The following is a 72,089-nucleotide window of genomic DNA, read 5'->3' as shown; positions in this document are numbered from 1 at the left end:
TTTTCTCTGAACAAATGCAGGAAACAAACGAGTACGTTGATCTCGAAGATCAAGAAGCAGCACAACCAAAGGAAACTCGAAAACACACAGAACTTCAAACAACAACATCTGAAGAGGTGAGGTTACAAAGCTCAGACACAAATGAAGTTCAATCTATAATTTCAATTTTTATTAAACAGGAAGAGGAAGCAAGCGAAAGCACTGGCATAGACATTGAACAAGAAAAACAAGAGGACAACACGAGACAAGGAGAAGCCGTAGTTCCAGCAGTAGACAGTCCTGCAACTCCAGAGAAAGAGGTCTTATAAAAAAAATTGTAACTGAACAGTCAGAGAGGCACCCATTTCTTAAATATTTTTTGTGTTGGTGCAGGCACAAGAAGGTCAAGAGAGCACCAACAATCAAGACCATCAAACACAACCAGAGGAGCCCAATGAAGAACCCGAACATGTTCTTCAAACGGTAGACAATAATGCCACTGAAGACCAAGCCACAAAAAATTCACTCACCAAACAACAGGTACCAGAGACAGCGGCAGCGTCAACGATTGAAAAGGTAAAGTTACAAAACCTGCAACTATGAAATTATAAAATTGCTGTGTGCACAATCAAATAAACTCCAACCTACCACATATGTATTCACTCAAATGCACTCTCACTTTGCCACCTCTATGTTTGAACAGCTGCAAGAAAAAAACAAGGTCAGTGACGATGAACAGCAAAATAAAGAGCAAGAGAAGGACCCAAAACCACCACTCAACGAAGAACACGTAGAAAACTCAGCAGTAACAACAACAAATACAGAGGTGAAAACACATAATACCTCTTCACGATCTTATAGTTCAAAAATACGCATTTGACATTTCACTACTTTCCTGCATCGCAGACAGAGGAGATCAGTGAGCAAAAGGAGGGCACTGAAGAAGGGCAACATGTTCTTCAAACAGAAGACATCAACGTCACAGAAGACCAAGCCCCAAAATATTCACTCACCGAAAAACACGCAGCAGAGACGGCAGCAGCGACAACGACTGAAAAGGTAAAGTTACATAAGCTGATCCTATGAAAGTATAAAATAGCTATGTGGAACCTCAAATGCACTGCCACTAAGCCACCTGTGTATTTCAAAAGCCACAAGAAAAAAATGATGGTAGCGGCGATGAACTACAAAAGAAAGAACAAGAAGATGCCCAAAAACCAACACTCAACGAAGAACAAGCACAACAGTCAGCAGCAGCAACGAGAACAGTAGCAGAGACAACAGAAGTAGCAACAATTGAGGAGGTAAAGTTACATAAGCCGATTCTACGAAAATATAAAGTAGTTCCATGAGAACTCAAATGCACTCCAACTTAGCCACCTTTATGATTGAACAGCTGCAATACAAAAACCATGACAGTGATGATGAACACCAAAAGAAACAACAAGAGGATCCCCAAGAAACTACACTCAACGAAGAATGGGTGGAACAGTCAGCATCACCAACGACAGCTCAACAGGAAGTTGCACAAAATGTTTCCAAAAAATTACGACTTAATCACAATCAAAATAGCTCAAAACACGCAAGTTAAATTATTTCAATGCTTTTTCAATGATAATGCAGAAACACGAAGAAGGCAACCACGGAGATACAACCAATGAAGCAAACACACAGATTATTCCAGAGAAAGAACCAGAAACTATCGAAGAAAACCCTACACCGTCGTACGATGCCAATTCCCCTGGCAGAGAGGTCAGTGCCAACCAGGTCGAGACCGAAAAACAAGACGGAAAAGACCACCAGCAAGACATGACGGTTGACAAGAAAAAACATGATGCTAAGAAAAGCACAGATGACTCAAATAAGGATGGAGCAGAAACTGAACAAAAGTGTACAACGCAAAAAGAAGAACATAACATGCCGCAAGAAGCAGAAGGAGAACCAGAAAGGAACAACACTGAACAGGACATATCTTCTAGCATCGAAGGAGGCAAGACAATAGAAACTTAATTGATATCTTGTAATCTTGTGACTTGGAATTATTTACATTAAATTCAAAATCATTGCAGGCACAATGGAGAAAGGGGGCAAAGATAGTGATTCCGTCAACAAAGCCATCGAAGACCTGTACAACGTTGTATGCAAGCCATGGACAAAGAGAGAAATGTAAGTTCATGCAACTAACACAAGACACATTCTTACACACGATCATTTTGTCTGTATCATGTGTAAACTAAAACATTTTTCTAAATATATTTTTGCAGGGATGAGCTTTTCATTACAACGGACAAGTTTGATGTCAATCTAGGCCATGTCGCCGAAAGCTTCAAGGTCGGTAAATCAGTATGCACCCAAGCAATCGAGCCCATGCTAACAATCTTGAGAAAACAACTCAATGGCACAGGGAGAAAGATTCTGTCGTTAAGCAACATTGTAAGTAAAGATCACGGCAAAAGAATCACGTTTAAAACAATATATATGAGTTTATAAATAGATAAATTTCCCCTATAACTGAACTGACAAATTCCCTTTGTGTATCTGTGACGAAACAAGCAGCACTCAATAAAGGAAGCCGACGACGAAGATCCAATGTGCTACAAAAATAATGATCGACAACACATTAGAAAAAAATTACTACCTGCCAGGCTTAGATCATTTTTCAACATGCAAGAAGAAGAAAAACTGCAAGATTATAACATGGTAAGCAGATCAGCTGTTTCAAAAACAAAACACAATTGCGTATATGTTATGCAAAGTTCTCTTTTTATTTTATGTTTCTAAATATAAGAAGATTTCCAAATGTTTTCTTTTTATTTTGTGTTTTGCAGTTCCTTCTACCATGTTCGTTTTGCGGGTTTGAGCAAGACGAAACTATAAGTCATTACTTCACCATTACAGTTAACATGCAAAAACAACGCTTTGAACTCCTTGACTCTTCCATTGCATATCCAGGCACAATAGAATTCTCAACAATGTAACCAGCAAATTAATGAAAATCTGGAAGCACATAAGCACAGAGCTACAGCTTTCACAAAAAAGCATCGACCATTTCAAAAAGGACAAACTGCAGGTGCCACTTCAAGGAGAAGACACGTAAGCACTTCCAACATTTCACTTCTTTCTTTCTTTTGAATGCAAGATTCACTACTACAATTACTGAAATAATTCTGTTCTTTCGTCTTTTCCATGCAACAATTACCACTACCATTGCTCCAACATTTCTCTTCTTTCCGTTTCTTGAATGCAACAATCTTACTAGTACCATTCCTCTACATGCAGAATGGACTGCGCATTCTATATGTACATGAACCTGAATCACTACTCCAATGATGGAACAGCAGCAACCTTAGAGCCAGAACAAGTACCAGAGTTGAGGAAAAAATTCTATATCAACTAATCAGTCAACACAGAGGGAATACCAAACTGTCATTAATCAAGTGTACAACATGTTAGTCTTTTCAGAAACTAAAACTTACAATTTTGTCACACTAGAAGAAGTAATAATTTTTTTTAATTATTATTTTTTGATTCTAACAGATATGCTGAAGTATGAAGTCAATATGGGAGACAAAGAAATGCAACAGGCAGAATGTTGCATACTAGAAGAGTTTCCGCCAAATCCCGAGCCAAAAGAACATATTATGCATGCGACAACCACACAAAAGCATGAAGTTATTGATATATCCAGTAAACGCAAAGAGATTATGGATGTCAGCAGCCACGCCATCGCCCAAGAATCTTGCACAGACCACGAAGAAAAGGATCCACCAATAGAACCAGATCAACCACCACCAGACGACAATATACCACACCATGCTGAAGAGGAAACGGGCGAGCAAAATATCAACAGCAATATCCCGATCACAGAGCAACTTGAACAAACAGACACTGATTTAAAAGAGGATGACAGAAGCAACGACGTACCAAATACACAAGAACAGATTTCCAAGCAGAAGAAACAGCCTGTTCTTCTTCAAGAAGAAACATGCTCAACAAGCAATCAGCAAGGCACCTCCAGCACCATCTCTTTAGACTTCCTAAAACCCAAAACAATGGAAAAGCATGAAGAAATTGATGAATTTCTTTTAAGCCTTAACCCGCTCCAACTAGACGAATACCACGAGTATGTAAAGATGGGCTATAAATTCGATGTAATCAAAACATGGCTGAATGACTATGAAAGCTATGAATTCAACAAAGATGCCAAGCCGTATCTGACAATCTTGCAGCAAGAATCAGGAGAACATTCAATGTCTCAATCATCTGAGAATAGCTCAGACAAGAAAAACTCGGTCAAGAAGAGGTCGGTAAAGCCTTCAAGCAGGCTCCATGGAAAAAACATTATTCCTACTTTTGTCCCAGGAGATTTCAAATTTATGAACAAAGCCAGAGCACTTCATGAATACCTATTCAGCAAAGAAGGACAGGACGAATGCGGAGAGTAAGTACTTTCTCTTGTCACAACAAAAAAACAAAGAAATGTTGCTCCTTTTTAACCCACCTAACTAATGTATAAACTTTTTCTGCTTGCAGACTAAACGTATATATTAGCTCGAAGCGACCCGATTGGATTACAGGAAAACAAATAATGGAACAGCTAAAGAAAGGAGATACAGGACAGATGGAGGGCTCCATCGCAAACGCATTGTTCGAAGAATGGACAGTGCAGCAACAATACAACACAACCGATAAAGCCATACTCCCCATAGAATTTGCAAACGTATGAAGTCCAATTCCACAAAAACACTTGCATCATTTCAGTGATTACAAAGATTGAACTAAAAAGTAGAAAACTTTTTGGTCGTAGATTGTGCTCGGTGTTAATACTGGAGAAGAAGGAGGACTAGCAGAATTCAATGAGGACGAAGCATTGAAACAGTTTGCACCCCTTGTAACAGGGAAGGAACTTCTAAAGAAAAAGCTGGTAAGTTAATAGAAATATACAAACATAATTCATTCTTCCTACAGATTGCACATTTACATGTCATTTAATTCTCCTGACAAGAATGAACTTTAACTTACTCTGTCTCCAAACACCGCAGATTATGATACCTCACAACACAGCTAAACACTTCACACTGTACGTGCTCAACAAGTACACGAGCTCCATCGACATACTTGACTCACTGAATTACAGACACGGAGGAGGAAAAAATACATGGAAAACACACCATAAGGATCACCCAGAACTGATACGTCAATTCAACCTTGGTTTCTAATTGGTTTTCCAATTCCTGCATTCCCTTTATTAATGGCAAAATCCAACAATGAAACCAAACCGCAATCACAGATTAAAAGGATGCACACACTCATGAAGAAGCATTACAGCGAAGCGGAACTACGAGCCAACAACGAACCGAACTGGTCGAGGATAGCAGAAACACCTAACAGAGTTTGCGTGCCAAAACAGCAGGGTACCCAATGCGGACACTTCATGGTTCAATTTGCAAAATACTAGAATGGCATTGATCCCATAAAAGATGATGAGGATTTCCATGTAAGTGAACAGTACGAGAGGAACAATTTTATTTTTTAGAAGCAGCACTACTTGAATACTTCAATTATCTCATGAAAGAAAAATAAAAGAATATCTGATGACCTTAATGTAGCATAGCAACGTAGATGCCGAGTGGAAACCAGAGTTCCTTTTTATAGCCATATTTGGTGAAACAAACCAAGTAAAGTGCAAGCAACTACCTGGAAGAATCAAAGAATTCAAACCAGAAACTTCAAATTTCTTTTCCACCAACAAAGGTAAGAAAATCATTTCTGGTTATCTTTTTTTCTTGTAATGACCTACCCATCCCACGGTTTACCAATGTCTTTCTTATCACGAGAGCTTACATATTACATATCTGCTTCCGCTGACAGAAACAGATGAAACAAAAAGGAAAAAAGGACGAAGCACCAGTCCATACCAAAACATTCTCACTGCTTCCAACACACAAAGGAGGCGTCCGATATCTTCCAACTAGTCATGAGCGATAGCTGGCAGGAGGAATACAAAAAGTGAGTTGTTTTCTATCGCACCTCAAAATAGTTGGAAAAAGTCCAAAAATAATGTAAAAATCTATTTCTCACTGACCGTGACCTCCAAAATTATTTTATCTCCCTGTCGCAGCAAAACTATATTTAGGCGCATCCGTAGGGACAGTGAAAGCACGCAACTTACTGGAGCCCAACTGAAGGCAGTATTTGGTCCAAGACCAGCACAGACGAACATACCACATCATATGGAAAAGAGGGTGCTCGATGACATAGCAGAAATCTGGGAAAGCAGACAAGATTCAAAAGAGAGTGTCAGAGTAATATTAGGCCCAAACTTTGCAGAGGTAAACTTTTAAAAACCAAAATCTTGTCTATATTACAACACCTACTCTTTTTATATTGTTACACAGCTCTTTTTTCTAACAGTGTTTTTCATCGTAATTATTGTTTGCAGCATATACTGAAATTAAATAAAGACAAAACTACTATTGCAAAATTTAAAAGTGAATTGCAAAAAACAAAGAATCAGCTGGTTCCCATGTATCTCAAAGAAAATCAACGGAAAAAGCTCTCAACAGCAAACATGGTAACATCCCTTTCCTCCGCGACAAAACCACAAAATATGCGTTCTATCAAATTACTTTATATTAAACTGTCAGGAAACCGACAAGTATTTTGTACGCAGATATTCATTCCAATGGAGAAGAATGATCGCTACGTACTATATGTGCTGGACAAATATAAACACAAAGTTCACATTATTGATCCTGGAGAAGCGACTCCAGAGGAATTTGAGAAAGAAAAGATAGACGTGGATAAATTTGATCCACATGAAGCATGTCGAGTTCTTTAGGAAGATGAAGACGCTCAAAAAGAAAGAGAAACACAGTTTCAGGAATATCACGTTCATAAGTCGGCAATCGTAAGCATTTGTACATAACAATTTTTTCAGTTTTACAAGTTGCAGTATTAAAACAATTACAAAATGCAATTCCCAGGTACCTAGGATTAAAGAAGTCTTCAACACCATACTTGAACAAACAATGAATCCAAAGAAAACAAGATGGCAGATTCATACCGTGCAAGATGTTCCAGTGGTAGAAAAGGGCGAATCACCATTTGCTGTTTTAAAGCTTGCATTCCTCTACAATGGTGAAAAGTTCGTCGAAGACCTGGAAGATTTGACAGTAAGTCTATATATATTCACTTATAAACAACTTTTATGCACCAACTCTAATAATATACTTCTCTTCTCGGCAAAATTTCACAGGATGAGGTCGAAGACTGGAGGGCAGAGGCAATGTACATTCTCTTAAGTAGCGAGATAAATCAAGTCAAAGCTAGTGAAATGGGTGACGAGATTAGCAAGATCTTTAGCAAGAATGAAGACTAAAACTTTTGATTTAGCCCGCGAGGCTAATTCTATCAAGACGTGACAAAACAGTTTATCAATAACTCACATTTGTATGTAATGTAGTTAGAAATTGCGTGTTCATGTTGAAAAGAGAACATCATCATAGAGTGCCAGTACACTATAAACAACAGTGCCTCTTCTTATTTGTACGACAGCAGTGTATCCCAAACGTACCCTTACGCGTGACTCTGGAGACCACCCTCCCGTGCCTCCAGAGGCGACATGGCCCTGTGCCACTAAAGCCTGGGTCACCATGCCTCCGGGAAATATCCACACACACACATACTAAGAGCGCCTCAACCGTGGCTAGCTCCTACGCACACGTGACTGCAGATGATTCACACCCGTGCCTCCGGAGGCAACATACCAATGCCTTCGGACAATACACACATGTGCATGCACGCACATTCCTCTAGAGGCTCAACCATGGCTAGCTCCTACACGCACGTGACTGCACATGCTTGAAACCCGTGCCTCCGGAGGCAACATACCAATGCCTTCATAGGATACACACATGTGCATGCACGCACATACCTATTGAGCCTCAACCATGCCTAGCTCTTAAGCAGACGTGATTGCACATGCTTCAAACCCGTGCCTTTCGAAACAAAGGAGCTTGCCTTTTGCACGACCTGCTTTATAAAAATTAAACAGCCGAAGGAGAGCAGGAGGTTCCCTGGCGCCGGAGGCGCCGTGTCATACCAGGACGGACAACGCGCCGCACGAACCAGCACGCTGCACGACCGAAACACACTTCGACCTATGCCCCCCCTTCAAGATGTTTATGAAAATTAAATGAGCCAAAGGCGAGCAGGAGGTTCCCTGGCGCCGGAGGCGCCGTGTCACACCACGATGGACAACGCGCCGCACGAACCAGCACGCCGCACGAACCAGCACGCTGCACGACCGAAACACACTTCCACCTATGCCCCCCTTAAAAATGTTTATGAAAATTAAACGAGCCGAAGGCGAGCAGGAGGTTCCCTGGCGCCGGAGGCGCCGTGTCACACCACGACGGACAACGCGCTGCACGAACCAGCACGCTGCATGACCGAAACACACTTTGACCTATGTGTTTGGTAACGTAGCAATAATTCAAAATTTTCCTACGTGTCACCAAGATCAATCTAGGAGATGCTAGCAATGAGAGAGAGGGAGTGCATCTTCATACCCTTGAAGATCGCTAAGCGGAAGCGTTACAAGAACGCGGTTGATGGAGTCATACTCGCGGCGATTCAAATCGCGGAAGATCTGATCTAGCGCCGAACGGACGGCGCCTCCGCGTTCAACACACCTACAGCCCGGGGACGTCTCCTCCTTCTTGATCCAACAAGGGGAGAGGAGAAGTTGAGGGATAACTCCAGCAGCACGACGGCATGGTGGCGATGGAGCTCGTGGTTCTCCGGCAGAGCTTCGCCAAGCACTACGGAGGAGGAGGAGGAGTTGGAGGAGGAGAGGGCTGCGCCAGGCAAGAGGTGCGGCTGCCCTCTCTCTCTCCCTCACTATATATAGGGGAAGGGGGTGGAGGAGGCGCCCTAGGGTTCCCTAGGGGAGGGGCGGCGGCCACAGGGGAAACCCTAGATGGGTTTGGGCGCCCCCACCCCTGGGAAACTTGCCCCCCAAGCTGGGAGGGGTGGCTGCCCTAGGGGAGGCGCCCCCACCTCTCCATGTTACGTGAGAGGGGTTGGGAGGGGCGCACAGCCCCTTAGTGGGCTGGTGTGCCCCCTCCCCTTGGCCCGTAAGGCCCCCCAACGCTTGTCGGGGCCTCCGAAACACCTTTCGGTCACGCTGGTCGTCACCCGGTACTCCCAGAACAATTCCGGACTACAATACCATTCGTCCAATATATCGATCTTCACCTCTGGACCACTTCGGAGTTCCTCGTCACGTCTGGGATCTCATCCGGGACTCCGAACAACCTCCGGTAACCACATACTATTTCCCATAACAACTCTAGCGTCACCGAACCTTAAGTGTGTAGACCCTACGGGTCGGGAACCATGCAGACATGACCGAGACACCTCTCCGGCCAATAACCAATAGCGGGATCTGGATACCCATATTGGCTCCCACATGTTCCACGATGATCTCATCGGATGAACCACGATGTCGGGGATTCAATCAATCCCGTAGACAATTCCCTTTGTCTATCAGTATGTTACTTGCCCGAGATTCGATCGTCGGTATCCCAATACCTCGTTCAATCTCGTTACCGGCAAGTCTCTTTACTCGTTCCGTAACGCATGATCCCGTGGCTAACTCATTAGTCACATTGAGCTCATTATGATGATGCATTACCGAGTGGGCCCAGAGATACCTCTCCGTCATACGGAGTGACAAATCCCATTCTCGATTCGTGCCAACCCAACAGACACTTTTGGAGATACCTGTAGTGCATCTTTATAGCCACCCAGTTACGTTGTGACGTTTGGTACACCCAAAGCATTCATTCGGTATCCGGGAGTTGCACAATCTCATGGTCTAAGGAAATGATACTTGACATTAGAAAAGCTCTTAGCAAACGAACTACACGATCTTGTGCTATGCTTAGGATTGGGTCTTGTCCATCACATCATTCTCCTAATAATGTGATCTCGTTATCAATGACATCCAATATCCACGGTTAGGAAACCATAACCATCTATTGATCAACGAGCTAGTCAACTAGAGGCTTACTAGGGACATGTTGTGGTCTATGTATTCACACATGTATTACGGTTTCCAGTTAATACAATTATAGCATGAACAATATACAATTATCATGAACAAGGAAATACAATAATAACCATTTTATTATTGCCTATAGGGCATATTTCCAACAGTCTCCACTTGCACTAGAGTCAATAATCTAGTTCACATCACTATGTGATTGTAATGAATCCAACACCCATGGGGTTTGTTCATATCTCGCTTGTGAGAGAGGTTATTAGTCAACGGGTCTGAACCTTTCAGATCCGTGTGTGCTTTACAAATCTCCATGTCATCTTGTAGATGCAGCTACCACGCGCTACTTGGAGCTATTCCAAATAACTGCTCTACTATACGAATCCGGTTTACTACTCAGAGTCATCCGGATTAGTGTCAAAGTTTGCATCGACGTAACACTTTACGATGAACTCTTTTACCACCTCCATAATCGAGAAAATACGTTAGTCCACTAGTTACTAAGGATAAGTTTGACCGCTGTCATGTGATCCATTCCTGGATCACTCTTGTACCCCTTGACTGACTCATGGCAAGGCACACTTCAGGTGTAGTACACAGCATAGCATACTGTAGAGCCTACGTCTAAAGCATAGGGGACAACCTTCGTCCTTTCTCTCTCTTCTGCTGTGGTCATGTTTTGAGTCTTACTCAATACTCACACCTTGTAACACAGCCAAGAACTCCTTCTTTGCTAATCTATTTTGAACTCCTTCAAAATCTTGTCACGGTATGTATTCATTTGAAAGTACTATTAAGCGTTTTTGATCTATCCTTATAGATCTTGATGCTCAATGTTCAAGTAGCTTAATCCAGGTTTTCCATTGAAAAACACTTTTCAAATAACCCTGTATGCTTTCCAAAAATTCTACATCATTTCTGATCAACAATATGTTAACAACATATACTCATCCAAAATTCTATAGTGCTCCCACTCACTTCTTTGGAAATACAAGTTTCTCATAAACTTTGTAAAAACCCAAAATCTTTGATCATCTCATCAAAGCGTACATTCCAACTCCGAGATGCTTACTCCAGTCCTTAGAAGGATTGCTGGAGCTTTGCATACTTGTTAGCATCTTTCAGGATTGACAAAACCTTCTGGTTGTATCACATACAACCTTTCCTCAAGAAAATCGTTGAGGAAACAATGTTTTTTGACATCCTATCTGCAAGATTTCATAAATAATGTAGTAACTGCTAATATAATTCCAACAGACTCTTAGCATCGCTACGAGTGAGAAAATCTCATCGTAGTCAACTCCTTGAACTTGTCGGAAAACATCTTAACGACAAGTCGAGCTTTCTTAATGGTGACACTTACCATCATTGTCCGTCTTCCTTTTAAAATCCATCTGCACCCAACAGCCTTAGGACCATCAAGTAGTTCTTCCAAAGTCTATACTTTGTTTTTATACATTGACCCTCTCTCGGATTTTATGGCCTCGAGCCATTCGTCGGAATCTGGGCCCACCATCGCTTCTCCATAGCTCGTAGGTTCATTGTTGTCTAGCAACATGACTTCCAAGACAGGATTACGTACCACTCTGAAGTAGTACGCATCCTTGTCGTCCTACGAGGTTTGGTAGTGACTTGATCCGAAGTTTCATGATCACCATCATAAGCTTCCACTTCAATTGGTGTAGGTGCCACAGGAACAACTTCTTGTGCCCTGCTACACACTAGTTGAAGTGACGGTTCAATAACCTCATCAAGTCTCCACCATCCTCCCACTCAATTCTTTCGAGAGAAACTTTTCCTCGAGAATGGACCCATTTCTAGAAACAATCACTTTTGCTTCCAGATCTGAAATAGGAGGTATACCCAACTGTTTTGGGTATTCTATGACGATGCATTTATCTGCTTTGGGTTCGAGCTTATCAGCCTGAAACTTTTTCACATAAGCGTCGCAGCCCCAAACTTTTAACAAATGACAGCTTAGGTTTCTCTAAACCATAGTTCATACGGTGTTGTCTCAACGGAATTGTGTGGTGCCCTATTTAAAGTGAATGCGGTTGTCTCTAATGCCTAACCCATAAATGATAGTGGTAATTCGATAAGACACATCATGGTATGCACCATATCCAATAGGGTGCAGTTATGATGTTCGGACACACCATCACACTATGGTGTTCCAGGCGGTATTAGTTGTGAAACAATTTCCACAATGTCTTAATTGTGTGCCAAACTCGTAACTCAGATATTCATCTCTATGATCATATCATAGACATTTTATCCTCTTGTCACGACGATCTTCAACTTCACTCTGAAATTACTTGAACCTTTCTATAATTCAGATTTGTGTTTCATCAAGTAAATATACTTAGCATCTACTCAAATCATCTGTGAAGTAAGAACATAACGATATCCACTGCGTGCCTCAGCACTCATTGGACTGCACACATCAAAATGTATTACTTCCAACAAGTTGCTTTCTTGTTCCATCTTACTGAAAAACAAGGCCTTTCAGTCATCTTGCCCATGTGGTATGATTTGCATGTCTCAAGTGATTCAAAATCAAGTGAGTCCAAACGATCCATCTGTATGGAGTTTCTTCATGCATATATACCAATAGACATGGTTCGCATGTCTCAATCTTTTCAAAAATGAGTGAGTCCAAAGATCCATCAACATGGAGCTTCTTCATGCGTTTTATACCAATATGACTCAAATTGCAGTGCCACAAGTATGTGGTACTATCATTACTATCTTATATCTTTTGGCATGAACATGTGTATCACTACGATCGAGATTCAATAAACCATTCATTTTAGGTCCAAGACCATTGAAGGTATTATTCAAATAAACAGAGCAACCATTATTCTCCTTAAATGAATAATCGTATTGCGATAAACATAATCCAATAATGTCTATGCTCAACGCAAACACCAAATAACAATTATTTAGGTTTAACAGCAATCCCGATGGTAGAGGGAGCATGCGATGTTTGATCACATCAACCTCGGAAATACTTCCAACACACATCGTCATCTCACCTTTAGCTAGTCTCCGTTTATTCCGTAGCTTTTATTTCGAGTTACCAACACTTAGCAACCGAACCGGTATCTAATACCCTGGTGCTACTAGGAGTACTAGTAAAGTACATATTAATATAATGTATATCCAATATACTTCTGTCGACCTTAACAGCCTTCCCATCTACCAAGTATCTAGGGTAGTCCTGCTTCAGTGACCGTTCCCCTCATTACAGAAGCACTTAGTCTCGGGTTTGGGTTCTACCTTGGGTTTCTTCACTAGAGCAGCAACTGATTTGCCGTTTCATGAAGCATACCTTCTTTCCCTTGCCCTTCTTGAAACTAGTGGTTTTACTAACCATCAACAATTGATGCCCCTATTTGATTTCTACTTTCGCGGTGTCAAACATCGCGAATAGCTCAAGGATCATCATATATATCCCTGATATGTTATAGTTCATCACAAAGCTCCAGTAGCTTGGTGGCAGTGACTTTGGAGAACCATCACTATTTCATCTAGAAGATTAACACCCACTCGATTCAAGCGATTGTAGTACTCATACAATCTGAGCACATGCTCAACGATTGAGCTTTTCTCCCTTAGTTTGGAGGCTTAAGAAACTTGTCAGAGGTCTCATACCTCTTGACGTGGGCACTAGTTTGGAATCCCAATTTCAGTCATTGGAACATCTCATATGTTCTGCGACGTTTCAAAAACGTCTTTGGTGCCTCAATTCTAAACCATTTAGCATTACGCACTGAACTATCATGTAGTCATCAAAACGTGTATGTCAGATGTTCGCAACATCCACAACCGACGCTCGAGGTTCAGCACACTGAGCGGTGCATTAAGGACATAATCCTTCTGTGCAGTATTGAGGACAATCCTTAGTATACGGACCCCGTCCGCATAATTGCTACTGTCAACTGTCAACTAAATTTTCTCTAGGAACATATCTTAAACAGTAGAATTAAAGCGTAAGCTACGACATAATTTGAAAAGACCTTTTGACTATGTTCATGATAATTAAGTTCATCTAATCAAATTATTTAATGAACTCCCACTTAGATAGACATCCCTCTAGTCATCTAAGTGATACATGATCCGAGTCAACTAGGCCGTGTCCGATCATCACGTGAGACGGACTAGTCATCATCGGTGAACATCTTCATGTTGATCGCATCTACCATATGACTCATGTTCGACCTTTCGGTCTCTCGTGTTCCGAGGCCATGTCTGTACATGCTAGGCTCGTCAAGTCAACCTAAGTGTTTCGCATGTGTAAATTTGGCTTACACCCGTTGTATGCGAACGTTAGAATCTATCACACCCCATCATCATGTGGTGCTTCGAAACAACGAACCTTCGCAACGGTGCACAGTTAGGGGGAACACTTTCTTGAAATTATTGTGAGGGATCATCTTATTTATGCTACCGTCGTTCTAAGCAAATAAGATGTAAACATGACAAACATCACATGCAAATCCTAAAGTGACATGATATGGCCAATATCATCTTGCGCCTTTTGATCTCCATCTTCGAGGCGCGGCATGATCACCTTCGTCACCGGCATGACACCATGATCTCCATCATCGTGTCTTCATGAAATTGTCTCGCCAACTATGGCTTCTACTACTATGGCTAATGGTTAGCAATAAAGTAAAGTAATTACATGGCGTTTTTCATTGACACACAGGTCATACAATAAATTAAGACAACTCCTATGGCTCCTGCCGGTTGTCATACTCATCGACATGCAAGTCGTGATTCCTATTACAAGGACATGATCAATCTCATACATCACATATATATAATTCATCACATCCTTTTGGCCATATCACATCACATAGCATACCCTGCAAAAACAAGTTAGACGTCCTCTAATTGTTGTTGCATGTTTTACGTGGCTGCTATGGGTTTCTAGCAAGAACGTTTCTTACCTACGCAAAAGCCACAACGGTGATATGCCAATTGCCATTTACCCTTCATAAGGACCCTCTTCATCGAATCCGATCCGACTAAAGTGGGAGAGACAGACACCCGCTAGCCACCTTATGCATCAAGTGCATGTCAGTCGGTGGAACCTGTCTCACGTAAGAGTACGTGTAAGGTCGGTCCGGGCCGCTTCATCCCACAATGCCGCCGAATCAAGATAAGACTAGTAACGGTAAGCAAATTGAACAAATCATCGCCCACAACTACTTTGTGTTCTACTCGTGCATAGAATCTACGCATAGACCTAGCTCATGATGCCACTGTTGGGTAACGTAGCAATAATTCAAAATTTTCCTACGTGTCACCAAGATCAATCTAGGAGATGCTAGCAACGAGAGAGAGGGAGTGCATCTTCATACCCTTGAAGATCGCTAAGCGGAAGCGTTACAAGAACGCGGTTGATGGAGTCGTACTCGCGGCGATTCAAATCGCGGAAGATCCGATCTAGCGCCGAACGGACGGCGCCTCCGCGTTCAACACACGTATAGCCCGGGGACGTCTCCTCCTTCTTGATCCAGCAAGGGGAGAGGAGAAGTTGAGGGAGAACTCCAGCAGCACGACGGCGTGGTGGCGATGGAGCTCGTGGTTCTCCGGCAGAGCTTCGCCAAGCACTACGGAGGAGGAGGAGGAGGAGTTGGAGGAGGAGAGGGCTGCGCCAGGCAAGGGGTGCGGCTGCCCTCTCTCTCCCTCACTATATATAGGGGGAAGGGGATGGAGGAGGCGCCCTAGGGTTCCCTAGGGGAGGGGCGGCGGCCACAGGGGAAACCCTAGATGGGTTTGGGCGCCCCCACCCCTGGGAAACTTGCCCCCCAAGCCGGGAGGGGTGGCTGCCCTATGGGAGGCACCCCCACCTCTCCACGTTACGTGAGAGGGGTAGGGAGGGGCGCACAGCCCCTTAGTGGGCTGGTGTGCCCCCTCCCCTTGGCCCATAAGGCCCCCCAACGCTTGCCGGGGCCTCCGAAACACCTTTCGGTCACGCTGGTCGTCACCCGGTACTCCCAGAACAATTCCGGACTCCAATACCCTTCGTCCAATATATCGATCTTCACCTCCGGACCACTCCGGAGTTCCTCGTCACGTCCGGGATCTCATCCGGGACTCTGAACAACCTTCGGTAACCACATACTATTTCCCATAATAACTCTAGCGTCACCGAACCTTAAGTGTGTAGACCCTACGGGTTCGGGAACCATGCAGACATGACCGAGACACCTCTCCGGCCAATAACCAATAGCGGGATCTGGATACCCATATTGGCTCCCACATGTTCCACGATGATCTCATCGGATGAACCACGATGTCGGGGATTCAATCAATCCCGTATACAATTCCCTTTGTCTATCGGTATGTTACTTGCCCGAGATTCGATCGTCGGTATCCCAATACCTCGTTCAATCTCGTTACCGGCAAGTCTCGTTACTCGTTCTGTAACGCATGATCCCATGGCTAACTCCTTAGTCACATTGAGCTCATTATCATGATGCATTACCGAGTGGGCCCAGAGATGCCTCTCCGTCATACAGAGTGACAAATCCCAGTCTCGATTTGTGCCAACCCTACAGACACTTTCGGAGATACCTATAGTGCACCTTTATAGCCACACAGTTACGTTGTGACGTTTGGTACACCCAAAGCGTTCCTACGGTATCGGGAGTTGCACAATCTCATGGTCTAAGGAAATGATACTTGACATTAGAAAAGCTCTTAGCAAACGAACTACATGATCTTGTGTTATGCTTAGGATTGGGTCTTGTCCATCACATCATTCTCCTAATGATGTGATCCCGTTATCAATGACATCCAATATCCATGGTCAGGAAACCATAACCATCTATTGATCAACGAGCAAGTCAATTAGAGGCTTACTAGGGACATGTTGTGGTCTATGTATTCACACATGTATTATGGTTTCTAGTTAATACAATTATAGCATGAACAATAGGCAATTATCATGAACAAGGAAATACAATAATAACCATTTTATTATTGCCTCTAGGGCATATTTCCAACAGTCTCCCACTTGCACTAGAGTCAATAATCTAGTTCGCATCACTATGTGATTGTAATGAATCCAACACCCATGGGGTTTGTTCATATCTCGCTTGAGAGAGAGGTTATTAGTCAACGGGTCTGAACCTTTCAGATCCGTGTGTGCTTTACAAATCTCCATGTCATCTTGTAGATGCAGCTACCACGCGCTACTTGGAGCTATTCCAAATAACTGCTCTACTATACGAATCCGGTTTACTACTCAGAGTCATCCGGATTAGTGTCAAAGTTTGCATCGACGTAACACTTTACGACGAACTCTTTTACCACCTCCATAATCGAGAAAATTCCTTAGTCCACTAGTTACTAAGGATAAGTTTGACCGCTGTCATGTAATCCATTCCTGGATCACTCTTGTACCCCTTGACTGACTCATGGCAAGGCACACTTCAGGTGCAGTACACAGCATAGCATACTGTAGAGCCTACGTCTAAATCATAGGGGACAACCTTCGTCCTTTCTCTCTCTTCTGCTGTGGTCATGTTTTGAGTCTTACTCAATACTCACACCTTGTAACACAGCCAAGAACTCCTTCTTTGCTAATCTATTTTGAACTCCTTCAAAATCTTGTCACGGTATGTATTCATTTGAAAGTACTATTAAGCGTTTTTGATCTATCCTAACAGATCTTCATGCTCAATGTTCAAGTAGCTTAATCCAGGTTTTCCATTGAAAAACACTTTTCAAATAACCCTGTATGCTTTCCAAAAATTCTACATCATTTCTGATCAACAATATGTTAACAACATATACTCATCCAAAATTCTATAGTGCTTCCACTCACTTCTTTGGAAATACAAGTTTCTCATAAACTTTGTAAAAACCCAAAATCTTTGATCATCTCATCAAAGCGTACATTCCAACTCCGAGATGCTTACTCCAGTCCTTAGAAGGATTGCTGGAGCTTTGCATACTTGTTAGCATCTTTCAGGATTGACAAAACCTTCTGGTTGTATCACATACAACCTTTCCTCAAGAAAATCGTTGAGGAAACAATGTTTTTTGACATCCTATCTGCAAGATTTCATAAATAATGCAGTAACTGCTAATATAATTCCAACAGACCCTTAGCATCGCTACGAGTGAGAAAATCTCATCGTAGTCAACTCCTTGAACTTGTCGGAAAACATCTTAACGACAAGTCGAGCTTTCTTAATGGTGACACTTACCATCATTGTCCGTCTTCCTTTTAAAATCCATCTGCACCCAACAGCCTTACGACCATCAAGTAGTTCTTCCAAAGTCTATACTTTGTTTTTATACATGGACCCTTTCTCGGATTTTATGGCCTCGAGCCATTCGTCGGAATCTGGGCCCACCATCGCTTCTCCATAGCTCGTAGGTTCATTGTTGTCTAGCAACATGACTTCCAAGACAGGATTACGTACCACTCTGAAGTAGTACGCATCCTTGTCGTCCTACGAGGTTTGGTAGTGACTTGATCCGAAGTTTCATGATCACTATCATAAGCTTCCACTTCAATTGGTGTAGGTGCCACAGGAACAACTTCTTGTGCCCTGCTACACACTAGTTGAAGTGACGGTTCAATAACCTCATCAAGTCTCCACCATCCTCCCACTCAATTCTTTCGAGAGAAACTTTTCCTCGAGAATGGACCCATTTCTAGAAACAATCACTTTTGCTTCCAGATCTGAAATAGGAGGTATACCCAACTGTTTTGGGTATTCTATGACGATGTATTTATCCGCTTTGGGTTCGAGCTTATCAGCCTGAAACTTTTTCACAGAAGCGTCGCAGCCCCAAACTTTTAAGAAACGACAGCTTAGGTTTCTCTAAACCATAGTTCATACGGTGTTGTCTCAACGGAATTGCGTGGTGCCCTATTTAAAGTGAATGCGGTTGTCTCTAATGCCTAACCCATAAACGATAGTGGTAATTCGATAAGACACATCATGGTATGCACCATATCCAATAGGGTGCAGTTATGATGTTCGGACACACCATCACACTATGGTGTTCCAGGCGGTATTAGTTGTGAAACAATTTCCACAATGTCTTAATTGTGTGCCAAACTCGTAACTCAGATATTCATCTCTATGATCATATCATAGACATTTTATCCTCTTGTCACGACGATCTTCAACTTCACTCTGAAATTACTTGAACCTTTCTATAATTCAGATTTGTGTTTCATCAATTAAATATACTTAGCATCTACTCAAATCATCTGTGAAGTAAGAACATAACGATATCCACTGTGTGCCTCAGCACTCATTGGACTGCACACATCAAAATGTATTACTTCCAACAAGTTGCTTTCTTGTTCCATCTTACTGAAAAACGAGGCCTTTCAGTCATCTTGCCCATGTGGTATGATTTGCATGTCTCAAGTGATTCAAAATCAAGTGAGTCCAAACGATCCATCTGTATGGAGTTTCTTCATGCATATATACCAATAGACATGGTTCGCATGTCTCAATCTTTTCAAAAATGAGTGAGTCCAAAGATCCATCAACATGGAGCTTCTTCATGCGTTTTATACCAATATGACTCAAATTGCAGTGCCACAAGTATGTGGTACTATCATTACTATCTTATATCTTTTGGCATGAACATGTGTATCACTACGATCGAGATTCAATAAACCATTCATTTTAGGTCCATGACCATTGAAGGTATTATTCAAATAAACAGAGCAACCATTATTCTCCTTAAATGAATAATCGTATTGCGATAAACATAATCCAATCATGTCTATGCTCAACGCAAACACCAAATAAAAATTATTTAGGTTTAACACCAATCCCGATGGTAGAGGGAGCATGCGATGTTTGATCACATCAACCTCGGAAATACTTCCAACACATCGTCATCTCACCTTTAGCTAGTCTCCGTTTATTCCGTAGCTTTTATTTCAAGTTACCAACACTTAGCAACCGAACCGGTATCTAATACCCTGGTGCTACTAGGAGTACTAGTAAAGTACATATTAATATAATGTATATCCTATATACTTCTGTCGACCTTAGCAGCCTTCCCATCTACCAAGTATCTAGGGTAGTCCTGCTTCAGTGACCGTTCCCCTCATTACAGAAGCACTTAGTCTCGGGTTTGGGTTCTACCTTGGGTTTCTTCACTAGAGCAGCAACTGATTTGCCGTTTCATGAAGCATACCTTCTTTCCCTTGCCCTTCTTGAAACTAGTGGTTTTACTAATCATCAACAATTGATGCCCCTATTTGATTTCTACTTTCGCGGTGTCAAACATCGCGAATAGCTCAAGGATCATCATATATATCCCTGATATGTTATAGTTCATCACAAAGCTCCAGTAGCTTGGTGGCAGTGACTTTGGAGAACCATCACTATTTCATCTAGAAGAATAACTCCCACTCGATTCAAGCGATTGTAGTACTCATACAATCTGAGCACATGCTCAATGATTGAGCTTTTCTCCCTTAGTTTGCAGGCTTAAGAAACTTGTCAGAGGTCTCATACCTCTTGACGTGGGCACTAGTTTGGAATCCCAATTTCAGTCATTGGAACATCTCATATGTTCTGCGACGTTTCAAAAACGTCTTTGGTGCCTCAATTCTAAACCATTTAGCATTACGCACTGAACTATCATGTAGTCATCAAAACGTGTATGTCAGATGTTCGCAACATCCACAACCGACGCTCGAGGTTCAGCACACTGAGCGGTGCATTAAGGACATAATCCTTCTGTGCAGTATTGAGGACAATCCTTAGTATACGGACCCCGTCCGCATAATTGCTACTGTCAACTGTCAACTAAATTTTCTCTAGGAACATATCTTAAACAGTAGAATTAAAGCGTAAGCTACGACATAATTTGCAAAGACCTTTTGACTATGTTCATGATAATTGAGTTCATCTAATCAAATTATTTAATGAACTCCCACTTAGATAGACATCCCTCTAGTCATCTAAGTGATACATGATCCGAGTCAACTAGGCCGTGTCCGATCATCACGTGAGACGGACTAGTCATCATCGGTGAACATCTTCATGTTGATCGCATCTACCATATGACTCATGTTCGACCTTTCGGTCTCTCGTGTTCCGAGGCCATGTCTGTACATGCTAGGCTCATCAAGTCAACCTAAGTGTTTCGCATGTGTAAATTTGGCTTACACCCGTTGTATGCGAACGTTAGAATCTATCACACCAGATCATCACGTGGTGCTTCGAAACAACGAACCTTCGCAACGGTGCACAGTTAGGGGGAACACTTTCTTGAAATTATTGTGAGGGATCATCTTATTTATGCTACCGTCGTTCTAAGCAAATAAGATGTAAACATGACAAACATCACATGCAAATCATAAAGTGACATGATATGGCCAATATCATCTTGCGCCTTTTGATCTCCATCTTCGAGGCGCGGCATGATCACCTTCGTCACCGGCATGACACCATGATCTCCATCATCGTGTCTTCATGAAGTTGTCTCGCCAACTATGGCTTCTACTACTATGGCTAATGGTTAGCAATAAAGTAAAGTAATTACATGGCGTTTTTCATTGACACACAGGTCATACAATAAATTAAGACAACTCCTATGGCTCCTGCCGGTTGTCATACTCATCGACATGCAAGTCGTGATTCCTATTACAAGGACATGATCAATCTCATACATCACATATATATAATTCATCACATCCTTTTGGCCATATCACATCACATAGCATACCCTGCAAAAACAAGTTAGACGTCCTCTAATTGTTGTTGCATGTTTTACGTGGCTGCTATGGGTTTCTAGCAAGAACGTTTCTTACCTACGCAAAAGCCACAACGGTGATATGCCAATTGCCATTTACCCTTCATAAGGACCCTCTTCATCGAATCCGATCCGACTAAAGTGGGAGAGACAGACACCCGCTAGCCACCTTATGCATCAAGTGCATGTCAGTCGGTGGAACCTGTCTCACGTAAGAGTACGTGTAAGGTCGGTCCGGGCCGCTTCATCCCACAATGCCGCCGAATCAAGATAAGACTAGTAACGGTAAGCAAATTGAACAAATCATCGCCCACAACTACTTTGTGTTCTACTCGTGCATAGAATCTACGCATAGACCTAGCTCATGATGCCACTGTTGGGTAACGTAGCAATAATTCAAAATTTTCCTACGTGTCACCAAGATCAATCTAGGAGATGCTAGCAACGAGAGAGAGGGAGTGCATCTTCATACCCTTGAAGATCGCTAAGCGGAAGCGTTACAAGAACGCGGTTGATGGAGTCGTACTCACGGCGATTCAAATCGCGGAAGATCCGATCTAGCGCCGAACGGACGGCGCCTCCGCGTTCAACACACGTATAGCCCGGGGACGTCTCCTCCTTCTTGATCCAGCAAGGGGAGAGGAGAAGTTGAGGGAGAACTCCAGCAGCACGACGGCGTGGTGGCAATGGAGCTCGTGGTTCTCCGGCAGAGCTTCGCCAAGCACTACGAAGGAGGAGGAGTTGGAGGAGGAGAGGGCTGCGCCAGGCAAGGGGTGCGGCTGCCCTCTCTCTCCCTCACTATATATAGGGGGAAGGGGGTGGAGGAGGCGCCCTAGGGTTCCCTAGGGGAGGGGCGGCGGCCATAGGGGAAACCCTAGATGGGTTTGGGCGCCCCCACCCCTGGGAAACTTGCCCCCCAAGCCGGGAGGGGTGGCTGCCCTATGGGAGGCACCCCCACCTCTCCACGTTAGGTGAGAGGGGTTGGGAGGGGCGCACTGCCCCTTAGTGGGCTGGTGTGCCCCCTCCCCTTGGCCCATAAGGCCCCCCAACGCTTGCCGGGGCCTCCGAAACACCTTTCGGTCACGCTAGTCGTCACCCGGTACTCCCAGAACAATTCCGGACTCCAATACCCTTCGTCCAATATATCGATCTTCACCTCCGGACCACTCCGGAGTTCCTCGTCACGTCAGGGATCTCATCCGGGACTCCGAACAACCTTCGGTAACCACATACTATTTCCCATAATAACTCTAGCGTCACCGAACCTTAAGTGTGTAGACCCTACGGGTTCGGGAACCATGCAAACATGACCGAGACACCTCTCCGGCCAATAACCAATAGCGGGATCAAGATACCCATATTGGCTCCCACATGTTCCACGATGATCTCATCGGATGAACCATGATGTCGGGGATTCAATCAATCCCGTATACAATTCCCTTTGTCTATCGGTATGTTACTTGCCCGAGATTCGATCGTCGGTATCCCAATACCTCGTTCAATCTCGTTACCGGCAAGTCTCTTTACTCGTTCTGTAATGCATGATCCCGTGGCTAACTCATTAGTCACATTGAGCTCATTATCATGATGCATTACCGAGTGGGCCCAGAGATACCTCTCCGTCATACAGAGTGACAAATCCCAGTCTCGATTCGTCCCAACCCTACAGACACTTTCGGAAATACCTGTAGTGCACCTTTATAGCCACACAGTTACGTTGTGACGTTTGGCACAACCAAAGCATTCCTACGGTATCCGGGAGTTGCACAATCTCATGGTCTAAGGAAATGATACTTGACATTAGAACAGCTCTTAGCAAACGAACTACACGATCTTGTGTTATGCTTAGGATTGGGTCTTGTCCATCACATCATTCTCCTAATGATGTGATCCCGTTATCAATGACATCCAATATCCATGGTCAGGAAACCATAACCATCTATTGATCAATGAGCTAGTCAATTAGAGGCTTACTAGGGACATGTTGTGGTCTATGTATTCACACATGTATTATGGTTTCTAGTTAATACAATTATAGCATGAACAATAGACAATTATCATGAACAAGGAAATACAATAATAACCATTTTATTATTGCCTCTAGGGCATATTTCCAACAGTCTCCCACTTGCACTAGAGTCAATAATCTAGTTCACATCACTATGTGATTGTAATGAATCCAACACCCATGGGGTTTGTTCATATCTCGCTTGTGAGAGAGGTTATTTGTCAACGGGTCTGAACCTTTCAGATCCGTGTGTGCTTTACAAATCTCCATGTCATCTTGTAGATGCAGCTACCACGCGCTACTTGGAGCTATTCCAAATAACTGCTCTACTATACGAATCCGGTTTACTACTCAGAGTCATCCGGATTAGTGTCAAAGTTTGCATCGACGTAACACTTTACGACGAACTCTTTTACCACCTCCATAATCGAGAAAATTCCTTAGTCCACTAGTTACTAAGGATAAGTTTGACCGCTGTCATGTGATCCATTCCTGGATCACTCTTGTACCCCTTGACTGACTCATGGCAAGGCACACTTCAGGTGCAGTACACAGCATAGCATACTGTAGAGCCTACGTCTAAAGCATAGGGGACAACCTTCGTCCTTTCTCTCTCTTCTGCCGTGGTCATGTTTTGAGTCTTACTCAATACTCACACCTTGTAACACAGCCAAGAACTCCTTCTTTGCTAATCTATTTTGAACTCCTTCAAAATCTTGTCACGGTATGTATTCATTTGAAAGTACTATTAAGCGTTTTTGATCTATCCTTATAGATCTTGATGCTCAATGTTCAAGTAGCTTAATCCAGGTTTTCCATTGAAAAACACTTTTCAAATAACCCTGTATGCTTTCCAAAAATTCTACATCATTTCTGATCAACAATATGTTAACAACATATACTCATCCAAAATTCTATAGTGCTCCCACTCACTTCTTTGGAAATACAAGTTTCTCATAAACTTTGTAAAAACCCAAAATCTTTGATCATCTCATCAAAGCGTACATTCCAACTCCGAGATGCTTACTCCAGTCCTTAGAAGGATTGCTGGAGCTTTGCATACTTGTTAGCATCTTTCAGGATTGACAAAACCTTCTGGTTGTATCACATACAACCTTTCCTCAAGAAAATCGTTGAGGAAACAATGTTTTTTGACATCCTATCTGCAAGATTTCATAAATAATGTAGTAACTGCTAATATAATTCCAACAGACTCTTAGCATCGCTACGAGTGAGAAAATCTCATCGTAGTCAACTCCTTGAACTTGTCGGAAAACATCTTAACGACAAGTCGAGCTTTCTTAATGGTGACACTTACCATCATTGTCCGTCTTCCTTTTAAAATCCATCTGCACCCAACAGCCTTAGGACCATCAAGTAGTTCTTCCAAAGTCTATACTTTGTTTTTATACATTGACCCTCTCTCGGATTTTATGGCCTCGAGCCATTCGTCGGAATCTGGGCCCACCATCGCTTCTCCATAGCTCGTAGGTTCATTGTTGTCTAGCAACATGACTTCCAAGACAGGATTACGTACCACTCTGAAGTAGTACGCATCCTTGTCGTCCTACGAGGTTTGGTAGTGACTTGATCCGAAGTTTCATGATCACCATCATAAGCTTCCACTTCAATTGGTGTAGGTGCCACAGGAACAACTTCTTGTGCCCTGCTACACACTAGTTGAAGTGACGGTTCAATAACCTCATCAAGTCTCCACCATCCTCCCACTCAATTCTTTCGAGAGAAACTTTTCCTCGAGAATGGACCCATTTCTAGAAACAATCACTTTTGCTTCCAGATCTGAAATAGGAGGTATACCCAACTGTTTTGGGTATTCTATGACGATGCATTTATCCGCTTTGGGTTCGAGCTTATCAGCCTGAAACTTTTTCACAGAAGCGTCGCAGCCCCAAACTTTTAAGAAACGACAGCTTAGGTTTCTCTAAACCATAGTTCATACGGTGTTGTCTCAACGGAATTGCGTGGTGCCCTATTTAAAGTGAATGCGGTTGTCTCTAATGCCTAACCCATAAACGATAGTGGTAATTCGATAAGACACATCATAGTATGCACCATATCCAATAGGGTGCAGTTATGATGTTCGGACACACCATCACACTATGGTGTTCCAGGCGGTATTAGTTGTGAAACAATTTCCACAATGTCTTAATTGTGTGCCAAACTCGTAACTCAGATATTCATCTCTATGATCATATCATAGACATTTTATCCTCTTGTCACGACGATCTTCAACTTCACTCTGAAATTACTTGAACCTTTCTATAATTCAGATTTGTGTTTCATCAAGTAAATATACTTAGCATCTACTCAAATCATCTGTGAAGTAAGAACATAACGATATCCACTGCGTGCCTCAGCACTCATTGGACTGCACACATCAAATTGTATTACTTCCAACAAGTTGCTTTCTTGTTCCATCTTACTGAAAAACGAGGCCTTTCAGTCATCTTGCCCATGTGGTATGATTTGCATGTCTCAAGTGATTCAAAATCAAGTGAGTCCAAACGATCCATCTGTATGGAGTTTCTTCGTGCATATATACCAATAGGCATGGTTTGCATGTCTCAATCTTTTCAAAAATGAGTGAGTCCAAAGATCCATCAACATGGAGCTTCTTCATGCGTTTTATACCAATATGACTCAAATTGCAGTGCCACAAGTATGTGGTACTATCATTACTATCTTATATCTTTTGGCATGAACATGTGTATCACTATGATCGAGATTCAATAAACCATTCATTTTAGGTCCAAGACCATTGAAGGTATTATTCAAATAAACAGAGCAGCCATTATTCTCCTTAAATGAATAATCGTATTGCGATAAACATAATCCAATCATGTCTATGCTCAACGCAAACACCAAATAACAATTATTTAGGTTTAACACCAATCCCGATGGTAGAGGGAGCATGCGATGTTTGATCACATCAACCTCGGAAATACTGCCAACACACATCGTCATCTCAAAATAGCTAGTCTCCGTTTATTCCGTAGCTTTTATTTCGAGTTACCAACACTTAGCAACCGAACCGGTATCTAATACCCTGGTGCTACTAGGAGTACTAGTAAAGTACATATTAATATAATGTATATCCAATATACTTCTGTCGACCTTAACAGCCTTCCCATCTACCAAGTATCTAGGGTAGTCCTGCTTCAGTGACCGTTCCCCTCATTACAGAAGCACTTAGTCTCGGGTTTGGGTTCTACCTTGGGTTTCTTCACTAGAGCAGCAACTGATTTGCCGTTTCATGAAGCATACCTTCTTTCCCTTGCCCTTCTTGAAACTAGTGGTTTTACTAACCATCAACAATTGATGCCCCTATTTGATTTCTACTTTCGCGGTGTCAAACATCGCGAATAGCTCAAGGATCATCATATATATCCCTGATATGTTATAGTTCATCACAAAGCTCCAGTAGCTTGGTGGCAGTGACTTTGGAGAACCATCACTATTTCATCTAGAAGATTAACTCCCACTCGATCCAAGCGATTGTAGTACTCATACAATCTGAGCACATGCTCAACGATTGAGCTTTTCTCCCTTAGTTTGGAGGCTTAAGAAACTTGTCAGAGGTCTCATACCTCTTGACGTGGGCACTAGTCTGGAATCCCAATTTCAGTCATTTGAACATCTCATATGTTCTGCGACGTTTCAAAAACGTCTTTGGTGCCTCAATTCTAAACCATTTAGCATTACGCACTAAACTATCATGTAGTCATCAAAACGTGTATGTCAGATGTTCGCAACATCCACAACCGACGCTCAAGGTTCAGCACACTGAGCGGTGCATTAAGGACATAATCCTTCTGTGCAGTATTGAGGACAATCCTTAGTATACGGACCCTGTCCGCATAATTGCTACTGTCAACTGTCAACTAAATTTTCTCTAGGAACATATCCTAAACAGTAGAATTAAAGCGTAAGCTACGACATAATTTGCAAAGACCTTTTGACTATGTTCATGATAATTAAGTTCATCTAATCAAATTCTTTAATGAACTCCCACTTAGATAGACATCCCTCTAGTCATCTAAGTGATACATGATCCGAGTCAACTAGGCCGTGTCCGATCATCACGTGAGACGGACTAGTCATCATCGGTGAACATCTTCATGTTGATCGCATCTACCATATGACTCATGTTCGACCTTTCGGTCTCTCGTGTTCCGAGGCCATGTCTGTACATGCTAGGCTCGTCAAGTAAACCTAAGTGTTTCGCATGTGTAAATTTGGCTTACACCCGTTGTATGCGAACGTTAGAATCTATCACACCCGATCATCACGTGGTGCTTCGAAACAATGAACCTTCGCAACGGTGCACAGTTAGGGGGAACACTTTCTTGAAATTATTGTGAGGGATCATCTTATTTATGCTACCGTCGTTCTAAGCAAATAAGATGTAAACATGACAAACATCACATGCAAATCATAAAGTGACATGATATGGCCAATATCATCTTGCGCCTTTTGATCTCCATCTTCGAGGCGCGGCATGATCACCTTCGTCACCGGCATGACACCATGATCTCCATCATCACGATCTCCATCATCGTGTCTTCATGAAGTTGTCTCGCCAACTATGGCTTCTACTACTATGGCTAATGGTTAGCAATAAAGTAAAGTAATTACATGGCGTTTTTCATTGACACACAGGTCATACAATAAATTAAGACAACTCCTATGGCTCCTGCCGGTTGTCATACTCATCGAGATGCAAGTCGTGATTCCTATTACAAGGACATGATCAATCTCATACATCGCATATATATAATTCATCACATCCTTTTGGCCATATCACATCACATAGCATACCCTGCAAAAACAAGTTAGACGTCCTCTAATTGTTGTTGCATGTTTTACGTGGCTGCTATGGGTTTCTAGCAAGAACGTTTCTTACCTACGCAAAAGCCACAACGGTGATATGCCAATTGCCATTTACCCTTCATAAGGACCCTCTTCATCGAATCCGATCCGACTAAAGTGGGAGAGACAGACACCCGCTAGCCACCTTATGCATCAAGTGCATGTCAGTCGGTGGAACCTGTCTCACGTAAGAGTACGTGTAAGGTCGGTCCGGGCCACTTCATCCCACAATGCCGCCGAATCAAGATAAGACTAGTAACGGTAAGCAAATTGAACAAATCATCGCCCACAACTACTTTGTGTTCTACTCGTGCATAGAATCTATGCATAGACCTAGCTCATGATGCCACTGTTGGGTAACGTAGCAATAATTCAAAATTTTCCTACGTGTCACCAAGATCAATCTAGGACATGCTAGCAACGAGAGAGAGGGAGTGCATCTTCATACCCTTGAAGATCGCTAAGCGGAAGCGTTACAAGAACGCGGTTGATGGAGTCGTACTCGCGGCGATTCAAATCGCGGAAGATCCGATCTAGCGCCGAACGGACGGCGCCTCCGCGTTCAACACACATATAGCCCGGGGACGTCTCCTCCTTCTTGATCCAGCAAGGGGAGAGGAGAAGTTGAGGGAGAACTCTAGCAGCACGACGGCGTGGTGGCGATGGAGCTCGTGGTTCTCCGGCAGAGCTTCGCCAAGCACTACGGAGGAGGAGGAGTTGGAGGAGGAGAGGGCTGCGCCAGGCAAGGCGTGCGGCTGCCCTCTCTCTCCCTCACTATATATAGGGGGAAGGGGGTGGAGGAGGCGCCCTAGGGTTCCCTAGGGGAGGGGCGGCGGCCATAGGGGAAACCCTAGATGGGTTTGGGCGCCCCCACCCCTGAGAAACTTGCCCCCCAAGCCGGGAGGGGTGGCTGCCCTATGGGAGGCACCCCCACCTCTCCACGTTACATGAGAGGGGTTGGGAGGGGCGCACAGCCCCTTAGTGGGCTGGTGTGCCCCCTCCCCTTGGCCCATAAGGCCCCCCAACGCTTGCCGGGGCCTCCGAAACACCTTTCGGTCACGCTGGTCGTCACCCGGTACTCCCAGAACAATTCCGGACTCCAATACCCTTCGTCCAATATATCGATCTTCACCTTCGGACCACTCCGGAGTTCCTCGTCACGTCCGGGATCTCATCCGGGACTCCGAACAACCTTCGGTAACCACATACTATTTCCCATAATAACTCTAGCGTCACCGAACCTTAAGTGTGTAGACCCTACGGGTTCGGGAACCATGCAGACATGACCGAGACACCTCTCTGGCCAATAACCAATAGCGGGATCTGGATACCCATATTGTCTCCCACATGTTCCACGATGATCTCATCGGATGAACCACGATGTCGGGGATTCAATCAATCCCGTATACAATTCCCTTTGTCTATCGGTATGTTACTTGCCCGAGATTCCATCGTCGGTATCCCAATACCTCGTTCAATCTCGTTACCGGCAAGTCTCTTTACTCGTTCTGTAACGCATGATCCCGTGGCTAACTCATTAGTCACATTGAGCTCATTATCATGATGCATTACCGAGTGGGCCCAGAGATACCTCTCTGTCATACAGAGTGACAAATCCCAGTCTCGATTCGTGCCAACCCTACAGACACTTTCGGAGATATCTGTAGTGCACCTTTATAGCCACACAGTTACGTTGTGACGTTTGGTACACCCAAAGCATTCCTACGGTATCCGGGAGTTGCACAATCTCATGGTCTAAGGAAATGATACTTGACATTAGAAAAGCTCTTAGCAAACGAACTACACGATCTTGTGTTATGCTTAGGATTGGGTCTTGTCCATCACATCATTCTCCTAATGATGTGATCCCGTTATCAATGACATCCAATATCCATGGTCAGGAAACCATAACCATCTATTGATCAACGAGCAAGTCAATTAGAGGCTTACTAGGGACATGTTGTGGTCTATGTATTCACACATGTATTATGGTTTCTAGTTAATACAATTATAGCATGAACAATAGACAATTATCATGAACAAGGAAATACAATAATAACCATTTTATTATTGCCTCTAGGGCATATTTCCAACACTATGCCCCCCTCAAGATGTTTATGAAAATTAAACGAGCCGAAGGCGAGCAGGAGGTTCCCTGGCGTCGGAGGCGCCGTGTCACACCACGACGGACAACGCACCGCATGAACCAGCACGCCACACGAACCAGCACGCCGCACGAACTAGCATGCTGCACGACCGAAACACACTTCGATCTATGTGCCCCTTCAAGATGTTTATGAAAATTAAACGAGCCGAAGGCGAGCAGGAGGTTCCCTCGTGCCGGAGGCGCCGTGTCACACCACGACGGACAACGCGCCACACGAACCAGGACGCCGCACGAATCAGCACACAGCACGACCGAAACACACTTCGACCTATGCCCCCCCTTCAAGATGTTTATGAAAATTAAACGAGCCGAAGGCGAGCAGGAGGTTCCCTCGCGCCGGAGGCGTCGTGTCACACCCCGACGGACAACGTGTCGCACGAACCAGCACGCTGCACGACCAAAACACACTTCGACCTATGCCCCCCCTCAAGATGTTTATGAAAATTAAACGAGTCGAAGGCGAGCAGGAGGTTCCCTCGCGCCGGAGGCGCTGTTCTTCAATTTAGTAAAGTTATACAGCCGTGCCTCTGCTAGTGTACACCTGTGCCTATACAGAATTCACACGATTGAACGATTCTGAAGACTGCCGTTTTGCATTAAAAAGTTGTTGTTTTTTCCTTACTTGAAAGGTCACATTTGATAGTGTTGGTAGTCCCTGCCCGTAACTACCCCATAAATCTCCATTACCCGGAAATATAATGGGAACAAAAAGGGAAACGGAAAAGGGAAACAGGGAACCAACCGCGCGAACTGGTATTTTTTTTGTGTTATCGCGCGGAAAGGGAAAACAGAAAATTCTGGTAGTTCGAGGGTCAAACTGCAAAACGCACGAAACCACAAACCGGGAACCAACCGCGCCAGCTAGTTTTCCCTTGCGGGAGCGCTCCGCGCGCGACACTTGTCACGCCCAGAGTGCTCCCGAACCGCTCGTTACGAGCGCTCCGAAGGAGCGCTCGTTAAGAAAAAAGAAGAAGGGAGGAGCAGCGTGATGGGCTTGGCTCAATTACTGGCTCATCACTAGGAGGCAAGCGCTAGGAAAAGAGGTCAAGCATCGCACGGCCGCATCTCATAGTCTATGTCTCAGACTGCTAAATTGTTTTATTATTCCTACTAGCAAAAGAGCCCGTGCGTTGCAACGGGAGAGAAAGCACAACACACACTCTTAACCCAACAACCATCACTCAAGACCACAAAATAGGTCCATTTCCTTTATTTTAGCGAGGCATCATATTTGTGTTGCCGCTTATCCTCCTTCTCACCTTCGCCGGCGGTGGACTCAGTGTTCACACAAACCAAAACATGTTTGAATGTGGTTAATCCTAAGGCGTCGCTCTCTCCCTCTCTCATCCCTCTCTCTCTCTCTCTCTCTCTCTCTCTCTCTCTCGCTTTCTCTCACACTCGCCATGATAAATCTGTTGTTTTCTCCTGCGACATTTTCAGAGGTATGCATGTGTAGTTATCGATGTTTTCTTTTCCCAATATGGTTATAGTGGGTGTTTATTTGCAATCTGAATCACCGCGGGTACGAAAGAAAAACGGATCGTGCCCTATAGATTATAAGTTTGCTTCTAAAATAATATTTAAAAAATAATCAACAAGTAAAATTAACATCATATTTAGATTTCACACGTTTTTCTAATCAAATTGCATATATAACATGTTAAAATCGGAGTTACGGTTTAAAAGATACGGATAATTCAGAAAATCATTTGTTTGACTTTAATATCTTCTAAAATATTATTTAAAAATACTTAACAGGTTAAAATAAACTCATATTCATATTCTACATATTTTTCCAATCAAATTTAACAGGTTAAAATCGGAGTTACGGTCTAAAAGATATGGATGATTTAGAAAATCATTTGTTTGAGTTAAATATGGCCCGCGGATGAATTACCTAAAAGATCAGGGGGGGTTTCAAAAAAAATGTGAAATAACGGTTCGGGTGACTTAAGTCCGGACTGTGGGTTGATATCAAGAAAATACAGGGGCATTTTTATAAAATGGTAAAATAACGGTTCTGGTGACTAAGTCCGGACTGCAGGTTGATTTAAAGAAAATACAGGGTTTGTTTTTGCAAAACGGTGCGACGGACGACTAGAAACCTAATTTTCTTTATTATTAGGGAGAGATATATACAATATAAATTAGGGGATATAGGGGGTAACACTGTCCCTATAAATTCTCTAAAATCCATATCCATCGCTCGCTTCCTCATCTCATCGTCACTCCCGATTATTGCCGCCGCTCACCGGTCAGGGCCTTGCCGGTTGCCGCCTGTGCAGCCTGCTCCCCGCTGGCGTTGGGTTGCCGCCGTGTCGTCGTTGGCCCGTCTTGCTCTTGCCGTCCGCGAGGCTGTGACTGTGCGAGTTCATCGATCATTGTCCTCTCGGTCTTTCAAAAGTATGTATATGATTATTCATCCCCAATTTCAGTATGTAGGGTACATGATTGTTAAGGTGTTGAACTGCTGATGTACATGAGGAGTACTATTTTTTCTTCATAATTTTAGCTCATTAGTCTAACAAGGTTGCCGCCGAAACATGTCAGGTGCTGCAAAACGGAGAAAAAGAAAAGAAATGCCTGAAGATTTTTTTTAAAGCACTGAAGCATTACCATTGTTGTCTACGGAGTCACTAGAATTTGATTCTTATTTGAGGTAATCTTGCCAATTTCATTTTGTTATCTTTTGTCTTCCTATTGTAATATGAAATTTCCCGCCAATTATTGTTAGACATCTCAAATTGCGGATGTATAGCTGAAAAATTACTCTTAATATTTTGCAAATGAAGTTAGACATACACATGTTTATATAGTATGTAAACACATGCATGTACCTATAATATTAGGGGCCCATATCGTCGAGTTCGGCCAAGGGCCCTCCGAAACATAGAGCCGGCCCTGCGAATAATGCCAATAGACAACTAGTAACTTCTAGATAGTATTTTTCCTTTGTACAGACGGTAAGAAATGAACTAGACAACTAGTCAAGCATGGACTGCTTGACTTTTGCCCGCAGATCTGTAGGTACGAGGGACATAACAAGCTTATTCTACGGTGTCTCCCATTCCCACTTTTCATTAGTACTTTTGTTGATTTCCCATCTCTTCCCACTCGTATTCATCATTCTCTTCCGTCTTAGGGCTCCTTTGATTCAAAGCAATTCTATAGGCTTTCTGAAGAATTAAAATCCTTTGGAATTTTTCTTACGTTTGTTCTTTGATTCATATGATTGAATCTCATAGGAATTTTTTCTATGAAATTTTTTATACTACATTTCATAGGAAATCTAACATCTACTCCAACCTTTTTAACAATTCCTTTGTTTTTCCCGTACATCAAATACTCTTTGCTAATTCTATAGGATTCAAGTGGGCATGCCACTTCAATCCTATACTTTTTCTATTCCTGTGTTTTTAAAATCCCGTGAATCAAAGAGGCCCTTACTGCCTTGTTCCGATAGCTAAGATCCCGGGAATTGTTGGATGGACCTAGGACAAATTTGTCTGCTCACATATATAAAGCGTGAGGGGTAGAGGTTGGTTGGAGGAATTTGTTGTTCACTGATAAGCTGGAATAATAAATCGTGTACTGAAGATTCTGGTGTTTGTTTGATCCCATCACATGTGCACACAATGTGGCATTGAAAATGTTTGCTACTCCCTCCGTTCCAAAATAAATGACTCAACTTTGTACTAACTTTAGTACAAAGTTAGTATAAAGTTGGGTCATCTATTTTGAAACGGAGGGAGTACCTTTCACTGAAAGCAGGGCAGCTTCCCAGTACATGCACGAGTAAGAATGAGCTCTTGTACTCGAGTGTACGCAACCTATAAAATTTGAACCAAAATATACAATTTGTGTGCTAGAACATATGTGTAATGCATGCTAATTTATAGGGCACATAAATTTCGGTGTGGGTTTTTTAAACTTGGGTCTATGTGTCATACTCAAGTATGAAGTTTCGCGACAAAATGACTTATGAGGACTTGCAAAGCAAATTGCAGCTCCGAAAATGTGCACGGTAACATTTATATAGTATCAATTTTGTTCTATTTCTGTCCAGAATTCCACGGAAGTATTTTTCTCGTGAAACTTTATACATGAGTATATCGGTAGACCATGTTTGTTGCAAAAGGTATTTGACCTTTTTACTATTTTTTTAATTTTTCTTTTCACTTCGGGCACATATGCACACATGTTTACAGTTGTATTTTCACATAAATCTTCAGCTACAAAAGATTCTAGGGAATCTCCCTTATCTTCTAGAAGGTAGGCCCATGCCTTAAAACACAAAGCATCCTGGTGGGAGTGGGACCCTCTACATCTGATCACAACAACTAACTTGCAGGGCATGGCCATGAAGTAAGCAAAGGACTTGACGCCGTACGTTAGTTGTTGAGCTGGCATTTCCATTCATCCTTAGCCATATAAAACCATGTGCAAACCACCGAGGACTCCTTTGATTCAAAAAAAATCATAGGATTTTTGGAGGGCTAGAGTCCTTAGGAATTTTTCTTACATTGGTCATTTGATTCATAGGATTGTATCCTATAGGAATTTTTCCTATGAAATCATGTGTACTATATTTTGTTGAAAATCTAGCATCCACTTCAACCTTTTTTTTCAATTCTCTTGTTTTTCCTGTGGCATCAAACACTCTGTGATTCAAGTGGGCATATGCCACTCCAATCCTTTATTTTTCCTATTCCCTTGTTTTAAGAATCTTACAAATCAAAGAGAGCCTAAAAGGGCTTCCACCTCACTTTATAGATAAAACACCAACATAAATACACGGGCGAATGATATATGATGATGAGGTAGGACTCAAAGAAGTAGAACATGGAAAAACGAAAACTGGGTTCCACGGCCATGCCCTCGAGAGGGAAATGGAGCAATCCGGCGTTGTTGTCCGATGGAATGAACAAAGGTTTTCACCTAGAACCGTAACATGACAACGAAATTGTGATAACATCATCAAGAGGAGAGCGACACTCATGGGCGCCATTATCGTCGGCGTCGACGCATAGAGCTTTCGCTTGGTTGCTTTCCCATGCCACGAAGGAGCAACATAGTCACTCAGCGTGACGAAGCCAGGACCTCCAAAATTAGATCTAGGCCCCTCCCCTGCAAAAGAGAGAAGACGTCAAGGTCACCAACCGTCACACCTCTTGTCGCTCACATGATGAAGCACATCCACCACCGGCACCCGAATACCAGCCGGAGTGCATACCGAGTAGCACGCCAACCAAGGATGCCGCCCCGGCATCTCACTCCGAACCTATCGCCTTGGCCGCTTTTGGGGAAGTGACTGGGCTAGACACCAACTATGCTAAAAGTCTGGTGGCCCCCATTCGTTGTGGCAACATTAATCTAGATGAAACTCTGCAGGCCTTCCCGGCGGTGCGCACCACGTTCCCGATGCAGTATCTTGGCCTCCCGCTATCAGTCAAACGCCTCAAAAGCATTCATTTTCAACAACTTGTCGACAAGGTCGCCGGCAAACTCCCTCCTTGGCAGGGAAGGCATGACGCCAGTGTTGAGCGTGTGGTTCTTGTCAAGGCGGTCCTCACGTCCATTGCAATTCATCATCTCACGCCTCTCGACATCCCCGTAGAGGGCCTTAACGCAACTGACAGTCTTTGGCGTGCTTACCTTTTGGAGGGCGCTCACAAAGTTTCGGGAGGAAAATGCAAGATCAACTGGGACCTAGTCTGCAAGCCTAAACAATTTGGTGGCTTGGGTGTGCTCAACTTGGACAAATTCACTAAGGCCCTTCGTCTCCGATGGCTATGGTTCAAGTGGGTGGACAAAAGCAAGCCATGGATAGGAATGGGGTCTCCATGCACCGAGGACGACCACAAATTTTTTGCGGCCGCTACAATGGTTACAGTGGGAAACGAGCGCACGACTAGGTTCTAGAACTCGCCATGGCTGCATGGTTTGTGCCCCCGTGACTTAGCAGCGAGCATCTTTTCCATCTCCCGCAAGAAGAATTCCTCCGTCCAGCAAGCCCTTACCAACAACAACTGGATCTCTCTCATTGACACCTCCAATGGCCTATCACTTGCACATGTCCCGCATTTTACTCACCTATGGGAGAAGATATCCATGATCTCTCTGATCGATGACATTGAAGATTCCATCATTTGGAAATTCACCAAGGATGGGGTGTACTCGGCGTATAAGGCACGGTTTGAGGGACTCACTTCATCTGATCTTGTTCACTCGGTATGGACGGTCCCCCCCTGATGCAAGTTCTTTGTTTGGCTAGTCCTTCAAAATAGGATTTGGACTTCAGATCGCCTTATACGTCGCGGTTGGCCAAACTATGGCCTCTGCCCACTTTGCAAGCAATGTCAAGAGTCAGCCGCCCATCTCCTCTTCCAATGCCGATACACCACCCACTTTTGGAATCATATTCTTTCATGGTTTGGCATGCATCACATTTCTACGGCGGTATGGCAGACAAGAGCTTCGGTGAGAGAATGGTGGAATGGCAACCTTCAAATTCGCCTTGGGTCCCCTAAGGCGCTCGCCTCCTTGATGATGTTCATCTCATGGGAGATATGGACGGAGCGTATGATACGTCTCCAACGTATCTATATTTTTTTATTGTTCCATGCTGTTATATTATAATTCTTGGATGTTTTACAATCATTTTATAGCAACTTTATATCTTTTTTTGGGGACTAACCTATTGGCCTAGTGCCCAGTGCGAGTTGCTGTTTTTTCCTTGTTTTTTACATCGCAAAAATCAATATCAAACGGAGTCCAAATGCAGCAAAACTTTTTAAAGATTTTTTTGGACCAGAAGACATCCCATGGGCCAAAGAAGCACCTGGGGTGTGCCCCGAGGAGGGCGCAACCCACCAGGGCGCACCTAGGGGCCCAAGCGCGCCCAAGTGGATTGTGCCCACCTCGGTGGCCTCCCGCACCGCCTCTTCGCCCTATAAATTTCCAAATATTTCATAAACCCACGGGAGAACCCTAGATCAGAAGTTCCGCCGCTGCAAGCCTCTATAGCCATGAAAAACTAATCTAGACCCCGTTCCGGCACTTCGCCGGAGGGGGAAATCATCACCGGTGGCCATCTTCATCATCTCGGCGGCCACCATGATGAGGAGGGAGTAGTCCACCCTCGGGGTTGAGGGTTTGTACCAGTAGCTATGTGTTTAATCTCTCTCTCTCTCTCGTGTTCTTGAGATGTCACGATCTTGATGTATCGCGCGCTTTGTTAATATAGTCGGATCATATGGTTTTTTCCCCTCTCTATCTTATTGTGAATTGAGTTTTCCCTTTGAGATTTCGTTTTATCGGATTGAATACTTTTATGAATTTGAGAGCACTTGATATATGTCTTGCATATGAATACCCATGATGACAATGGGGTATTATATTGATTCACTTGAGATATGTTTTGGCACTCAACTCGCGGATTCTCGAGGTGACATTGGGGTAATCTATGCATAGGGGTTGATGCACGTTCTCGTCTTTTGTTTCTCCAGTAGAAATCTTGGGGCACTCTTTGAGGTTCTTTGTGTTGGATTGAGTATATTATGAATCTGAATTTGCTTTGGTGTTATTTTAGTACGAACTCTTGATAGATCGATCGGAAAGAATAACTTGGTGTTATTTTAGTACGAACTCTTGATAGATCGATTAGAAAGAATAACTTGGTGTTATTTTAGTATGAACTCTTGGATAGATCGATCGGAAAGAATAGGTACAAACAATTTCTTCTTATGTTCTCCGCTAGATAGGAAATTTAGAGTGATTCTTCATCGCGCTTTGAGGGATGGTTATATGATTCAATTAGATTAGCATTGTTGAGAGATTGCACTAACGAAAGTACGAACCCTAGGCCTTGTTTTCAAACATTGCAATACCGTTTGTGCTTACTTTTGTTACATGCTACCTTGCTGTTTTTTATTGTCACTATCACAAAAATCAATATCTACTATCATTACTACACTTGTATCATCATCTCTTCGCCGAACTAGTGCATCTATACAAATTACCATTGTATTTGGTGTGTTGAGGACACAAGAGACTTCTTATTATTTGGTTGCAGGGTTGTTTGAGAGAGACCATCTTCATCCTACGCCTCCCACGTATTGATAAATCTTAGGTCATCCACTTGAGGGAGAATTGTTACTGTCCTATAAAACTCTGCGCTTGGAGGCCCAACACGAGTCTACAAGAATAAGTTGCATAGTAGACATCAGCGTAATGCCAGGGTCTTTCGACACACGGCCATCCCGTCCATGGTTCTAATCAATAAGATCAAAGAGAAGGTGTCTCTTTGGGCGGTGGCGGGTGCGAAGCACATGAGTGTTGTAATGTCGCGAGAGTAGACCTTTTTATTTTGCCACTCCGTGGTTCTTGTTTGAAACCTTCTTTCTTAATCAATGAAATGGCAAATCTTTTGCCTTCTTTAAGAAAAAAATACACAAACGCCACAGACTGGCCTCCCACCGACCCTCATTTGGTTTCAAGGGATCCCCCGGGATCCCCGCTATTTTCCTGGGTCGGATAACCATGGGCTGAGTTGGCCCGGGGCAGCAGAGAGCGCCATTTGGTGACCCGCGAAGGGGAAAGACCCCTGTCCTTTCCCCGGCCCATCCCGGGGATAGCTCGCCCGGTGTCGATAGGCCAGGGAGAAAACCCTCGACTCGCTCGCTCTCTCGCGACCGACCAGGCGCCGTCGACCAAGATCCATCTCCGCCTCCGACCTCCGAGCTCCTCCGCCTCCGACCTCCGAGCTCCTCCGCCTCCGACCTCCACCGCCGGCGAACGAAGCGACGTCCCTCGCAGCCCTCCCCCCGGTGCTTAGGATCCACGCTCCGCCCCTCCAGTGACAGCGACGGTGACAGACCGCGGCCGCCACCCTCCTCCTTCCCCGGACCACCTCTCCGCCTCGAAGCTCGTGTCCGATCCGGTAACGGCGACGGCGACGGCGGCAGGCACCTACTTCGACCAAGGTTACCCCCTCCTCTTCCACCTCATATTTTTGCTCTCCATTCCATGCACTCACCGTTCATGAACTTTTTGATCCAGATCCAAGAACCTGAGCACCGGCTTCACTTGTTTTAACCAATCAGCATCCTAGAGCCCGCCGTAACCAATCAAGAGTGAGCACAAATCGCCTCCTTTTAATTGGTAGTAGATATGTGCACTACTTCTGCTTCGAAATTAGGCTTTACCTCTTTTTTTCTAGCTGCTATTTAGTGTAAGCCATGCTTTGTTTCTGATGGATTACTAAAAAATCGTCTTCTGAATGTAAAAGACTTGTTAGATCATCTAATTCTGTGTCTTGATGGAGATGAGTGGTTTTGGTTGCCCGGAAGAGCAGATGCACTTGTAGAAGTCCTCGTGCTTTGTTTGTGCTCCGAGGCTTGGTCCTATTGTGAGTATTCTAGCATTTGGATGCTTCAGTGAAGACTGAAGAGTAACTAACTGGAGTTGAGAAGAGAAGGCAAAACATCACAAAACATTGCTCTTGATTGGACTTTTTCTTCCTATAAAAAAGGAAAGAGCTGGGTTCATTTTGATGTGATTGCAGCAAAGCCAATTGATATTATTATCGATGTAGTGCTGTTAAATTATCACTTACTAATGTACTGTTAGGAAATAGCCCTTTGTTGGCAGACAGTATAGTAGGGAAGCTACAGAAAGTAACACCTTCAAATGAGTTCATGCTCATGGGCTCATGGCAGTTTTTTTTAGGGTTATCTTGCGTTTTCTTGTCAATGCATGTTCTACAGCTTTGTTGGCATCCATTTTCTTTCTTGGGAGAGACTATGAACACAAACTCATAAGCTTTGTTGGCTATTTTTTCATCCAGCAATGTATTCTTCATTCATACTTTTGGTAGGCTAATTCTTGTTTCATCCACGACAAGATTGTTTTTTTGTTAATTTAAGTGGTGTGGTATGTCAGTTGCTCGATTGTTACTTTTTATAGCTAGCTGAAAATGTAGTTGGATTCTTATATGCACATGTATGCTAACACCATACTGTAAGTTTTCTTGGAAATATGCATCCGTTTGTGTGCTGATTAGATAGTCATCTATGCACGTGTGGGCTAATGATGTATATATGTATCTTGTGCTGATTAGATAAATGCATCTAATGTGAAACTTCCCCCTCCGGTGTTGGATGTGTGCAACGACGATGTTCTGCTCAAGGAGAGCCTCCGGCGTCTTGTTGGGGATGCGCTGACCCTCTCTACGAGGCCATCTTCCGGCAGCATCCATCCCATCTTGCGGCGGTGCGGCGCCTTCGATCCAGGCGAGGAGGTAGTGGCCTTCTTCAAAGATGGCGTACCGGATGTGCCGTGCCGGGGCCCGTAGATGCATGGTGACGGCATATGCCCAGCTGGTGTCGGCCCCTCTCTCCTCTGAGCCAGTGTGATATTGTTCCTGGTGCAGCATTCTGAGGTCCTCGGCATCTTCGGCTTCGTTCTCTTTTGATCATCTTCAGTTTCCGTAGCGTGTGAGTAGTTTGGTGTTGTCCATCGTTTATGTATCTTACCGCCGTGTTGTTCTTTCTTTTGCCTGAGGGCGTATGCTTGTAATCCTGGCAGTTGATGGCTTTGTTAATTCAAAAGGTCAGGCTAGGTTCGAGCCTTGTCTCGGATTCGGCTGATGCCTTTTCTCCAAAAAAAAAAAGTTAAACCATGATTAGCGCACCAAAATTTATCCTCGATCTTGTGTTATTTATGGTCAGTGTGTGTGATGTGGACTGAAGTGTTTTTTTCCTGATTATGCGTGTTTCATATTTCCTGGTTTATCCTTGAAATTACTGGATTATTCTCCATTGTTCTGTCATTCCTGAGTTTTCCATGGAAATTAGAAATTTACTTACTTCCGTACTGCTATGATGCTTCTGTAAAAAAAAGGAATTAGTTTTCATGGTTTTCGAATACTACATTTCTTTGCTAAGAAATTTGGCACTTACCTGACGTGATTCCCTCCCCTCCCCCTTGTCTCCAAACTCACGTGGGGATCTCCCCCGGTGGTGGGAGAGGATTTCCCATGGCCATGGAAAGTCCCCCTCGTGGGATTACTACCCTGGGATATTTTCACTTTGCAACCAAATGAGGCCTCAAGGTCCCAATGAATGAAGCACATACCAAAAAGTTCATCTTACGCGTACCAAGACTGATGGGTCTGAGAGTTAAAAAATAAAATAAAACAGATGGGTCTGACCAATGGAAGTCATGTCGTCTGTTAGCTTAGTAGTGGAACCTAATAAAAAAACTAACTAAATTCAAAAGTAACTATGAACAAAGAAATTACATTCTAGGAGTAGGAAGTTGACAACTGTACCACATCGTTGTTGGATGTGGATCAGATCGCTAATTTTTTTTAAATAATACATTTTTTAATTAATTTTCATAAATATTACGCTGGGTAAATTTTTTTCAAAAATAATACACGGGCCTAGTCGGCCCACAGCAGGCCGATTGGACTCCAGTCGGCCTCCAGCTGGCCGACTGGCCCCTGTCGGCCCACTGTGGGCTGATTGGGTCAGTGGAGCTAATTGGCTCGCTGTGGGCTAATTGTTTTTGCAAAAAAAGTAGGCATAAAAAATATATATTTAAAAAAATGTTAATTATGTAATTAAAAAATGTTAAACGTGTATAAAAAAATGTTCCTGATGTATACAAAAACTGTACAATATATATGCAAAAAAGTTGACTAAAAATATGTTTTGAAAAGTGTTAATCATGTATTTAAAATTTGTTAAATGTGTGTATAAAAAATGTTCCTATCTATACAAAAAATATAGAATGTGTATGAAAAAAGTTGACACCAAAAAAATATGTTTGAAAAAAAATGTTAATCATGTATTTTAAAAAATGTTCCTTATCTATACAAAAAATATAGAATGTGTATGAAAAAAAGTTGACACCAAAAAATTATGTTTGAAAAAAATGTTAATCATGTATTTGAAAAAATGTTCAATGAGTACACAAAAATGTTTCATGTATTGGAATGAAAGGTTAAACGTGTATAAAAAAATGTTTCAGCTCCGGATCCGGTATGGGAGCATCACGGACCTAAGCATGATTGGTTGCTCTTTTTGTATGGAACTGGAACATTTTTTTCAAACATAGTTTTTTGGTGTCAACTTTTTTTCATACATATTATATATATTTTTAATAGATAAGAAACATTTTTTATACACACATTTAACAATTTTTAATCATGTATTTGAAAAAATGTCAACTTTTCAAACATATTTTTTTGGTGTCAACTTTTTTTCATACACATTCTATATTTTTTGTATAAATAAGGAACATTTTTTATACACACATTTAACAATTTTTAAATACATGCTTAACACTTTTTAAAACATATTTTTTATGTCAACTTTTTTGCATATATATTGTACATTTTTTGTATACATCAGGAATATTTTTTTATACACGTTTAACATTTTTTAATTACATGATTAACATTTTTTTAAACATATATTTTTTATGCCTACTTTTTTGCAAAAACAATTAGCCCACAACGAGCCAATTAGCTTCAGTCGGTCCACAGTGGGCCGACAGGACGCAATCAGCCCACAATGGGCCGACAGGGGCCAGTCGGCCAGCTGTAGGCCGACTGCAATCCAATCGGCCTGCTGTGGGCCAACTAGTGTATTATTTTTGAATTTTTTTTATCCAGCGTAATATTTATGAAAATTAATTAAAAAATGTATTATTTAAAAAAATAGCGATCAGATCAGTATTGGTAAGCTAGAGTGATGATGTCGTTCTAGAAGGCAGGGCCCACAGCGACGGCGCCACAGAACCGGCCGATCCAATGTGCGACACCAACGGAAATCCATTCCCGCCTTCCTTCTAGACGACAGTCGACACTCGACAGTGACGTCCCATCCCCAACCTAAGTGATCGATGTCATGTCCCCACCTCTCCACCACCTACATCCAAACCTATCCCCAAACGCTGGCATGCATGGACCCTTCATAATCACAAGCTTCAGCTCCCCTCGCGCTCCAACCCGAAGTGCTCAACTCCCAGCTCACTCGACCCCCCAGCTCCCAACTCTACCCCGACCAAGCGAAGCGAGCCGAGAAGATCTTAGCCAATGGCGGGAGCAGTGCCTCTGGCGCCGCCGATGGTGGCCGCGGCGAGGCCGGCGGCGGGCTCGCTCTACGAAGCGCTGCGCGTGGGCCGCGCGGCGACGCAGGTGGAGATCAGGACCGCGTACCGCTCCATGGCCAAGCGCCTCCACCCCGACGTCGCCTCCTGCGGCCACGGGGGCCCCGAGGCGTTCCTGGAGATCCGGAGGGCGTACGAGACGCTGTCGGACCCGGCGGCCAGGGCGCGCTACGACTGCTCGCTCGGGGTGTTCCGCGGTGGGGGCGCCGGCGGCGTGATGCGGGTGCGGAGGTGGGAGACGGACCAGTGCTGGTGAAGTGGTGATCCACCAAGCCATGGTATGGGCAATAGCATCGCTCCCAGGAAGTCAGGAACGTGGATGAGCTGCAACGGCCTGTGTTGGTGTCCTCGGCGTAGTTAGTGCTAAGTTAGTGGAGAGGTTGTGATGTGGGTCCAGCCGTCGGTCCCCCTATGCAGCCGGCCCCACTTTTTGGTCTTTTTGGGGCCACTCTTGGTCCTGGTGATGTAGCTTTTGTGAATATATATTCAAGCTTGCTACTGTTCAGCTGCTTTTCTCTCAATATATTTTAGCTTCAGGTGTTCGAGAATCGCGGACTCGAAATAGACATACGCTGGCTTTCGTTTTATGCCCTGTCTTACAGAAGATTTGTTTTCGAAAATCTTGTAAATCTGACGTCAAAGAGACCATGCTACATTTTAACAGGTTTTTTTTTGAAAAGGGGGGTTTTTCTTTCCATTTCACGTAGAGTTCAGGATACAGATTTCCAGTGAAAGAATAATTTCTCCTCAAAAAAATTTGTGATAGTACTCCCTTATCAGGAGTAACTGATAAGCCTTCTGTGTCTTTTTTTTTACGGCTAGATAAGCCTTCCGTGTCAATAAGGATTCCTGATTCCAACACGAGTAAACCCAAAGTAAAAAGTGCTACACTATTCGCCAAAAAAAAAAGTGCTACACAACCCACATTTTTTGCATCTGATGTACTACTCACCCCATCTCATAATCTAAGAGCGTTTTATACACTAACAAGATTACAGTGACATTTAAACACTTAACTAGTACTCCCTCCGTGCCGATTTAGTCGTTGCGCGTGCTGTACATTATGCATTTTGCAAACACGTCCTGATACTTTTAAATCATTTGAAAAAACGCCCTCGTCTCCTTCCTCAGTTCTCCACCGTCGCTCGCGCGTCGCCGGTTCCGGCCACCATCCCCTGTCTTCCTCCCCCGTCCCCCGTTCTCCTAAGCACCCAGCTAGAATCTCCGCGCTTCACGGGACCCAGCCGCCTGTGCAAGAGACGACCTGCGTCGTCACGGAGGAGACGCGCAGTAACTCCACGGACGCGACCTGCGCCGCCGCCCACCTGCGCAGCCACCATGGTTGTGCCCTCGCCTACCTGAGTGGCGGGATTGCTCCAACAGTAACCTCCCTCTGAATCGTGCCGAGAAGCACAAAATCGACGACTGGGTCCTTGATTTCGTCCACCTTGGTCGCCGTCGCCGCGGACAATTCTGGACGCCGTCGCGGCGCTGGGTCTTCGTCGCCGCTCTGGCCCAGGGTGTTCGTCGCCGCGTTGGCCCTGCTCAACCTCTCCTCCAAGGCCAGGGTCTTCCTCTCCGCGCTGGTCCTGCTCCGACGGTCGCGCCCGCCCCCGCCTCTGTTGCTGCTGCTGGTATTCCCCGCCCCGCCCCCTAGTTACTGAATGCCTCCCTGTTGGATGCTGGAATTGAACACTGGATGCTGGATGCTGAATGCCTCCCTGTTTGATTGTAAAGCAAAACTGAATTAAAGCGAAATTGAATACTGAATGTTGCTGATAACACAATTATACTGAATACTAATCCTACTGAATGCTGAATGCTGAATGCTGGAGTAGTTGATGCTGCTGGAGTACATTTAACTGGAGTAGTTGATGCTGCTGGAGTACATTTAACTGCTGAATTAGGAGCAGGAGTAGTAAATTCACTTAACTGGTTTAATTAGGAGCAGGAGTACATTTAGGAGTATCTGTTTAATTAGTGGATGATCTGTTTAATTAGGGGTACTAAATTTGTTTAGTGTTATTTAATTTAGGGCATGATTTGAAGGAGTAGTTCAGTTTTGTTTAAAATTGATGCCAGTACTCCTACTCTCTGTACATTCAAACACACAGCCACCACTGAAGGTCCTCCTCTTTTCACTTCACCAATTTAAATAAATTCAGTTACCAGCTCCATCCAGTCCATCCACCAGTGGAAAAAAAGGGTGATCCACCATCCACCAGACTTGTTGGAAATGGAGTACAGTACTTGTCCCTGATAGGCAAATGAGCATAAAATGGAGTACAGTACTTGCAGTACACCTAAGTCATTTGCTAGCACTTCTAAACTGGAGTACACCTAAGTCATTTGCTAGCACTTCTTGCAGCAGTAGCATGTGAGTATTTGTGCACATATTTGTATCGGCAATATAAACATGTTATCCTAATTTTTTCATCCACTATCTTTGTTTTCTGTTGGCAAGTATTGATAACTCTTGCTGTCATTTCCCCTTTTATGACAAGTATTGATATATTGGTTGATTATTGTCAGCAAGTTACAGATTTCTTTGAAGTGTCAGTGCAAAATAAACTGAATCTTTTCCTTTAATTAACTTAAATCTTTGAAGTGTCAACAAGTACTCCATTAACAGTAGAAGCGCAAAGAATTTTGTACTCCTGCTCCTAATTCAGCAATTAGTGTAGTTCTTGGAGTACTGTAGTTAGTATAGCACTTGCTCTCTCTTCTTCTCCCTTCTCTTCTTGTAGTAGAGGAAGAGGAGCAGCAGTGCAAAGAATTCTCCTTGTAGGCTCAAGCATATAGGTCTACTCTGCAAACAATTCCTAGTGCATTTGAGTTTCAGTCTAGCAGTTGCAGTTTCAGTCTAGCATTTGAGTTTTGGAGGAGTATTTATCTTGACCAGGATGTTCTTTCTTATTGGATCATGAACAGTAGTACCCGAGCAAGTGCTCCACCGCCGCAATGATGTTTGGGATTGATCTCAACATGAGTCCTCAACAAGATGATGCCTCAGAACCTGCAGATCAACAGGAAGAACACAACAGTCAACAACAATACAACAATGAAGAACCAGTCAATAATGAAGCAACAGGTACTACCTCCAAAACTTTTGCATTTTTATTTTCATTTTCATGATCTACTCTTATTATTTGCAATTGCTAGATGACTTATCTTTTGCTGCTTATTTGACAGGGGAAGAAGCAAGTGGTGTAGAGGAACCAATTCATGAAGAAGCAAGTGGTGTAGAGGAAGCAATTCATGAGGAAGCAAGTGCTGTACAGAAACCAATTCATGAGGAAGGCAGAGAACTCACAAATGAGGAGAGATATGGTATTTATTTTGCACTCACGGTGATCAAGACCAAAAATGGACAAGTTCTGAAAAAAGACAAGGAGGTCATTGCTAGCCTACTCGATACAACCGTAAGAACTGTTGAGAGAATATGGGAAAGAGCTCTTAAACAGATTGAACAAGGGGAGAAAGTTGATGTCTCAAATCAAAAGCCAGGTAGAGTTGGCCGCAAGCGGAAAGATTTGGATCTGTCGAGGGTGGTGACAATCCCATTGAATAGAAGGAGAACATTGCGAGGTCTGTCAAAGGCATTGGGTGTAAGTTGCACGACCTTACACTCAAGGTTTGAGTGGGGTCATTTGAGGCGTCACAGTAATAAGGTGAGGCCCCGCTTAAACCTATCCAACATTGTAAAGAGATTGAAATGGTGCTTAGCTATGTGTGAAGATTATTGGTTTGCAACACGGGAATTAGACAACATAGCCTACATGGACGAAAAGTGGTTCAACATGACTGGTGTGACGCCCCCGATTTGACCGTACACTAATCATGCACGCAAATGTGTACGATCAGGATCAGGGACTCACGGGAAGATATCACAACACAACTCTACAACATAAATAAGTCATACAAGCATCATAATACAAGCCAGGGGCCTCGAGGGCTCGAATACAAGTGCTCGATCATAGACGAGTCAGCGGAAGCAACAATATCTGAGTACAGACATAAGTTAAACAAGTTTGCCTTAAGAAGGCTAGCACAAACTGGGATACAGATCGAACGAGGCGCAGGCCTCCTGCCTGGGATCCTCCTAACTACTCCTGGTCGTCGTCAGCGGGCTGCACGTAGTAGTAGGCACCTCCAGTGCCGTAGGAGTCATCGTCGACGGTGGCGTCTGGCTCCTGGACTCCAGCATCTGGTTGCGACAACCAGGTAGAAAGGAAAGGGGGAAAAGAGGGAGAAAAGCAACCGTGAGTACTCATCCAAAGCACTCGCAAGCAAGGAGCTACACTACATATGCATGGGTATATGTGTAAAGGGCCATATCAGTGGACTGAACTGCAGAATGCCAGAATAAGGGGGGAAGCTAGTCCTGTCGAAGACTACACTTCTGGCAGCCTCCATCTTGCAGCATGTAGAAGAGAGTAGTTTGAAGTCCTCCAAGTAGCATTGCATAGCATAATCCTACCCGGCGATCCCCTCCTCGTCGCCCTGTTAGAGAGCGATCACCGGGTTATATCTGGCACTTGGAAGGGTGTGTTTTATTAAGTATCCAGTTCTAGTTGTCATAAGGTCAAGGTACAACTCCGGGTCGTCCTTTTACCGGCGGACACGGCTATTCGAATAGATAAACTTCCCTGCAGGGGTGCACCACATAACCCAACACGCTTGATCCCATTTGACCGGACACACTTTTCTGGGTCATGCCCGGCCGTGGAAGATCAACACGTCGCAGCCCCACCTAGGCACAACAGAGAGGTCAGCACGCCGGTCTAAATCCTATGGCGCAGGGGTCTGGGCCCATCGCCCATTGCACACCTGCACGTTGCGAACGCGGCCGGAAGCAGACCTAGCCTAGCTGGCGTTCCAGTCCAATCCGGCGCGCGCCACTCAGTCGCTGACGTCACGAAGGCTTCGGCTGATACCACGACGTCGAGTGCCCATAACTTTCCCACGTAGTTGGTTAGTGCGTATAGACCAAATGGCCAGACTCAGATCAAATACCAAGATCTCGTTAAGCGTGTTAAGTATCCGCGAACGCCGACCAGGACCAGGCTCACCTCTCTCCTAGGTGGTCTCAACCTGCCCTGTCGCTCCGCCACAAAGTAACAGTCGGGGGCCGTCAGGAACCTAGGCCCACCTCTACCGGGATGGAGCCACCTGTCCTTTCAGCCCCCTCATCAGAATCACTTGCGGGTACTCCTCGAGCCGACCCGACTTTAGTCACCACATGTGTCATGTATATAATGTATATAGTATATACCCGTGATCACCTCCCGAAGTGATCACGGCCCAGTAGTATAGCATGGCAGACGGACAAGAGTGTAGGGCCACTGATGGAACACTAGCATCCTATACTAAGCAGTAGGATAGCAGGTAAGGGTAACAACTGTAGCAACAATGACAGGCTATGCATCAGGATAGGATTAACGGGAAGCGGTAACATGCTACACTACTCTAATGCAAGCAGTAGAGAGAAGAATAGGCGATATCTGGTGATCAAGGGGGGGCTTGCCTGGTTGCTCTGGCAAGAAGGAGGGGTCGTCTTCGATGTAGTCGAACACACGAACATCGGCAGCGGCCTCGGAGTCTACCGGAAAGAAGTAACGGAGGGGGAACACAATAAATAACAGAGCAATCAAATGTAACACAACGCAAGATGCGGCGATACGTTGTGCTAGGGGTGACCTAACGTAGGGATAGGTGATACTGGCGAAGGGGTGAAACATCCGGGAAAGTATCCCCGGTGTTTCACGTTTTCGGACAAATGAACCGGAGGGGGAAAGTTCCATGTTCGCTATGCTAGGGACGTGTGGCTGACAAACGGACTACGTATTCGGATTCGTCTCGTCGTTCTGAGCAACTTTCATGTACAAAGTTTTTCCATCCGAGCTACGGTTTATTTTATATTAAATTTTAAAGATTTAAATTATTTTTAGAATTTAATAAATTAATTTAATTCGAAATTGAATTAATGCATCAGCATGACGTCAGCAGTCAACGTTGACCGTTGACCTGGTCAACCTGACAGGTGGGTCCCACCTGTCAGGGGCTGTTAGCTAATTAATAGTAGTTAATTAGGTTAATTAGTTATTAGGTTAATTAATCTTAATTTGTTAATATTAACAGGATTAATTAAGTTAATTAATTATCTTTATTATTTATTTAATTTAATTAATTTAATTTTTTTAAATCATTTTTTATTAAAACGTTCTCTGGGCGGGGCCCATGTGTCATAGGCCTATCTGGCCAGGGCGGGGCCCCCTGTGGTCAGTGACCCAGGGTGGGGCGGCGGCTGTGGCCGGCCAGCCACGGCTGTGCCGCGCGCACGCGGCCACTGGACGAAGCCAGGGCACAGCGAGGCCGGAACGGGGCCAGAGCGGGCGCGTGGGCGCCGGCGCCCGACGCGGCCAGCAGGGGAGGAGGGGAGGAAGGTGTCGGCGCGTGGCCCGTGGCCGGGGCCGGAGCAGCGGCGTGGCGGGGTGAGGGGACAGGGCGGCGCGGCGGTGGAGGAAGTGGCGGTGCTGGCCGGAGCGGTTCACAGGGAGGGGAGGGGAGGCGAGGGAGGCCGAGCGAGCGGTGGCCGGAGTGGCCAGGTCACGCGCGGGGGAGGGGATGTGAAGTGGGGCGAGGCCAGCGAGTGGCAGGGCGGGAGGCCGCGCGAGGCAGGGCGCGCCCGCGAGCAGAGCGAAGCGGGACGGCGGACGGCAAGGGCGGCAAGTGAGCGGGGCTCGCGTGCGACGGGCGCCGGAGCGGTGAGCTACGGGCGCGGGGGAAGAGAGGAGGAGAGGAGGGGCTCACGATGGCCGTAGGGGATGGGCAGTGGGGCGCGGGGAGGAAGACGGGGACAACGCGACGAGGTCGGGGCGGTTCGGCGACGAAGAGGACGAAGACGATGGCGTCCGGCGAGGAAGGCGTGGTAGAGGCGGCATTGGGCGACGGCGGGGAGCGGGGCGATGGCGACTTCAATGGCGTCGGGGCGGTGCAGTGTCCTCGGTGCGGCGTCCTGCGAAGCCAGGGCGGCTACGATGCTCGAGGGGGGGGGTCCATCGGTGGAGGGGTCGGCGAGGTGAGGCGGTCGACGGCGACGGGCGCGTGGGAAGGGCGCCGGCGATGTGGGGCGATGGGCTCGGGGCAGTTGCCCGATCCAGATGGGGAGGAGAAGGGGATCGGGGAGAAGTGGGGGGGGTAGTGGGCGCTAGGGTTCGGGGACAGGGGATAAGGGAGTGAGGGGGGCGGCCTGGGCCGGTTTGGGCTAGCCGGCCAGCTGGGCCACTGGGCCAAGGCCCTTGGGGAGCCGGGGTTTCTTTTCTTTTGTTTTCTTTTTACTTTTTATTTATTTTTCTTTTCTATTTTATTTCTAGTTTCTCTTTCATTTAGTTTTTATCTAATATTAAAATGATCCCTAATTTAGTAATACATTAAAACCCACTACAACAAAAGGTTTGACCCCAAAGCAATTTAGTTTAGTATTTTGTTAATTATAAAAGCATTTAAATATTGGTTTTTGCTACTGTTTTAATCACCTAAGGGTATTTAAACATTTTATAAAAATGGGGTTTCTTCACCATTATTAGCTAGGGATTATTTTTCACAAATAGAACATTTTAGTTTTAATGTTTGAAAACTTTTGCCGTTTGACTTGAGTTTGAATTTTGAATTCGAACGGGATTGAATCATCGGGAGATTGACGACAATAACCGAGGTGACGTGGCATCATTAACAGAGGTTCACTGTAGCTTAATTATCAGGGCGTCACAACTGGGGAGGTGAACAACTACTATTTGCTTCCCAAGAACCCGACCCCTTGCGCACCTTGCATCATAAGGATAGCATCACCAAGGTGATGTTTCTCGCTGCCGTGGCTAAACCAAGATATGGCGAAGGTGGTGAGGTCACATTTGATGGAAAGCTCGGCATTTGGGCTTTTGTCACAGAGTCTCCTGCTCAAAGAACGAGTGAAAATAGAGATAAAGGGACACTCGAGCTCAAATCATTGAAAGTCACACGAGATGTAATGAGGTATTACATGTGTGAGAAACTTATTCCTGCGATCCAAGAGCGCTGGCCGGACGAAGATGAAGGACGGACAATCTATATCCAACAAGATAATGCCACACCACATATTATTCCCGATGACCCGGTTTTTCGACAAGTCGTAGAACAGACTGATTTGGAAATTAAGTTGCTTCAACAGCCTCCAAACAGTCCCGACATAAACATTCTTGATCTCTGCATATTCAGGTCTCTCTAGTCCCACACCGATAGCAGAGCACCTCAAAGCATCAGGGAACTGATAGAAGGTGTGGAGGAGGAATATCGAAACTACCCGGTTGATAAGCTAGCTAGAAGCTTCATGACGCTGCAGTCATGCATCCGAGAGGAAATGAGAAACAAAGGAGCAATAGACTACTCGATCCCTCACATGAGCAAGGACGCCGGCAGGCAGAAGGACGGCTTCCTATAGCTCTATCTATCGACCGTGAGCTAGTTGAACAGACCATAGCCTTTATAGAAGAGGCAGAAGCAATCTTAGCAGCAGAAGCAGCAGGAAAAGAGCAGCAAGAAAAGAGCCGCAACAGCCTTCAAGAAGCAGAAACACCATTCGAATACCAGCAGCCTCCAAGCAGCAGGAAAAGAGAATTAGGAGCGTTCAAGCAGCAAAAACACCCTTCGAGTACTAGCAGTCTCCAAGAAGCAGGAAAAGAGCAACAACAGCCTTCAAGCAGCAGGAAAAGAGCACGAGTAGCCTCCGAGCAGCAGGAAAAGAGCAGCCACCTCCTTCAAGCGGTAGAAACACCCTTCGAGTACCAGTAGCCTTCAAGCAGCAGGAAAAGAGCACGAGTAGCCTCCGAGCAGCAGGAAAAGAGCAGCCACCTCCTTCAAGCGGTAGAAACACCCTTCGAGTACCAGTAGCCTCCAAGCAGCAGGAAAAGAGAACCAGGAGCTGAATGACATTTGCAGCCATGAGTACTTGAAGATTCAGATAAGGTGATGTTGGCAGAAGATTCGGATAAGGTGATGTTGGCAGAAGATTTAGATAAGTTGAATGACCAGTAACTGTTTTTGCATCTTCCTCTGTAAAATACTCCTACTTATAATTAATTGATTAATTTCTCAAGGGAAGAAAGAAGAAGAAGATAAGAATGAGATTTAACTGGATGGTCCTGCTATCTCCTCTTGCTTAATGAGCTGTTAATGTGTGTGCGCCCCCCCCCCCCCCCTCTTTGTTGATGGATGTGGAGGCTGCATTATTTTCCTGCAATAGAGAACTCATGCTGCAGTGATTTCAGGCTCCACCTGCTTCTTACTCCTTTTCTGGATGTGGAGTATTCCTTAATTTGTCCATTTCCGAAAAGCAATAATTCTCCAAAAGTAATCCATGTGTGCTGTGCAAAACTAACTTTGTCATCTTGCAAGTTGCAAGAGCTCTACCCATAATGAAAAATTACTAATTCATGTGGAAGATGAAAATACCTTAAGAATCAAAACATTCATTTGGCTAGTGCTTAATCAAAGTATACTAACTAGAGATGTTCATATCCATAGAGGTGGAAAGTGTATCAAACAATGCTTGTTTTGCTGTGGGGATGAATCTACTCCCCTTTTTTTCACCTGTCCCCATGGCTAGACATGTACAGATCCATAGAGGAATGTTCAGATCCATAGAGGTGGAGTACTTTCTCCCCTTGTTCAATCTGTTTGATTACCACTTTGCAAACGCTGAAGATTGCATAGAGACTTGGCTTGGGGGATTAAATGGTAAACAAAATAAAAATTCAGTCTATCTCTGATGGTGCCACAAGATAAAAATTCAAAGTTCAGACAGGTTCTGATGGACCCAGTCGACAATGCAGTTCAGAAAACAAAAAACTGAGCAGCGGCAGGCAATACTCTATTTGATTCAACTATCTATGCAGATGTGATTGCACGAACCGTGTCGGCAACATCAAAATGTGATTGATCGAATTTTTTTGCATTAGAGAGAAGGATTTGTCTCACCAGAGCAGGGGCGCCTCGCCGGCTGCCTCGGCAGAGGAGGATGCAGGGAAGGAGGTCTCCTCCCCTCAAGCTCGCGGCCACCGGCGCCAGGAGCTTGGCGGCTGTGAAGGGTGCTGCCTTCCTCTCCTCCTGCCTGCAGGTCCGTCCCTGACAGTGCCAACTCGCCACCGTCGCGTCGTGGTGGACGACAGCAGCTCGTCGGCGTCCCCGTGGCGTCCAGTCGCCGGCGTTGTGTTGGTGGTGGTCTGGATCTGGCGCCTTCGGCCTCGCATCGATGGAATCCGTCGCCAGCTTGAACTCAAAGGTCCAAGCTTTTTGAAGTTCGCCGCGGGAAGGAGGAGAGGAGCGCGGAGAGGCCACCGAAGGTGGGGGAGGAGAGCGCGGCGACGCGATAGAAGGTGGGTGGGGAGGGGAGAGAGCGCGGCGGCGAGCCGGAGAAGAGCACTGAGCGGACCGCGGCGGCCAGCCGGAGAAGAGAGTGAGCGCGGTCCTCGCGGGTTCGGTCGGAAATAGATGAAGGGGGTTTTCGCAAAAAAAAACGCCGCGACGACTAAATCGGAACGGAGGGATAGGGAGTAGATTACAGTGTCCTGCGTAGATCAGACGTTAGCACGACCCTTCTTTCTTCCATTGGCCGACACAGAACCAGCGCGCTGAGGATGCATCAAAACTTTCGCGTGTTCCAACTCCCAACTCCCTCTTTATCAAAATAAACAAACTGACATCGTCGGTGCCGCGGCAGCTCCATGGTTCACACCAAGACGTTTGAACTGCCATCGTCAGCGTCAGGATTCACACACGACACTGGCACGGTGGCCACAAACATCTCAACGCATGTGCAAGGAATGCAAGTAATGAGCTAAAGCGCTCCACCAAACAAGGTGGTAGGCGCCATAAGTACGGACTCGAACATAACCAATTTACAACACCTTCTAGTTAGGGGTATGGTATCACTGCCACATTGCGAACATAACCAATTTACAATACCTTCTAGGTAGGGGTATGGTATCACTGCCACATTGCCGGTTCAAGAGCCACTTCTCAAAATTCCCTCTGTACACGGGACTCCCAACTCCCTCTTTACCAAAATAAACAAACTGACATCATCGGTGCCGCGGCAGCTCCATGGTTCACACCAGAACGTTTAAACTGCCATCGTCAGCGTCAGGATTCACACACGACACTGGCACGATGGCCACAAACATCTCAACGCATGTGCAAGGAATGCAAGTAACGAGCTAAAGCGCTCCACCAAACAAGGTGGTAGGCGCCATAAGTACGGACTCGAACATAACCAATTTACAACACCTTCTAGGTAGGGGTATGGTATCACTGCCACATTGCGAACATAACCAATTTACAACACCTTCTAGGTAGGGGTATGGTATCACTGCCACATTGCCGGTTCAAGAGCCACTTCTCAAAATTCCCTCTGTACACGGGACTCTCAACTCCCTCTTTACCAAAATAAACAAACTGACATCGTCGGTGCCGCAACAGCTCCATGGTTCACACCAGAACGTTTAAACTGCCATCGTCAGCGTCAGGATTCACACACGACACTGGCACGGTGGCCACAAACATCTCAACGCATGTGCAAGGAATGCAAATAACGAGCTAAAGCGCTCCACCAAACAAGGTGGTAGGCACCATAAGTACGGACTCGAACATAACCAATTTACAACACCTTCTAGGTATGGATATGGTATCACTGCCACATTGCCGGTTTAAGAGCCACTTCTCAAAATTCCCTCTGTACACAGGACTCCCAACTCCCTCTTTACCAAAATAAACAAACTGACATCATCGAGGCCGCGGCAGCTCCATGGTTCACACCAAAACGTTTAAACTGCCATCGTCAGCGTCAGGATTCACACACGACACTGGCACGGTGGCCACAAACATCTCAACGCATGTGCAAGGAATGCAAGTAACGAGCTAAAGCGCTCCACCAAACAAGGTGGTAGGCGCCATAAGTACGGGCTCGAACATAACCAATTTACAACACCTTCTAGGTAGGAGTATGGTATCACTGCCACATTGCCGGTTCAAGAGCCACTTCTCAAAATTCCCTCTGTACACGGGCTCACGAATAGATCATATGGTGGTTCAAACTTACAGCGGCTACAGAATACGCCCTATCATATCACTTGTGGGTCATCATCACCGAGTTGATTACATGCATCATTAGGCGGATGTTGTTGGCTTCCAGTGGGCTGGTTCCTGGTACCGACTGTTGGCGGGCCAAGACGCCATAGACTTGCTCAAATATTGGCCTCACATGCGCTGCAATCATCTGATGGGTTGGTTGGATTGCCATGGCGACCGCTGTCATCCATTGAAGCTTCAGGGGTGTGTCGTTGGCTATGTCGCATGCCAGTTGCTGGAAAAGGGCCAGAAGGACCCCTTGGTTCAGAGGAACGGGGTTCAGTCTACACAGACCTTGCAAATCAACCTGCCAGAAAGGGTATCAGGTATCAACACTTATACATATGCTAGTTAAAAGGTTGTATGGCCTGATGAAAGTGTTTCTCCATGGTGTAACGAAAGCATGGGTGCATCAGATGGACTAACTATAAGATGCAAATTTGTATGTCTACATCTCTTGATTTGCTCAAGAAAATGGGGAATAAGCCAACCACACTTAAAAAATTGAAGTGTGGCCAATACCTGAGAGCACAACCAAGATACCATGGAGACGTCACTTCTTTGAAGAGCCATCGTAAACGCCTCATCGATTTTTTGCTCAGATAATAGTCTGGTTAACTCCTTCATCGGGTCCAGTGGAACATCAGCCTAAAACAGCAATTACAACCAGTAAACCAAATGCTTGATGTTTTCAATATTCAGAAAACACACAAATGAACTGTGGTGGGGTGGGGGGTTAAGACTATTATCAAATAGATAGAGCAAATAGGTAGACCCCTTATTTCAATATTCAGAAAACCCACGTATTCAATTGTACAGAAGGCTAAGGATGGAAACAGTCTGATAGAGCAAATAGGTAGACCCCTAGAGAGTGGAAAATTTAGTATTTAGTACCTCGGGGAGATTGGGTATTGGTCCGTTGATGGGCTGCAAAGCAGTATTATGTGATATTGGGTTCCCTGATGCAACTAGTGCCAAAAGCTTGCGCTGGCCATCAAGTAACTCTGATGTAAGACCCTGGGTAATTGATGATGCTGAATTGATTGTTTCCTGAAAAAAAATCAAATGAGAATGAAAGTATGAGCATTACTCAGCATATGGGAAAACTGTATAATATATAGAGCTTGTGTCTTCATATTTATGGCCTCTGGCACTGCATGTAATAAGAACAAAATGAAAGACTTGCAAGCCTACCCTTAAAGTCTGTGCCAATGGACTATGTGCTGCTGCAACCTGCTGCTGGATAGCAGTACCATGCTCAGACATGCCCTTCTGGAATGCACCATCCACTTGCTCAAACATTGTCTTACAAGATTGTTCAAATGCTGGGATAATTGATGACTCAAAGCTTGACCGTAAAGCATCCTGCAGGGCCCAAATTAAGAAGCAATAAATCAATGCTGACAAAATGATCATCCATGGTAATAACCCGATCCAGATATGTAGTGAGTTGCTTGGTGACCCAATGGAATCTCATTTTGTATGTACAGTTATAGAAGTTGGGGTTGGATATGCAAGATTTTGTTTGGTTGCCAAAATAGTAAATTACAAGGTGCTTGGCTGACTAAATTAGCATGGTACAGTATTTGGAGTGAATGGATGTGTGCCTACGAGATATGCCCATGCTACATGGCACTATGCGACAAATCTGCTCACAAAATACAATGTTTCATGATCTTATTCTTAGACATCACCTACCCATATGATCTTCCTAAAGAACACCTAAAAACAACTCCAACGTGCACAATCCCATGCAAGGATAGGTTCATTCCACCAGCCATTCAATTCTAAGGCCCTGTTTGGTTCATAAGTCCTAGGACTTTTTTTAGTCCCAACTTATAAGTCCCAAGTCCCTAATAAGTCCCTACTTGTTTGGTTCCTGGGACTTAACATGGACTAAAAGACCATATTACAACTATAAGTCCCTCCTTGAGAGTCTTATTTCATAAGTCCCAAATGCCCACTTTAAGTCCCTATAAGTCCCTCCTGTTTGGTTTAGATGGGACTTAAAGGGACTTATTTAAGTCCCTACACCAATAAGTCCCTGTAACCAAACACCCCCTAAATATGTAATGCGCACGAAACATAATAACTGTGAAAAAACAAATCAAGTTGGCACAAACAAATCATGCTTACCATGTTCCATTTGAAATTAAGAGCTTTGCTGCTAATGATCTACAAGGACTATATACGCGCCAAAGATACATACCTGAAGTGCCTGCTTGGCAGATGTATGGAACTGTGTTTGGATCTGCTTAGCAACAGTAGCTTCAAGTTTCGTACTTATGGACTTATCCAGCTGATTCGCAACCTTTTCCCCGAGAACTTTCTGAAACGGAAAAATTGATGAGAAATATGAGGGAAATCACAATATAGGGAACAACAAGAATAGCCCCAACCTGAAGCGAATCCGAAACAGCAGAAGACAAGGACTTCTCAATGATAGGTGTTGTTGTTCGTGCAATGGTGGGTCCCAACAACGATATTTCTCTCTTTAATGATTTCTCCAGTATAGCAGGAATGTCCTTGTTTACAGAAGTTGTGATTAGAGTAGAAATCTGCTGCATTCGCTCTCTTTCAACCTTTTCATGCCTTGCATTTTCCTCCTGGATACGAGCCCACATGGCATCAACGTTAGCCTTTATGGACTTCTCAATATTACGCCCAAGTGATGTCTCGATCCTTTTGCCCTCCTTTGCAATAGGAGCAGACACAATTGTGTTCAGCTGCTTTTGCATGTCAGTATGCATTGCCATAAGCTGCAATGGCACAAGCATTGTCAATATCGTAATGCCTTGCATCAGAACTAAAATTTAAGACTGTCTTTGTGCAAGATAAATTATGTCATGCTTCCATGGCATCAAGTAACAAAAAATACTTTCATATTATGGAACAACATGAACACAAGAATAGTTCAGAAATTATAGAAAACTAGGACAGTGCAATCAAGATTAGAGGTTAATATGGTGCACAGTCGCTTGCTTGGAAACTAATCCCTCAATTCCAAATTACTTGGAAGTTCTAGCTTTGTCCTAAGTCAAACTTTTTAAAATTTCACCAAGACTACAGAAAAAATATACGAGCATCTACAGCACCAAATAGTTTCATTAAATTTGCCTTAAAATATATTTCATACTCTATATATTTGACTTTGTAAATATTAGCACATTTTTCTATATACTTGGTCAAACTTAATAAAGTTACTTAGGACGAAGCTAGAACTTCAATTAATTTGGAAGGGGGGGAGTAGAATTTTTACTATACAACCAGGATGTTATACAACATTTATTTTTTTTGCGGGTGATTTACAACATTAACTGTATGCTGCTGTATTCAAGCAACATGCATTGGCATTGTCCAAAGGCATTTTAACAAGCAGTTAGAGAGCAGCAGTCCTCAGAAAGTCAGAAGTAGATAAGCCCATGATCTATTTCCAACTCTAAAGTTCAATATGCGGATCAGGAATGATGCGCAATGCACAATCACAGGTTAGAATCTCAATTTCAGGCTTATTACTTGACCTGAAACACACATACTTATTCCGGATCACATGAAAGAACTGGCATTTCCTTTTATGTAATGGTGAGTGACAATTTCATTCTTGTAACTAAACAAAAGCCAACCAGCTGTTTTAATTACTTCAACCATCAAAACAAAGGGGATGAACTGATAAATCGGCTATAAATTTTGATCAACCACAACTCAATTTATCTAACAAATGTTCATGTTTAACTGGGCTGCAGTCTTAGCACATTTTCTAGCAACTATTTCGATGTAAATCATTTGAAGTCTACCAGCATCGAATAATGTCAGACAAGTTTCAGCACTAAGGGAGAGAAACTTCTATTGTAATCACCTGTTGCAATTTTCCTTGAATGGCAGATACTTGCGGGACAGAATCAATGGCAGGGTTTGTATTGCTTGGGTGTTCATGTGATGAATCAGTAGAGTTGAAAGTGCTTGTAAGAGGAGACATCTGCCCAGACACCTGAGGATGCAGAACTTTCTCCTCTTTGGTAGGTGAGGGTAACTGCAAGTTCCTTGACGAAGAGCCATTGATGTTTTCAGTAGCTTCAGCTGTTCTTCTTGGAAGATTTTCATCCCGAGCACCAGAATGTTGTTTCAGAAGTGTGGGGTCTGATCTCTGTGAATCTTCCACACTATACTTGTCAGTTGTTACCGAACGTTCACTAATTGTCTCTACAGTTTGCTCTGAAGACATGTTAAGTCTCTCCATTTTCTCTTGAACAATTTGGGTCTCCTTAACATCCTCAAATCCAATATTTTGATCTGCTTTTTTCTCAACCACAAGTTTTGACTCCATTTCTGCATTCTGTGGGCTGCCATTAGCAGTCGATTCAGCAGATGGGAGCACACCTGAAATAATTTCAGATGGGGTAATCAAGTGTGTGGCATTCACTCCGACCTTAAACGTGGGATGAGGATCTGAAACTGTACCATCAACCTGGCCACCTCTTGGCTCTTCATTCCCAAAGCAATCCTTCCTATCAAATGCTCCTTGCCCACTTGTACCATCAGAATCCATCCTTTTCTTTGAATAATCAACAGATGACTTGTCCCCATCATGATCACCAAGAGATGGACCTCTTGAAGCATCTCTTCTCAAGACAGCTTCTGCATAAGATCCAGCATTATCCATGTTTGATGAAGGAGTTGGGGATGAGACATGAGTAGCAGTATCAACTTCTGTGTACACAGACAATGGGGATGAAATTTTAATACCAACATCAAGAGTGTGAATTAACTGAAGCAATAGGGTGTTAAGTTACTATTGTGTTACCTGTTCCCTGATGATCACTCAGTGGTTTAGTTTCTGTTGATGACTCCACTGATGCCACTTCTAGAGGTCTCTCATATACATGGGAAATAGCCAGATCCCTACCAAGCCCAGCGTTATCAGCTGTAGGAGGCAAACAGAGTGATAACTCCAATCCATACTGCTGGATAGCCATTGTCTGGACACAATAGACTTGTACTACATGTTCACCATCAGGCTGGCTTTCATGTGTTCCCGTCAGACTTAAAATAGGCATTGCAACTGTGAAATCTGCTATATAGTCCAGACGAGTAGAAGCAGGATCTGGACCATACTCAACATGAATAGCATATATAGCGTTCTTTTTGGCATTCGCAAGCAAAATAAGGCTAGCTTGTGGCAACACTGCTACTTGGTTGAAAAATGCTTCCTCAAACCTATTTTCCAGAGAACTCACAAGTTCCAGAGTTTGAGTGCATCTCCAAGTCTCAGATTCACTTGGCAACAACCAACCTTCCTTATCAGAGGAAGCCCAGATTTTTACTTCTCGGTTGAGAGGCCCCTGCGATATTTCACAAAAGTTAACACCATGAAAGAATTATGCTAAATGAAGGCATACGCAAGATTAATTTCCAAGTTTGCAAGAGTGTCCATGCATTGTTTATCGTAACGACATACTGATAACAGGAAAACCTATGCAAACTATAATTAGGACACAGTGATCCTTTCTGCACTATTTAACTCCAGTTTTCAGGCACTGCCATGATGTTTAAGCATGGTGAGACTTCAATCAATCCTATATGAACTGGGCAACTGTGTTGTGGTTATTCATTGTTTACAGAATAACATGCTGCTGAGGGTAGAAGAATGCATACCGCTGTAACGAGATTTATATGATTTGGTTGCTCTGGTGCTGTAAGGAAAGAAACCGAATAAACAGCTTTACCATCATGCGGTTTCATCACAGATAAAGGCACTGTCCTGCGATCATCCCAGATTTTTACCTGCCAAAATAAACAGTACACATAATAAACTGCATCTACAGATTCAGAGAGTATCTTTTGGTCACATGGCGCCAACAAAAGAACAGGTAGGTTATTCCCAGATCGCCATCACAAAAGAAGAAACTTCTACGAGAATGGCATTTTTGCCCATGTCTAGCAGGATAACAAAAATTAACTGAACTAAGATCAGCAGTCCTAGCATGCTTTAGTTGCATACAGCTCACAGTGGAGCTGGACAGCATATTCAAACATTTTAGACACTATCAATTAAATCGAAACAAATCTGAAATTGAATGTGCAATGGAACTGAAGTTTAAGCGGGATGTTCAGGATCATTTGCTTTGCCAACCATTTATTTACTGTGCTATTGCCTATCATGAAGTATAGGTTTCTTAACCAATAACAGGATATTTTGTACAAACCGTGCCATCTTTTGATGCTGAAGCCAGACGGGTAGTCATCCATTGAGATAAGGACAGATCTGTGACATCCCCGTCATGTTTACCAACCAAGTGCACACCATCAATGAGCTTATCAAGTGAACATTTAAGAGGCTCTTCTTTACTGAAGTCTCTTCCTCTTCCCACTTTTGTTGTGTCTATTTTTAAGACACAGTTCCCTATTCCAACAAACAGAATTTCCTGCAAGATGAGTGCATAAATCATTAACAGAAAACCAGTAAGACACCGAAAGCGACAGGTGGTATAGATGAGGCTCTACTTGCTTATGGGAGTGCCAGCATATTCTTGGATGGTAAGTTCCAGCATCTCCTACTATCTGGATGGCCATTTCAATCTTTCCTGTGATTTGTGGTTTATTTTCCTCATCGGGTCCCTCGTCAATCTTCCATACATATATACGCCCATCTACGCTTGCACTGTCGAGAAGCAAAACAAAATATTAACTGTGTGTGAAAGAGAAGGATTAGTGATGAAACCAGCTATGGTGTGCAATAACTGGAGGGCACTACACCCTTCTGTCAGGTGAGCACCATCCAATAAAATGATGGCACAGTAGCAAAGGTACCCAACAGAGCTACCCTAAAATTATAAGAAAAGGCATCCAGAAGGTCCCATATATCGATAGAAGTACCTTGCTAAACGATGGACATCTTCTGCAAAGAAAGCCATGTCCGTCACCCTCTGCAGCAAACAAAATAAGGCCACGCTAAATATAATAAAGAAATGCACCTTCATGCGAACTAAAATCAACATTACCTCATGAAACAAGACAAATGCAGAACTAATAAAAAATTGGCGCTGAAAATCAGATATGTACAGCTCATATTATATAAGTACGATAACAGATGACAAATGGACCCGTCAGTATGAGAAAGAAGAATTAATTCCAGTGGACTATAAATATGACTAGTCATTAATAACCTGAACCTGGCTTATGCAGCAAGCATATTAGCTATTCCCTTTGGATTTCTGCTGCACGTAGCACCATATTATTTCACTTGACAACATAACCTTCCAATAAATATCCCACCCATATTTAGTTAATAGTTAGTAGTCAAGACCTCAGACTGGAATATGACTGTCATCATATGCAATATAAGAGTCCAGATTTGCTGCCCCCGGTACGTAGGGAACAACACTAGATCCAGCGCGAGTTCGTACTTTGAGATTGCATGTTTTGTGTATATACACCATGCAACACTTAACTTTTTCAGGTGAACTAATCTGTATCTAGTTTATACCAATCAATTTCCATGCATCCCATCATTGGAAATGAATTTATGATTGAGGCATAGTCTACACCATAGCATCACACCGTTTCCTCGCCACACAAATTAATGCTTATGCATAGAGCAACAAATCTGCACTAACATCACGGGCTCCAACAAGGCACTTGAGCATATAAACTACTCAACAGCAAAAAGTTATTGGTACGATCAGTCTACAGAAGACATACCTGTGTGTGCCCACGAAGGAGCGAGCGGAGTGCGGTGTTGATGTTGAGCACGCGGATGTTGCCAAGCTTGAGGCCGTACACGATGTACGTTCGGTTTACAGCGATCTGCCGGCCCAGCACCAACCCCGGGTCCGAAGTGTACTTGGTGATGGGCGTCACTTCCAGCTGTGGTGGCTGCGCCTCCCCTGGCAGCCGCGAGTCCACGTCGTGCACGGCCCTGTCCCCCGGTCCCAGCAGCCTGCCCCGGGGCATCTTGCTGCTTGTGCTTGTCATCCTCGCCGGCGGCGCGGACGGCATCGCTGGCAGCGGCGCCACCGGGCCGCCAGAGAACTCCGATGACGTAGGCGGCATGGACACCACGGACTCGAGGTGGGTGGGCGCGGTGTTGCCCAGCAGCTGCATGAGCCGAGCTCCCGGATTGGGGCCGGGGCTGTGGTTAGGGATAGGGTTTGCGGCGGGGTTAGGGTTCGCGAAGGCGGCGACGGGGAGGTGGACGGCGTTGGGATCGGTGGGGTAGTTGAGGTACTGGTTGCGGTGGAAGGGCGGGGTGGCGGGCGGGTAGGAGTAGGGGCCCGGCGGCCCGGTGGCCATCGGCGCGCCGGGCGGGGCGCCCGGGAAGATGCCAGTGGGGGTCGGCACGGTTGTGGGGTGGTTAGGGTTTGGGGGAGGCTTGAAGAGCCTGCTGAGCTCGAAGGGGACGTTGGGGTTGGGGTTGGGATTAGGGTTTCCGGAGGGCGACGCCATGGGAAGCCGCTCGAGGTCGAGGTGGATCTGTAGTTGAAGTGGGGTTGAGATGAGGAAGGGGGTGGAGGAGGAAGACGTAGAGGAAGGAGGAGGCAGAGGAGGAAGACAGAGGATGCTCCCCTGGTTTTTGCGGTTTGAGGATTTTGGGAGCAATGGCAGCTGTCAGTGGCCACCTCTTATGATGATCAGTTTAAGTTGAAGTTTAAAGGAATGTACGTTTGAGTTTGTTTAAGATTAAACGAGTGTAGGTTTCTGAAAAAATAGGGAAAGAGGGACGAATGTGTTCTTAAATGTTGATTAAGACAATGAATTGAGCGTAGCTCGGATGATTAGTTTTTCTGTAGTCAAGAAACCAGTCCACCAGGATTCAAGTTCTGAACTTAGCATTGTTGCTTTTATTTTCTTGGATTTAGGAGTTATTCGACAATTCGCCGGCTCCGCGAAATCGTACTGTGGGACAGCTATTTCCTCGCTCCATGATTTTCAATACAACTCCGTCGGCTCTGCGAAATCACAGAATATATGGAGCAATTGTGTCCCCGCTCCACGATTTTCAACTACAACTCCGCCTGCAATTGTTTCCCCGCTCCACGATTTTCAACTACAACTCCGCCTACTCCGGGAACTGGGTCGTGGAGCGGAGGGACTCCGAATAGGCCTTTAGTTTAGGCTTTTCGACGATGTTTGTGCAGTGGGCGGAGACGTTTCGTCAACTACGAAGGTGCATGTGATATTTTGGCGAAGGAATTTGCCGCTAGCGCCTCGCCCACGCGCGGACTGCAGAAACTGAACCGGTGACCAAAATTTTGGCTAGGATCCAAAATATTGGCTGTGAACCAAATGCACGCCACCCCCATCGGTCAACGTCAAATTATTGGCATGGCAGGTTGAGGCTACCATCCAAACAGCCCCTTATATGCAACATACATGTCGGAGTAAATGACCACGGGTAGCCTCATCAGCCTCCCATGGTATTTCAAGACATCGGGGCCGGCTGCGCCCCTCAAGAATCAAAGGCAGAAGGCCGCCTTCTTGGGGCCCGCTGGTCCAAACGGCCGGCTGCCAGGAGGCGGCGAAACCCAGAAGACGACCACCGAGTGGGCCGACTCCTAGCAGGCGGCCCCTCGTGCCCTCAAGGTTAGCACCCACATAATTACGACGAGACAGGGCGTGGCAACAGTGCAGCCTGCCACCCCCGAATCTAGGGCGGAGCGTGGCACAGTGCAGCGTATTGGGCAGACGTCCCTCGCCCAACGCAGCACTGTTGCCATGCGGCCCATGACATCACCATGGCAGAAGAGGACATGCTCCCACGACGGGCTGTCGGTGCGGCCCGCAGGCGGCGGGCCCTACCTGTCCGAGAGAAGCCAGAAGGCGGCGAGCCCTGACCAGTCGGCTCAGGGGGAGGCCGGCCCCTGACCAGGCGGCCCTCCCCCTTCCTTGGAGTTTGTGCGCCATTAACCAGAAGAGACGGGGTGTGGCTACAGTGAACGCCCACCAGGCGGCAGGACTATAGCCACGTTCTCCCCGACAAAGCACGCATCATCAGCAGCATGGCTACAGTACTAAGCAGCCGGCAAGACCCGCAAGCAGCGGGTGCGGCCTGTCGGCCAAGTACGAGACAGCCGGTGGGACCCACCAGGCGGCGGGCCCCAGCTGCCGACGGAGAAGTCGGCCACCAGAGACACTGACAGCCGGGTCCTACACTCGGCTAGATTACCATTGTACCCCTGGGGGTAGGCCTATATAAACCCCCCAGGACACCCATGCAAAGGGTTCAGCTTCTTAGAGACCACACACACGTAGAGAGAGGAGAGAGCTAGCCTTCCCCTTATTCCTCCTCTAGCCAAACAGCTCAAGGAGCCACTTGTAGCTACTTATTGAGATAGTGATCATGCGGAGACCCCGCAGAGCAGGACTATGGGTGTTATTGTTGGAAATATGCCCTAGAGGCAATCATAAAATGGTTATTATTGTATTTCCTTGTTCATGATAATTGTCTATTGTTCATGCTATAATTGTGTTATCCGAAAATCGTAATACATGTGTGAACACATAGACCATAACATGTCCCTAGTGAGCCTCTAGTTGACTAGCTCGTTGATCAATAGATGGTTACGGTTTCCTGACCATGGACATTGGATGTCATTGATAACGGGATCACATCATTAGGAGAATGATGTGATGGACAAGACCCAATCCTAAGCATAGCACTAGATCGTGTAGTTCGTTTGCTAAAGCTTTTCTAATGTCAAGTATCATTTCCTTAGACCATGAGATCGTGCAACTCCCGGATACTGTAGGAATGCTTTGGGTGTACCAAACGTCACAACGTAACTGGGTGGCTATAAAGGTGCACTACAGGTATCTCCGAAAGTGTCTGTTGGGTTGGCACGGATCGAGACTGGGATTTGTCACTCCGTATGACGGAGAGGTATCTCTGGGCCCACTCGGTAATGCATCATCATAATGAGCTCAATGTGACTAAGTAGTTAGTCACGGGATCATGCATTACGGAACGAGTAAAGTGACTTGCCGGTAACGAGATTGAACGAGGTATTGGGATACCGATGATCGAATCTCGGGCAAGTAACGTACCGATTGACAAAGGGAATTGTATACGGGATTGCTTGAATCCTCGAATCGTGGTTCATCCGATGAGATCATCGTGGAACGTGTGGGAGCCTACATGGGTATCCAGATCCCGCTGTTGGTTATTGGCTAGAGAGGTGTCTCGGTCATGTCTGCATGATTCCCGAACCCGTAGGGTCTACACACTTAAGGTTCGATGACGCTAGGGTTATAAGGAAGATTTGTATGTGATTACCTAATGTTGTTCGGAGTCCCGGATGAGATCCCGGACGTCACGAGGAGTTCCGGATTGGTCCGGAGGTGAAGATTTATATATGGGAAGTCATCATACGGTCACCGGAAATATTCGGGGGTATACCGGTATTGTACCGGGACCACCGGAGGGGTTCCGGGGGTCCACCGGGAGGGTCCACCTGCCCCGGAGGGCCTTATGGGCTGTAGGTGGAAGGGAACCAGCCCCTAAGTGGGCTGGGTGCCAACCCCCTAGGGCCCATGCGCCTAGGGTTGGGGGGAACCCTAAAGGGGGGCGCCCCCCTTGCTTGGGGGGCAAGCCCCCTCCCCCTTGGCCGCCGCCCCCCGGCCCCCTTCTCCCTATAAATAGAGGGGTGAGGGGAGGGCTGCAGTACCACATCCAAGGCGCAGCCCCTCCCCTCCCCAACACCTTTCCTCCTCCGCGTGAGCTTGGCGAAGCCCTGCCGGAGAACTGCCACTCCATCAGCACCACGCTGTCGTGCTGCTGTTGGAGCCCTCTTCCTCAACCTCTCCCTCCTCCTTGCTGGATCAAGGTGCGGGAGACGTCACCGGGCTGCACGTGTGTTGAACGCGGAGGCGCCGTTGTTCGGCGCTAGGATCGGAATCCACCGCGATCTGAATCGCTACGAGTACGACTCCCTCATCCGCGTTCTTGCAACGCTTCCATCTCGCGATCTTCAACGGTATGAAGATGCGCTCTCCTCTCTCTCGTTGCTAGTTACTCCATAGATTGATCTTGGTGATGCGTAGAAATTTTTTAATTTCTGCAACGATCCCCAACAGTGGGATCATGAGCTAGGTCTATGCGTAGTTTCTATGCACGAGTAGAACACAAGTTGTTGTGGGCGTCGATTTTGTCAATTTACTTGCCGTTACTAGTCTTATCTTGATTCGGCGGCATCGTGGGATGAAGCGGCCCGGACCGACCTTACACGTACGCTTACGTGAGACAGGTTCCACCGACTGACATGCACTAGTTGCATAAGGTGGCTAGCGGGTGTCTGTCTCTCCTACTTTAGTCGGATCGGATTCGATGAAAAGGGTCCTTATGAAGGGTAAATAGAAATTGGCATATCACGTTGTGGTTTTGGCGTAGGTAAGAAACGTTCTTGCTAGAAACCTATAGCAGCCACGTAAAAAAATTGCAACAACAATTAGAGGACGTCTAACTTGTTTTTGTAGCATGTGTCATGTGATGTGATATGGCCAGAAGAATGTGATGAATGATATATGTGATGTATGAGATTGATCATGTTCTTGTAATAGGAATCACGAATTGCATGTCGATGAGTATGACAACCGGCCGGAGCCATAGGAGTTGTCTTAATTTATTTATGACCTGCGTGTCAACTGGAACGTCATGTAATTACTTTACTTTATTGCTAACCGTTAGCTATAGTAGTAGAAGTAATAGTTGGCGAGACAACTTCATGAAGACACGATGATGGAGATCATGATGATGGAGATCATGGTGTCATGCCGGTGACGATGATGATCATGGCGCCCCGAAGATGGAGATCAAAAGGAGCAAAATGATATTGGCCATATCATGTCACTATTTGATTGCATGTGATGTTTATCATGTTTTACATCTTATTTGCTTAGAACGACGGTAGCATAAATAAGATGATCCCTCGCTAAATTTCAAGAAAGTGTTCCCCCTAACTGTGCACCATTGCGAAGGTTCGTTGTTCCGAAGCACCACGTGATGATCGGGTGTGATAGGTTCTAACGTTCGCATACAACGGGTGTAAGCCAGATTTACACACGCAACACACTTAGGTTGACTTGACGAACCTAGCATGTACAGACATGGCCTCGGAACACAAGAGACCGAAAGGTCGAACATGAGTCGTATAGCAGATAAGATCAACATGAAGATGTTCACCGATGATGACTAGTCCGTCTCACGTGATGATCGGACACGGCCTAGTTGACTCGGATCATGTATCACTTAGATGACTAGAGGGATGTCTGTCTGAGTGGGAGTTCATTAATAATTTGATTAGATGAACTTAATTATCATGAACTTAGTCTAAAATCTTTACAATATGTCTTGTAGATCAAATGGCCCAACTAATGTCAACCTCAACTTCAACGCGTTCCTAGAGAAAACCAAGCTGAAAGACGATGGTAGCAACTATACGGACTGGGTCCGGAACTTGAGGATCATCCTCATAGCTGCCAAGAAAGCATATGTCCTGGAAGCACCGCTAGGTGAAGCACCCGTCCCAGCAAACCAAGACGTTATGAACGCCTGGCAAGAACGTGTTGATGACTACTCCCTGGTTCAGTGCGGCATGCTTTACAGCTTAGAACCAGGGCTCCAAAAGCGTTTCGAGCAGCACAGAGCATATGAGATGTTCCAAGAGCTGAAAATGGTTTTCCAAGCTCATGCCCAGGTCGAGAGATATGAAGTCTCTGACAAGTTATACAGTTGTAAGATGGAGGAGAATAGTTTTGTCAGTGAGCACATACTCAAAATGTCTGGGTTACACAATCGCTTATCTCAGCTGGGAGTTAATCTCCCGGATGACGCGGTCGTTGACAGAATCCTTCAGTCGCTCCCACCTAGCTACAAGAGCTTTGTGATGAACTTCAATATGCAGGGGATGGAAAAGACCATTCCTGAGGTATATTCAATGCTGAAATCAGCGGAGGTGGAGATCAAAAAGGAACATCAAGTATTGATGGTCAATAAAACCACTAGTTTCAAGAAAGGCAAGGGTAAGAAGAACTTCAAGAAGGACGGCAAGGGGGTTGCCGCGCCCGGTAAGCAAGCTGCCGGGAAGAAGACAAAGAATGGACCCAAGCCTGAGACTGAGTGCTTTTATTGCAAGGGAAACGATCACTGGAAGCGGAACTGCCCCAAGTACTTAGCGGATAAGAAGGCCGGCAATACCAAAGGTATATGTGATATACATGTTATTGATGTGTACCTAACCAACGCTCGTATTAGCTCCTGGGTATTTGATACCAGTGCGGTTGCTCATATTTGTAACTCAAAGCAGGAGCTGCGGAATAAGCGGAGACTGGCGAAGGACGAGGTGACAATGCGCGTCGGGAATGGTTCCAAGGTCGATGTGATCGCCGTCGGCACGCTACCTCTACATTTACCTACGGGATTAGTTTTAAACCTCAATAATTGTTATTTAGTGCCAGCTTTGAGCATGAACATTGTATCTGGATCTCGTTTGATGCGAGATGGCTACTCATTTAAATCCGAGAATAATGATTGTTCTATTTATATGAGAGATATGTTTTATGGTCATGCCCCGCTGGTCAATGGTTTATTCTTGATGAATCTCGAACGTGATGTTACACATATTCATAGTGTGAATGCCAAGAAATGTAAGGTTGATAATGATAGTCCCACATACTTGTGGCACTGCCGCCTTGGTCACATTGGTGTCAAACGCATGAAGAAACTCCATGCAGATGGACTTTTGGAGTCTCTTGATTATGAATCATTTGACACGTGCGAACCATGCCTCATGGGAAAAATGACCAAGACTCCATTCTCCGGAACAGTGGAGCGAGCAACCAACTTATTGGAAATCATACATACTGATGTGTGCGGTCCAATGGGCGTTGAGGCTCGCGGTGGCTATCGTTATGTTCTCACCCTCACTATGACTTGAGTAGATATGGGTATGTCTACTTAATGAAACACAAGTCTGAGACCTTTGAAAAGTTCAAGGAATTTCAGAGTGAGGTTGAGAATCAACGTGACAGGAAAATAAAGTTCTTACAATCAGATCGTGGAGGGGAATATTTGAGTCACGAATTTGGCACACACTTAAGGAAATGTGGAATTGTTTCACAACTCACGCCGCCTGGAACACCTCAGCGTAATGGTGTGTCCGAACATCGTAATCGCACTCTATTGGATATGGTGCAATCTATGATGTCTCTTACTGATCTACCGCTATCATTTTGGGGTTATGCTTTAGAGACTGCCGCATTCACTTTAAATAGGGCTCCGTCGAAATCCGTTGAGACGATACCGTATGAATTATGGTTTGGAAAGAAACCTAAGCTGCCGTTTCTTAAAGTTTGGGGATGCGATGCTTATGTCAAGAAACTTCAACCTGAAAAGCTCGAACCCAAGTCGGAAAAATGCGTCTTCATAGGATACCCTAAGGAAACCATTGGGTATACCTTCTACCTCAGATCCGAAGGCAAGATCTTCGTTGCCAAGAACGGGTCATTTATGGAGAAAGAGTTTCTCTCGAAAGAAGTAAGTGGGAGGAAAGTGGAACTTGATGAGATGACCCCTCTTGAACCAGAAAGTAGCGCAGCACAAGAAAATGTTTCTGTGGTGCCTGCACCGACTAGAGAGGAAGTTAATGATGACGATCATGATCAAGTTACCACTGAACTTCGTAGGTCCACAAGGACACGTTCCGCACCAGAATGGTACGACAAACCTGTCCTGGAAATCATGTTGTTGGACAACGGTGAACCTTCGAACTATGAAGAAGCAATGGCGGGCCCAGATTCCAACAAATAGCTGAAGCCATGCAATCCGAGATAGGATCCATGTATGAAAACAAAGTATGGACTTTGATAGACTTGCCCGATGATCGGCG

At 44.8% G+C, this 72,089-nt stretch overlaps 1 protein-coding gene and 1 long non-coding RNA gene across 3 annotated transcripts; one reads left to right on the top strand and one right to left on the bottom strand.

The window, feature by feature from the left end:
* Positions 1-33,199: 33,199 nt before the first annotated feature.
* On the top strand, positions 33,200-41,741 carry LOC109733926 (uncharacterized). The gene is made up of 5 exons (XR_002225724.4): positions 33,200-33,273; positions 33,421-33,529; positions 38,945-39,854; positions 39,931-40,004; positions 40,991-41,741. It is a non-coding gene; the product is annotated as an uncharacterized lncRNA (long non-coding RNA).
* A 14,148-nt stretch (positions 41,742-55,889) lies between these two features.
* LOC109733927 (enhancer of mRNA-decapping protein 4) lies at positions 55,890-64,827 on the bottom strand. 2 transcript variants are annotated; one of them, XM_020293137.4, is made up of 14 exons: positions 63,910-64,827; positions 63,085-63,134; positions 62,713-62,869; positions 62,415-62,633; positions 61,864-61,992; positions 61,013-61,550; positions 60,670-60,918; positions 60,068-60,588; positions 58,611-58,970; positions 58,421-58,540; positions 57,406-57,576; positions 57,106-57,261; positions 56,734-56,859; positions 55,890-56,518 (listed from the first exon to the last, which is right to left on the bottom strand). In XM_020293137.4, exons 1-14 carry the CDS (start codon positions 64,651-64,653, stop codon positions 56,210-56,212), a joined length of 3,849 nt encoding a protein of 1,282 aa, XP_020148726.1. In that variant the 5' UTR covers positions 64,654-64,827; the 3' UTR covers positions 55,890-56,209. The 2 variants fall into 2 exon arrangements, with proteins under 2 accessions (XP_020148726.1, XP_020148725.1); XM_020293136.4 differs by having other exon boundaries at positions 60,068-60,918; positions 63,910-64,824.
* Between the last annotated feature and the right edge of the window lie 7,262 nt (positions 64,828-72,089).

Source organism: Aegilops tauschii, chromosome 7 (genome assembly GCF_002575655.3).
Source record: "Aegilops tauschii subsp. strangulata cultivar AL8/78 chromosome 7, Aet v6.0, whole genome shotgun sequence".
Taxonomy (NCBI): Eukaryota; Viridiplantae; Streptophyta; class Magnoliopsida; order Poales; family Poaceae; genus Aegilops; species Aegilops tauschii.
This window is presented reverse-complemented; position numbering and strand designations above follow the sequence as displayed.

What these genes read in the sequence shown, in the direction of transcription:
- LOC109733927 (XM_020293136.4), bottom strand. Translation starts at nt 64,653, where the DNA reads ATGGCGTCGCCCTCCGGAAACCCTAATCCCAACCCCAACCCCAACGTC. An exon ending in ATATAAATCTCGTTACAGCG is followed by an intron (nt 61,551 to 61,863) that starts GTATGCATTCTT and finishes GAAATATCGCAG; the next exon opens with GGGCCTCTCAACCGAGAAGT. An exon ending in CTGTTTCGGATTCGCTTCAG is followed by an intron (nt 58,541 to 58,610) that starts GTTGGGGCTATT and finishes TTTCCGTTTCAG; the next exon opens with AAAGTTCTCGGGGAAAAGGT.